This window comes from Capricornis sumatraensis, chromosome 8 (genome assembly GCF_032405125.1).
Source record: "Capricornis sumatraensis isolate serow.1 chromosome 8, serow.2, whole genome shotgun sequence".
NCBI classification, from domain to species: Eukaryota; Metazoa; Chordata; class Mammalia; order Artiodactyla; family Bovidae; genus Capricornis; species Capricornis sumatraensis.
In genome coordinates this window covers 85,626,381-85,698,469 of record NC_091076.1, presented here as the reverse complement: position 1 = coordinate 85,698,469, position 72,089 = coordinate 85,626,381, and the positions used below count along the sequence as shown (strand labels likewise).

The window sequence follows — 72,089 nt, the reverse complement described above, 5'->3', positions numbered from 1 at the left end:
TTACATATAGTTTTCTCTGCTTTTTAACAAATTAATTTCTACATTTACCTATTACTTCTTTTGTTTTCTGTGTTTTGCTTTGGCTTACTTTGCTGTTCTTTTTCGTTTCTGAGTTGAGAATTGTTTATTTTCAATCTTTTATTTTTACTATGCTAAAGTAACCAAGAAGGCAAACTGATGTTACCTGAGGAGGCTTTACAAATAGTGGAAGAACAAAGAGAAGCGAAAAACAAGGGAGAGGGGAGAGGTACATTCAATTAAATACAGAGTTCCAAAGGAATAGCTGGGAGAAACAAGAAGGCCTTCTTCAATGAACAGGGCTTAATAACAGAAGAAAACAACAAAAGAGGCAAGACTAGAGATCTCTTCAGGAAAACTGGAAACACCAATGGGCCATTCCACGCAAAGATGGGCACAGTAAAGGATAAAAATGGCAGAGACCTAGTGGACACTGAAGAGATCAAGAAAAGATAGAATACATGGAAGAACTATATAAAAAATATCTTGATGAACCAAATTACTACAATGATATGGTTAGTCATCCAGAGCAAGACATTCTAGATTGTGAAGTGAAGTGGGCCTTAAGAAGCACTGCTGTTAATAAAGCTAGTGGATATAATGAAATTCCAGCAGGACTATTCAAAATCCCTAAAGGATGAGGCCATCAAGGTTTTGCATTCATTATGTCAGCAAATCTGAAGACCCAGCAGTGGCCACAGGACTGGAAAAGGTCAATCCTTAACATAATTCCCAAGAAGGGTGGTACCAAAGGATGTGCTAACCACGGGACAACTGCACTCATCTTCCATGCTAGTAAGGTCATGGGTAAAATCCTGCATGCTGGGGTTCAGCACTATGCAAACTAAGAATTTCTAGATGTCCAAGCTGGGTTTAGAAAAGGAAGAGTAACTGGAGATTAAATTGCCAGCCTTTGCTGGATTATAGAGAAAGCAAGGGAATTTCAGAAAAACAATTATCTCTGTTTCATCAACTATGCTACAGCCTCTGACTGTGTGGATCATTACAAACTGTGGAAAGCTCTTAGAGAGATGGGAATACCAGATCATCTTACCTGTCTCCTGAGAAACCTGTATGCGGGTCATGAAGCAACAGTTAGAACCCTGTGTGGAACAACTAACTGGTTCAAGATAGAGAAAGGAGTACAACAGGGCTGTCTGCTGTCACCCTGTTTAACCTACATGCTGAGCACATCATGAGAAATGCTGGGCTGGATGAGTTATAAGCTGGAATCCAGATAGGCAGGAGAAACATCAACAACCTCAGCTATGCACACGATACCACTCTAATGGCAGAAAGCAAAGAGGAACTTAAGAGCCTCTTGATGAGGGTGAAGGAGGAGAGTGAAAAGAGCTGGCTTAAGACTAAATATTAAAAAAACTAACATAATGGCATCTGGCCCCATTACTGCATGGCAAACAGAAGGGGAAAAGGTGGAAGTAGTGACAATTTCCTCTCCTTGGGCTCCAAAATCACTACGGACGATGACTGTAACCACGAAATTAAAGGACACTTGCTCCTTGGAATAAAAGCTATGACAAACCTAGACAGTATGTTGAAAAGCAGAGACATTACTCCGCTGACAAACATCCATATAGTCAACGCTATGGTCTTCCCAGTGGTCACATATGGTTATGAGGGCTGGACAGTAAAGAAGGCAGAATGCCAAAGAATTGATGCCTTCGAAATGTGGTACTGGAGAAGACTCCAGAAAGTCCCTTGGACAGCAAGGAGATCAAACCAGTCAATCTTCAGGGAAATCAACCCTGAATACTCACTGGAAGGACTGATGCTAAAGCGCCAGTATTTTGGTCATCTGACAAAAAGTGCCTGATGCTGGGAAAGATTGAGGGCAGAAGGAGAAGAGGGTGTCAGAAGATGAGATGGCTGGATGGAATCACTGATGCAATGAATAAGAACTTGGGCAAACCCTAGGAGATGGTGAGGGACAGGGAGACCTGGCATGTTGCAGTCCATGGGGTTGCAAAGAGTCTGAGACCACAGTGTGACTGAACAACAACAAAGTAACCAGATGAGGCCCAAGATAGAGTTGCTCATGCTGAACTCCACATCAGAAAACCAAAATTTAATAGTTAAGTTTCTACACTCAGCTCTTCCAGAAGAGACAGGCCTAGGTCAACCTAGGCACAAACCAGCACAAACTACTTGAAGCAGCTCCAAGATCTCCTTTTGCTCCATTAAGTCAAGTAACACCATTTTAACTAATCAGTAAATGTCTAGTAAAACTTCCTTGTTCCTCTTGCTCACTTTGTTCTATCAGAATCTCTTGACCTTGTGCAGCTTTTCAGGGTTCCTTTCTAACTGCTAGACTTGATGCTGTCCAATGTATCAACTGCTGATAAAGCCCAGAAAACCTTTAAAAGTTATATTTGCATTTTCCTTTAACAACTGACTGATAATCTATGAGTATGAATTTTCCTCTGCTCATGGCTTAAAGTGTATTCCACAAATTCTGATACATATGTAGTATTTTCATTATTATTTTTTATAAACTGTACTTTGTTTGCATTCCCCCTTTACCCAAGTTAATATTTTTAAACTGAGGCATAATTTTGAATGCCTATCAAGATGCAGAACTTCTCTATCACTCTAGAAAGCTCTCTCATGTCCTTTCCCAGTCTGTTTTTCTCCTCCCCGCAGTTTTAGCACCATTGGTTAATTCTGCATATATTTAAGATTTTAGATAAATGGAATAAAACTGTATGGACATTTTTGGTATCTAATTTATTTCACCCGGCACAATATTTTTGAGATTTATCCATGTTATTACATGTACAATGGTTCATTGCTTCTTACGGCTGAGTGATACTCAACTTTCTCAATGTATTAGTCCATCCATTCTCCACCCAGACTTGACTACTATGAATAAAACTGCTATGAACATTCTTGCCAAGACTTTATAACATATAATAGAAGGTTACTAAAGTTAGAGATGGAAGTGCCCTTTTGCTTTTTGGTTTGCTTTTGTGTTCTTGAATGGAACCTAGTGATGTTTTTCTCATTTAGCAATGAGTTTTGTGAATACTCGGTGTTTGAAATATAGTCTCTATTAGGATGTAGTGGTGGACATACCTGAAGATCTCTGCCTTATTTTCTTGTTAGATGTTTCATATTCTTATATTTTGTCTACTACAACTATCTAGTGTTAAAGTATTAAAGTCTTAAAATTTTAGTGCTTTTTTCCACTACTTCCATTTTTTTAATAGCTTCTGATTTACAGATTGTTGGTGTTATTTGGTTCATATATAGCTATTTTATATCTGTTGTGAATTGTGGTTTTAGCATTATAAACTGTCTTTATCTTGTTCAAGGCTTTTTGGTTTGACATCTGTTATCAGCATTGCCAATCCTGCTGTCTGCCTAGTATAGTAGATCTGTTTGCCTAGTATATCTTCGTCCGTTCTTTCGTTTTTAGCTGTTTCAAGGGCTTTTGGTCTATTATAAGATGGGTTTTAACTTTCTGATCCAATTTGACAATATTCTTAGTTGGTGACAGTCCACTATTTCTTGCTGCATATGTTGCTTTTGAGAAATCCAAAACTATTCAAATTCTCTGGCCCCTGTAGGTCACTTCATCTTTTTGCCTGGAGGCCCTGAGAATTCTTCAGAATCTTTAAAGTTGCATAGGTTTACTATCTTGGAGTTTATCTTATGGTATGAAATTTTGATGTATTCAAAATTCAGAAAGTTCTTTTGTTTCCAGAAAGTTTTCTTGGATTATGGATTATGCTTTTATTCTTTCGCCTTCTTGAGAGACACCGATTACATGAGACTTTCTGGACCCATCTTTCATTGAAATTGTCATTCCCTTGGTCTTCCTGTTTTTCTTCTATGCATTTTATCATTATTTGCATTTTACTCTCTTGTCTGTTGGCAATTTGTAACTTAGTCCTCATTTCTGTTACAATTTTTTCCTCTCTTTTCTCAGTTTAATCTGACTTTATTTTTTCCTGTCTCCTGTCCTTTTCTGTTCTGTTTTCTATTTGAGTGAAGGTGTTTTTCCTCACTTTTGTCTCCAAATACTGGTTTTAAGATGTTTTATTTCATCTTGAGTATCACTGTGTCAATTTTCTTCTGCTTCACATTTTTCTGTTTCTGGGGATAAGGAGGGATATTAATTAGCTCCATACACTCTGATTCGCATTGTTTGTTTCTTCTTACACAAGTTCTGAATGGATGTGATTTACTCTTTTCTACTTCTATTCATTTCACTGTCAGAGTTCCCAGTTCAAGAACACTGTCTTTCTTTTTCTGAAAGATTATTTTTTTCCTCTTCCTCCTTCTTTTTATCCAAGACTCTTAAGTCTTATGTCTTCATTTCTTCCTGATGAAGCACCGATCATTTCAGGTTACCAATTCTGGTACTGCTTGCTTTCTTGCTCTTCTCTGTGGTTAGAGCTGTGAACTATCAGATTTCAAACCTGTGTTTTTGTTTTTGTTTTTTTGCTCAAAATTTGTAAGTAAAACTTTTTGGTTAAAAAAAGAGAAAGGAATAAAGGTATGAAAAGGACTGAGGCCTGGAAGCAGCATGGTAAGCCTGTGTTCAGCACTTTGGAACTTAAGTGCTAAATTTCTCTCTTTTGGAAGTGGTATTTTTGTGCTTCATTTAAGCCTTCCATGACCCTAAACTCTATCAATAAACCTGTTAATACCTCCATTTCCCACTCTTTACACAATCAGATGGATCTCTTGGAATCTGATTTCTCTACTTTAAGGTAATTTGAAGGTTGTGCTAATTTGTTTCTTAATGCTGAAGGCAAAAGTAGTGTGTATGATTAATAATACAACTAATACTTATACAATACTTAGTATGTGGTAAGGACATTCTAAACAGTTAATATGAAGCAATGCATTTAATCCTTACAAATATTATTACTCCCTTTCTACAGATGAGGAAGCAGAGGTTCAAACAGATTAAGTGATTTGCTCAAGGTCATACAGCTAAAATGAACACCAGTGATGAATCAAGGGAATAATCTTAAATTTCTGTTCAATTTTAACCTCTTTTCTCTTTCTTTCTTAATTATGGTTCTAACTTCTACAGGCACAGAAAACAAAGACCAGATAAAACTGTTTCAGGTAATATGACATTTTGAACACTTTGTTCTTCAAAATAAAACTGAGAAATCACATTAGGTACTCATACAGTCACTCAAGACTTGAAATATAAGTGGTGAGATGACTTATAAGGTGATGGGGAAACCCTGCCTAATATTAGGGCATATATGGTAACTGCTCATCCAGCACAGAGGATGTCAAAAGAAGGTATCTGAGACTCATACTCCAGGTAATGGAAGTTTACTATTTATAATTATGGAGATAGATACTAAATGAAAAATAAAAGAATTAAAAATAACTGTCTCATAAAAGCTGAACTGGGAAAAGATTGCTGCAAGGGATCTTTCATTTTATAAAAATAAAAGTAAATTTTTATTATTAACTACTTCTAAAAATTTAATATACTGGTAAAAATAGAGAGACTGATGATATCTGGCATTGGCAAATTTATGTACAAGAGAAAAAGCACTCACACATATTCACATAGAAAGGCAAATGTATGCCATCTTTTTGGAAAGTAATTTGTATTACTTATGAGATGAGTATGTCTGTTGACCAGGAAATTTCACTTTAAGGAACCCATCCTTCAGATACACTCATGGGACACAAGAATCCACATGGAAGACCATTTCTTATAGTAATAATGTAATAGCAAAAAAATGAAGGCAATCTAACCATCAGTAGGTGGATGATTAACAACAGTTAAAATACTGATTGAAAAAAAATAAATTGCCAAATATGAGTAATATGACTTTTTTTTTTATTAAAAGAAATAATGTGTGCTGATATACATGGAGATTGATATATATATATATGTTTATGTATGTATTTAGAAAGATTCTGGAAGGAATAGCTAAACGACTAACAGGGTGGGAAAAGGATAGGAAGATAATTTTAACTTTTCCATATTTTTCATTTTCTTTTTTTTAAATAGCAAGTATGTAACACTTACATAATGAAAAGTAAAAAAGAGGGTTTTACAGTGATGAAATACAGGAAAAAGTCACTAATTGTACTAGAATTTCATTTGCCTACCGTGATCGTCTCCCTGAAGAAACTTCCTCCTTATACAATCTACAAAGGAATTAAAGGGTATAACCGTTAACTTATTCATATAATCACCCACAGGTTCCAATAAAAGTGTAAACCTCTCCAGGAGAAATTTTACAGAAAACATTTGAGACTCTAAATGCAAGCACATATAAACAACAGTATAGGGCTTCCCTGGTGGCTCAATGGTAAAGAATCCACCTGCCAATACAGGAGATGCAGGTTTATCTCTGGGTCGAGATGATCCCCCAGAGAAGGAAACGGCAACCAACTCCAGTATTCTTGCCTAGCAAATCCCATGGACAGAGGACCCTGATGGGCTACACTCCATGGGGTCACAAAAGAGTCAGACACAACTTAGCGACTAAATAACAACAAATTAATAATATAATCTCAGTATGAATAAACTAATCAAAAGTTAAACCAATTCTCCATTATCCATACCAATAGGGTACCACTGTACCCTATTAATTGTACCCATATAATTGTCAAAGTTTTACATTTAATCATGGAATGTAAGTTTTCCAGAATCCTAAGTTTGAAAGTTGTACATGTAAACTGAAGAAGTTCCAAATAAGAATTAATATATACTCTGTAATGACATAGAGACGCTATGGAGCTACTCAGTTCTTGCTGTTCTCTTCCTTATTCCCCTATCAAAATACAATTTACTGGGCTAAACAGAAGTGCCTTCCTGCTTCTTAAGCTTACTATTAGGACAAAAATAAACGGTAAAGATTTGGGATTGTTGGGCTTTTGTTTCCCACAAGTTAAACATGAGAGAACATATCTATCCCAATGATATAATCATTAAAACTGAAAGCAATAATATCTTGAATATCCTACCCAGAGAAAATGAAAAGTACCCAGAGAAGGATAGGACAATATTCTACATGACAATATTCTAAAATGTAAAGCTATAGTGAGCAAAAATGTTATCTTTGACATATAAAAAATAAAAATTTCTATCTCTTTGGGTTCAAGTCCTGGTACTTCATTACTTAGGACTTTGGATGTAACAATTATTTGGGTCTCAATTTCCTTATCTTCTAGATAAGGAAAATACCACTTACCACACAGGAAGATGTCTGAAAAATAAAATAATCTGTATGAATGAGCCTTCAGTTCTTCAGAAGACAGTTATGAACCCTTAAGTATGAACCTTTTGAAAAGCTAATTAAAAATAAAATGACCTCATCAAAATTAACTCTGAAATGCACTAACCTAGATGGTCTTTAAGATCATTCATATTAGGTATCAATTCCACCCAAATAACAGAATTCATACTAAGGCTAGGCTAAAGTCTAAATGTATTTTAAATAATCAAACAAGCGCTTTTATTAATCTTAACAAAAATAGGTTAAATAGGTTATTCAGCATCATGTTAATTTGATATACCTAAAAATACTGATGTAAAATGATGACATTCTCTTGGTGTTTATCTTTCAAAAAAATATTTGGAGCTGGTTGCTCAAAATATGTACAACCACGAACAATAATAACTATAGGGTATTGATAATGGAACAGCTGAAACAAAATCATGTGAGTTATTTCTCTGATATATAAAATAATCCAAAACTAATTAAAGTTTTGAAGTCTAATAGGAAAGTGAATAAATGGTATTATCTAATATGTACTGAGAAATATACCCAAAAATCATGCTGATACCAGAAATGCAAAGAAGTGTTAAACTTAATATGCATGTCCTAACACTAGACCATAAACTATCCCAAATAGTTGGGAGGACAAGAAATTACTAAATTAATGAGTATTGTATACAACTAGTTCTATAAGTATGAATTAGATAATACAGTGAAAAGGGAAAAAAGAAAAAGGCATTCTGGAAAGATATCTTAACATTTTACAGTTTACAGCAGCTCACATTTCATTACATAGTGGTCATCACATCTGACTGGAGGTTTATAGAAACCTTGGGAGGAAGGCAGGCCTGACGTCTGGCCCTTATGTAGATGAGGAAAATGAAGCTTGACAGATCACAGGTGAGGAGGTGGCAGAGCAAGAGCCGGGCCAGTCTGACAACTTTGTCCACAGCTCATTTCCACTATGCTACATTTTAAGTTATCAATCCTAACGTCAGAACTAGAAAGTGCCTCAGAAATCTTCTCATACAGTGTTTCTCTAACCGGTCTGATAAAAACTTTTCTGAAGTATGCATTTCTAGGCTCCACTGCAGACCTACTGAATGATAACCTGTAAGAGAGAGGTTTACATTTTTATATAACACTGTCTTCTATGTGTATGTCCAATGTGGCAGACATGTAGCTATTTAAATTCACAGTTGATTAAATCAGATTGGAAATTGGGGTCCTTGGTCCCACTAGTTACTTTTAAGACCTCAAGAAACACCTGTGGCTAGTGGCCACCATACAGATGGCACAGATATAGGACAGTTTCATCACTGCAGAAAGTTCTACTGGATGTTAATTCCAGACCAACTCTTCTACTCTAAGGATGAGAAAACTGAGGGACAGAATCTTGTCCAGCAAGGGCTACTAAGTTATTTAGAGGCAGAATTGAAATGCTAACCTAGTTTGCCAGCACCCCTCATACTGTATCACTTCATCCCCTCAACTTCAGGGTTTATTCAAATGGGAATTATTTTCTTTCCACCCTTCCTTGTGGGTTGCAGTAAAGAAAGAAGAGAAATTCTAAATTTGTGGGAAGAAAACTTCTTAAAAAAAAAAAGTATTTAAAATTCATGATTAAATCAAACTATTGTGCAAGTTTTATACAAAATTAAAAGTAGCCTTGGACAGTTAAGAATATCCTAGTGTTAGGAGGCATATCTTAGTTTAACTGTTGTTAAGTCCTTCCTCTTCTACCATCCTGATGTTTTCCTCTCTCTTTTGAATCTGAAATTAAATCATACATTTTCTTAACATTATAAATGTGAAAAAGTTAAATTTTCTTTAGCAAACATTCCATTTTAAAGATGAAAAATTGAGAAACAAAGGCGCAACCAAAAGAATAGTGACCTCTAATTTTAGGATGTGGTCACTCAAACCACTGAGAATGCTTGGTTTTTAGTAATCTAGTAGTTTATTATTTATAAAACTAGTATGCTGTTTTCACTTTCACTTCTAAGCTATAGTTTTACCTTCCTTTGACTACTATGTTACACTTAAAACAATTTAAATTGTTTTAATTTCCAATATAACTGAGGGTTTGAAGCCTCTGAACACCTATGGTTTATACACTAATTAAATCAACATATCGTCAGTCATAAAAATACACAGTAGTATCTTCTTTCAAAATAAAACCAGTTGTTCCTGTCTAGTATGTTTACGATGCAAATATCTCCAAAGTCAGTCAATGTAAGTCATGACAATTCACGTTTAAAGTGAATAGGAACTTGGGAACTCCACATTAATGGAAACTTTCAAGATAGAATTATACAGCTCCATTAACTTTTATCACTTATCTAGTATTCACTCCCCTGTTAACTTTTAGTGACTAAATTTAGTGAAAATATGTGTCAAAGTGTGTATAAAATAAAAAAACTGGACAATTAAAAAACTGTCTTAAACATAAGATACTTATGAACTGATCTTTACTCAAGACAGTTTTTGCCATAATTTGCAAAGCACCCAGAAGCCCAAAGTATGGTGTCCTATATAAATAGAAGCTATTTGTTATTCAGAGAAGGAGGTGGTACAAAAAAAGACAGCTATTTTCTTTCTAACCACTCATTGGTGTTGAGGTAAACAAAAAAAAAAACAGTGTAAGCACATTAAAATACTTGGAGAGCAACAGTCTCCAAATTGTAAGAAAGGGAGAGAAAAAAATTCCTGTGCTCTAATATTTTAAAGAGGGGGCTGGGAGTTTAAAGTGAAATTTATTCTCTGGCTTTTTTACCAGATTCATTGGTGGTGGTGTTTAGTTGCTAAGTTGTGTGTCTGACTCTTTTGGAACCCCAAGGACTGTAGCCCACCAGGCTCCTCTGTCCATGGTATTTCCCAGGCAAGAATACTGCAATGGGTTGCCATTTCCTTTTATAGGGATCTTCCCCACCCAGGGATTGAACTTACATCTCCTGTACTGGCAGACAGATTCTTTACGACGGAGCCACCAGCGAAGCCCACCAGATTCATTACTTTTCCATTTTATCTGTTATGTCTTGATTACCACTTCACCACATTAGGAACAGGAAAACGTATGCCCCCAAGATTCCTATGCCAATAAAACAACTTTTGGAAGCAGCACAGCTCACCAAATGAAGGAGAATACTAGAAGAATGCTAAGTTACTGTAGTAGAACTGAGCGATCTCAACCACTGTGTGATAACTACTGTGCATACCAATGGAAGGAGCATGAAAAATATTGCAAACTCTAACGCAAAGATTATAAAGTACTGCAAAAGTTTCAAATCTCATTAAAAATTGGGAAAAAAAAAAAAAAAAACAGAGAAAGTATTGTGAAGGAGGGGCCTTGAGAAGGAAGCCCAGCTTGAAAGAAAAACATAGTTCCGAAGGCAGGTGGGGGAGGAGTGCAGTTCTGATTATCCCTCTACCAAGAGCTGCTTCCTACAGGCTTTGGTACTATCTCCAAGAGGCGATTTTAGGCATCCTTAGGAAAAGTTACTTAGACATAGAGAAATGTGCTTTGGGACAGGATCCTGAAACTTGTAACTTAAAAAAAAAGCACTAGTGAGAGAAAACAGCCATGAAATCCCTAGATCCTATTTTCCAAGCTTCCTGCAGAAAGACAGCATCCATTCTCAGACATATAAGCCAGCACATCTGAACTGACCTAGCGAAGTTTTCAGCCGGCCCTCACTATCTCGTAAGCCCTCCTTCCCCTACTTCCTGGCCGTTCTTTCCTGGCACAAAAAATATAGGCCAATGGGCAGTGGGGTGGGTGAGGAGGATGTGAGAGAAAATTTGAGAAGTAAAAGGGGAATCCACTTAACAAAGACATGAATGAGACTGAAGAGTCTAATAAGGATAAGTAAACAACAATCATACCAACTGAACAGGAAGGGCTTTCCTGGGCAGCAGCGAGCGCTCAGTGTTTGGAGGGGGTTTAGGCAAAGGTCAGGCTACCTACCACTTGTCAGGGAGGCTGCACAGGGGACGGCGGCTTTGGGTGACCTCTAATGTCTCTTCCGACTCTGAAATGTTAGGATTCTTATTTCACAAAAGAGAATACAATAGTCATAAAAGCCCACCAACTTAGAACCCTCTTAAAAGGCGACTACTTCCCCAACACCACTCCCACCGCTCCCTCCCACACGTGCCCACTCCGCCCCTTTTCAATTTTTCCACCTCCACGTGCGAAACGCCTCGCGGCGCCTGCCCCACAGCCTTAAGGCGCCTTCCCACGCAAAGCACCCTAACTCTGCCCCGCGGGAGACGTGAGGACTCCACTCCCCGACCCTGGGCGGTCAAAAAAGGAAGTCTCAAATCCAGTCTTTCTCCCCGAGCCAGAGCTAAAGGGGGTGGGGTGGGGTGGAATGAAGAGAACTTTCTTCTAAAATTTGTTTTCCAGATAGTGAAGGGGATACAGAGAACCCCGAGGAGTCCAGGGCTGAGGGGAGTGGGGGGAGGGGACACCCCTCAATCGTTTAACGGCCGGCAGGGGGAGGGGGCCTCCGGAGGTGGAGGGGGCGTGGGATAGGAGAAGCAGGCCTGGGAGCGGGGTCAGGGGGCTGCACGGGTTCCTGGGGTCAGGGAGCTGCGGGCGTCCCCCCCACCTGGCACACAAAGCAGCTGCCGCGCTCGGCTCTCACCAGATCCTTTGTGTTTTCCATCAGGGCCTCATGGGTAGGGGTTGTCCGCGCTCCCCGGGCCCGCGGCGCCCCCTCCCGAGATGGGGGCAGGCGCCTCTCCCCGGGACTACGGCGACTACAAGGGAGCCCCGGCTGGGCCCAGACTGGTGGCGGCTAAGACAGCCCCCGGATTTCCCCCCTTTAACTCGGGTGGCCCCAGGATATCAACAACATTAGCATAGCCCTCCCTCCTCAACGCGCCTGCGCCGTGACCCGCGCCCCGATTGGCCCGCTTCCCTACATACCCTCCTATCTGTCTTCCAGCGTGGGACCCTCTGCAGGCTCCGTACTCCAAGGGTCGTACCAAGACGAAGGGGTGGAAAAGGCGATTTGGGGCTCGTGTAAGTCGAGTGGTTAAAAAGGCAGGAAAAAGAGGAAAAGTTTCAGCCTGTCATCTCTGGCTTTCTTTATACCCTTTCAATCAGTTACAACTGCGAAGTTATGTTGGAAAAAAATTTCCACTCCAGTCACTCCGCTTCCCCTCCACCCGGAAGATTGGTCCTCCCGGAGGAACTCCCACACGGGGAGGGGCTCGTGAGGGGAGTGGGCGTTACACAAGAACACAGTGTTGGTCACATGCTCAAAGGCGGTGCAGCCCTCTTCCGGCCACCTGCGGCCTCAGCGCATGCGCAGTGAGGTTCCACGTGAGCGCCTCGTTTCTTCTCAAACCCAAAGATGCCGCCGGAAAGAAGGCGCCGAGTGAGGCCGGACCGCAAGACCCAAGTGAGGCCGGACCGGAGAGCCGGAGCGCGGTGGGGCGGGCCGCCCCGAAAGGCTGCCCCCTCATGCCAGCGGAAGTCGCTGGCCTGGCCGCGCGCGGCGGCCGCTGCAATCTCAGTTGCGGCGGAGGAGGAGAAACGGCTCCGACTGCGGAACCGTCTGACGCTAGAGGCGGACAAGCCGGCAGTAGAGCGGCGCCTGGAGGAGCTGGTTTTCGGCGACTTGGAGGACGATGAGGATGCGCTGCTGCGGCGTCTACGGGTCCCGCGGGTGAGGGAGGCCACCTCGCGCTGCTTGGGCCCGCGGTGGGCTGCGAGCCCCCGGGGGCGGAGCCTGGGCGCTGGGGGGCGGTGCCTGGAAGCGCTCAGGTGGTGGGGAGCCGGGAACACGGGCGCCTTGGGGTGCCAGCTTTAAAGTCCTGGGAGGGCGGGGATCGCGCCTTTCTTGGCCTGCTTGGGAGCCGCTGCGCCAGGTATCCAGTAGGCGCTAAATACATACTCGTTTGCTTGCGCGCGCGCACAGTCGCTTCAGTCCTGTCCAACTCTGCAACACTGTGGATTGTAGCCCACCAGGCTCCTCTGTCCATGCGATTCTCCGGGCAAGATTATTGGAGTGGCTTGTCATGCCTTCTCCAGACCCAGGGATCGAACTCGCGTCTCCTAAGTCTCCTGCATTGGCAGGCGGGTTCTTTACTACTAGCGCCACCTGGGAAGCCCTGATACTCGTTTAGACTGTTTTAATCGTGGGCATCTTTTGTGGCTCATCCCCACTATCTTCTCCCCCTTAGTCGTTGCATCACCTGCCTCAATACTATGCAGTGATTCAGGAGTTGCGCTTCGTTTGCGAAATCAGAATTCCTGGGCACAGGACTGGCAGTCTGTGGAATTAGAATTCCTGCGCACAGGCCTGGGAGTCTGTCTGATGTTTTAACAATCATACTAAGTGATTGACTGGCCAACTTTTGTATTTGTCTTTTAAATATTTGTGAACCAATTCTGCGGCAGATTTCCTGGCAGTGAAAACCCTGAACGATTGATTGATGGTAATGATTATAAATTTTTTGCACGGTTTTTAAGAAAAAAATCCTTTATCTGGCTTATCTTCCAAGATAGGAAGTCCTAGGCAATTTCTAGGCACTGCAAGAGAAACAGCAATGGACAAAAACTGTCAAACATCCCTGCCTTTTTGGAGTTAGATACTAGTGGCAGAGGCAGAAGATAGAACTCAACTATGTCAGTGAAATGCTGAAGAAAAGACATTCAAGAAAGGAAGATAAATTTGTGTAGAGGGAGCCTATACAATAATACATAGGGTAGAAGAGCAAAGCCTTCCTGAGGATTACTCAATTTGATAAAGAAACACAAACCTAGCAAGTATCAGTTGATTGCCAGAACATCCTTTGGGTGCTTATGGGAGAGGTTGCAGAATCTAGCCAGGAGATAGAGAAATAATACTGGGAAAATGCGCAAGTATGTGATAGTTTCCCAGTCAGGAAAAGAAATGGTGAAATGGGGTTTATTGGGCTTTGAAGGATCATAGGCTAGTAACAGAGCAGGTATAAATCATTTGAACATACCTATCATGTGGTTTTTGAAAAGCCAAGCTCACTTCAGGGTAAATTCTGTGGTCTAGATTTAGATTTGATTGTGTAGTATAAAGTTTCTTAAGTAGGCAGAGGATCAAGAACAGTTAAGAAAAATAGAGAAGTATGTCTCAGAATATGAAATATGGTTTAGTCATGACATTCAGTCATGTTATTTTATCTTTGGTGTCAGTCTGCCTCTGATCCTGTGATTTGTGTAGTTTGTGATTTTCCCTGCTGTCTTATCTAACTTACCTTTTACTCTTCTGTTTTTTTATTTTCTCAGCAAGTTGACTTTTTCTCCTAGACTGTTCTTTCTTACCTCACCTGTCCAGTGGGTGGTGCATTTCTCTAATCTGGTTTTCTATTCTGCCTCTAGCATTTGCTGTGGTAGCATTCTGTCCCATAATTTGATCAGAGGGCCATAAAAACAAACCATTCTACAAACAGTCTAACTACAAAGTCTGCCACCAAGAGATAAGAAAGACTCAGTGCTTGTGGGTATTTTGTCTTCGATAGGTTCAAGTACAGGAAGACTCAGATGACTCAGAAGTGGAGAAGGAAGCAAAAGATAATTTTCTACCTCAAAAGAAGCCAGTTTGGCTGGATGAAGAAGATGAAGATGAGGAGATGTAGGTTGCCTGATTTTTTTCTGAAATCCCTCTGGATGCTTCAGGAGTTGTGTTTCAGGTTTTAAGAACGTTCTCTTTCTGAATATGTGATTCTGTGAAGATTTAAAAAGTACTGGAAAGTAAATGGCAAAGATCATTCATAATCCCATCACTGGGGGAGAACCACTGTTAACATGTTGGCATGCATCTCTCCTCTCTTCTGTGCTCTATAGAAAAGCTAAGAGAGCATAGTGTTTGGGGATCAGACCTGAGTTTGCTTCCCAATTTGGCCAGTTCCTAACTGACTACAGGCCGGTTTGGAATCTGTCTTTTCTCCTTTGTAAAATGGAGATAATAACTATATCAGAAGGCTCTTGAGATTAAATAGTGTATGTAGAGCTCTTAACACATGCCTGAAATGGAGAAAAGACTAAAAAAAATTAGCCACCATGCACAGTATATACTTTAATTTATGAGAATGTATTATATTTCAAGCATGTCTCCCCAGTTTTAAAAAAAACTTGTAAACACTTAAAAAATGGATATATTATCCATTATATGATTTAACCATAATTTACATGGGCTTCCCAGGCGGCGCTAGTGGTAAAGAACTCGCCTGTCCGTGCAAGAGATGTAAGAGACACGGGTTTGATCCCTGGGTTGGAAAGATCTCCTGGAGAAGGGCATGGCAACCCACTCCAGTATTCTTGCTTAGAGAATTCCATAGACAGAAAAGCCTGGAGGGCTCCAAGTCCAAGGGTTGCAAAGAGTTGGACAAGACTGAAACAACTTAGCAAGCACGCACGCATAGGGAGAATGTACTGTGTACTGTATTACAAGCATTTCTCCCTAATTAATTAAAAAAACCTTATAAACACTTTAAAATGGATGTATTATAATCCATTATATGATTTAACCATAATTTACGTAGCTGTTGTTGGGTAAGTTATTTTTTTTTAATAAATTAATGGTGAGATGGGTATGTTTATGCATAAACCTTTTTCTTTTAAAATTATTTAAGGAAGATTCTTTTTTCTTTTAAATTAGAAAATGAATTTGTGAAATCTAAGGCCAGAAGTTGAAGCCACAGACAGATAAATATGCAACATCACTGGGGCAAAGGAGCTTCTTTATTGAACTCTGCCACCACTTATCCTTAGAACTGGATGCCAGATATTCCATTGCTGCCCCCCTGAAGGAGTGCAGGGATGGAGTTGGGGGTGAGGATGAGGATACAGTGAGAAAGAGGATAGGTTTGAAAAGGAAGCAGAGAATGAGGCTCCAGTCTTCAGAGGTAGAATAATTTAATCAAAGAGGAGACATTTCTAGGGTTGTTGATAATTACTACCAGGCTGACTCTGAAGTTCTACCAGTTTACTTTTCAGTTGAAAAGTATCTATTTTACTCCTTTTTAAAAACCTTAATTTCTCTGTTTTCAGACCTTGTCAGTTTAATGGGTGGGTAATACCTACTTAATTTTTGTTGAGAAAATCAGTTTTTGTTAGTCATTGGTATTTCTTAAAAGTAGTCTCTATTATTTCTTTGCTTGTTTGCCTACTAAACACTGTTTCATTTGGTTTACTTTTCAAATAAAAGTTGTATGTGTTTAAGGTGTACAACATGATAATTTGCTATACATGTACGTAGTGAAGTTATTACTGCATCATGTAAATTAATTGCGTTTCCATTTCTTCAAAGAGTTACCATTTTTATTTGTAGTAAGAGCACTTGAAATCTCCTCACTTTGCAGATTTCCATCGTGTAATACTATTACTAACTGTAGTCATGCTTTGCATTAGCTCTCTATCCTGCATAACTGCAGGTTTGTACTCTTCAACCAGCATCTCCCTGTTTTGTCTACCTTCTCAGCCCTGGTAATGGTCATTCCACTCTTTGCTTTTGTCTGTTCTACTCCTCAGAGTCCACGCATAAGTGAGATCATGCAGTATTTTTCTTCCCTGTCTGTTTTATTTCACATAGTGTTCATCCATGTTGTTGCATATGGTAGGATGAGACTGTTTATTAATGATTTTAGTATATTAGCTTCTTACGTAATTGAGAATTTCAAACCTTTTAATGTCACATTTATTGCATGTTATCTTTTAGCTTTACAAGCTATATAATTTTATTTATTTATTTCTGGCTGTGCCGTGTCTTTGATGTTGCTTGGGCTTTTCTCTGGTTGTGGAGAGTGAGGGCTGTTCTCTAGTGCAGGGTGTGAACTTCTCATTGTGGTGGCTTCTCTAGGCCATATGGGCTTCTCTAGTTGTGGCTCATGGTCTCAGGAGTTGCAGTTCCCAGGCTCTAGAGCTCAGGCTCAATAATTGTGGCACTCAGGCTTACTTGCCCCGCAGCATGTGGGATCTTCCCAGATCAGGGATCCAACCTGAGTTTCCTACAGGTAGATTGCTTACCAGTGAGCCACCAGAGGAACTCATCTCACTTTTTGTTTGCTTGTAAGTTTGTTTTAATATTGTTTGGCACAGAATATTCAAGTATATATGCACTGAAATCTTTTTTTTTTTTTCCTTCTGATTCTAACACTAAAAAGTTCTGCATCAGAGAGAAAAATATTTACCTATATTTTTCCTTCATAGTATTTTAAGGTTTGGGTGATTTACCTGGAATTAATTTTGGTGAATGGCTGTAAGCTGTGTCTAGAGAAGAATTTGAAATATCTCACCAGAGGGTGAATTAGGTGACCTGAAATATTAGAGATTTACTTTTTACTTCTGGAAGAATGAAAAATGTGTATTTGAGATGTTCCACATCTTATAAATCTTGGCCTGTGTTATTTGCTCCAAATACTAAAGTAACAACTGTTAATGTTAATTCTTTAAGTTCTTTAAAGCATACTGTTCTACTTTTTTTTGTAGGGTTGACATGATGAACAATCGTTTTCGGAAAGATATGATGAAAAATGCCAGTGAAAATCAACTTTCAAAAGATGAGCTTCAAAAGAGACTTAAAGAAGAGTAAGTGTATTTTATTTTGACTTGTTCAACCTTTGGCTAAAACAGCCTCTTGGGTAGTCAGATTTCCATTTTGAATCATAAAAGAATTGTCCTTGGAAAATGATTAAACTTTATCACGAGGGAGCAGAGAGAGAACACAAGTACAAAAAGCTTGGAATCCCATTGTCCAAGTATGATCAGTGATATTATTGTTCACTAGTTTGTTTGTTGGTATGTGGTAAATCATGTCTTTTCCACAACTTCTAGGCTCTTTCAGTTGAACAGAACTGGGAAATACATATTTTAAAATAATGATTTTATATTGAAACATGTTATTATTTCAAACTTGTGTACCTTTAAAAGTATTTTAAGGTATGTCTATTTTTTTGTACTGAATTTTTTTTATATTCCTAAAGATTCATTACATTATCACTATATTTTGACAGTAGATTTATTGAAGCATAATTTACACATATTGAAATTCACCGTTTTGAAGTATCATTCTGTAAATTTTGTTTAGCAGGTACAGTCATGTAAGCCCATGACAATTAATAGATGGAATCAAGATACAGAACGTTGCTTTCACTCAGAAAGTTCTTTTATACCCCATGATAGTCAGCATTCTCTCTTCATCTTCTAACTCCGTTAGCCCCTGACAAGCATTGATCCATTTTCTGTGTTTATAGATTTGCTTTTTCCAGAATGTCATATAAATACAATAATAAGAGTATGTAGTTTTTTCAGTCTGTTAAACCCAGTTAGTGAATTTATTTCAGATATTTTCCAGCTTGAGAAGATCTTTTCAACTAGACCTTTTGTTTTGTTCTGTTTAGTTGCTATTTTTCCTTTTATTATGTTCATACATCCTTTAAATACTTGAATATATTTGTATTAGCTGTTTTATTTTTTATTAATTTTTATTGGAGTTGCTCTACAATGTTGTGTTTCTGCTGTACAGCAAAGTGAATCAGCTATACACGTACATATATCCCCTCTTTTTCGGATTTCCTTCCCGTTTAGGTACCACAAAGCATTGAGTAGACTCCTGTGCTGTGTGTTAGGTTCTCACTAGTTACCTATTTTATACATAGTGTATATATGTCAATCCCAGCCTCCCAGTTCATCCTCCCCCTCGCCCCATCCATACCATACATTTATTCTCTACATCTGTGTCTCTCTCTGCTTTGCTGATATGTTCATCTGTATCATTTTTCTAGATTCCACATATAAGCAATATTACATGATATTTGTTTTTTCTGACTCAGTTTGCTTTGTGACAATCTCTAGACTCATCCACATTTCTGCAAATGGCACAATTTCATTCGTTTTTATGTGTATTAGTTACTTTCAAGTCCTTGACTGCTAATCCTGTCAGGTCTTTCATTTCTGTTGACTGCTTTTTTTTTTTTTTTTTTCCTTCTTATGGTTCATATTTTTCTGCTTCTTTATAAATCGAATAATTTTGATTGTATTCTGGGCAGTGTGAATCTTGTTCAGTGCCTGGATTTTGTTTTATGTTTTCAGTGTGTGTTTAACTTTGCCTTGGGAGGCAGTTACATGACTTGGAAATCACTTTGATCCTTTCAAGACTTGTTTCTAGAGATTTCTTCCATTAGAGTAGCATTTGTTCTAGGCTGGTTTAGCCCTATTAAGCTGTGACCTTCCTGGGATCTCTGCTGAATGCCCTGAGTGTTCATAAAGGACCCTTCCTGTGACCGGTTGAGCTCAAATGTCTGAACTCTGGTTCTGTGCAACTTAGATCCGCCTAGTAGTTCCTTGCTTGACCTCATGGAATTTTATTCTGTGAGTGTGTAGCTTAGTATTCAGAAGTGTCTGTGGACCCCGTGTGCAAATGTCTGGAGCTCATTCTCTTCCTCTCCTATAGTTGATTGCCCCTCAAATTCCTGTTGTCTCAGCTTCTTTCAAGTCTGATCATTTTCCCCTTGTCTCTGTGTCAGGGTCTTATAAAAATGCCTTGAGGGGAAAATCCCAGTAACGGCATGGCTCCCCTTGTTATTTCTCTTCTCTTAGGGATCATTGTCCCATGTGCCTTTTGTCCAACTTTTGAAAATAGTTTCATACATTTTGTCCAGTGGGCTTAGTTTGGTGGACTTGTCTATGATTCTGTTTTAAACAATCAGAATGATTTTTGCAGGCTTCTACATACCAGAATGTAACTAGCATGCTTCTCTTGGAGGTTACTTTTTCCAGGGCGAAGTGCTCCCATTTTAGTCAAAGGATATACAATGAAGGTTTGTTTATTTTACCAGTCTGGTCATTTTCTTTCAGACATGTTCTAGTATTCTATTGTGTATTCTGTTAGCATTGATTTATAACCACAAAGAGATTTCTATTTCTTTACTTAATCACCAAATCTGGTGTGTTTATATGTACAAATAAGGCAACAGCAAATGTAATTAGTAACAACAAATATGTATACAGGTTTCCTGTATCCAGGACTAGTTTAGATGGTTATCAATTTAGGCAGGTTGGGAATATCCTGTGTGACTAGCCCTTCTGTTCTTCAAGATAAAAACTTCTTTGGAAGATACTCTATTTATGTTCTGACCTATATTCTTTAAATGTACCAAAGTATAAATACAGTGGTCCCTGCAAAATTTTATGTTTTTGCTTAGATTTCAGCATGCTATGGGGGGAGTACCTGCCTGGGCAGAGGCCAATAAATGGAAAACACCTTCAGATGGTGAGTGTTGACACCTCTGTTTAAATTGGTAAATAGATTCCTAATGTTGTTCTGTTATTATTTGAGGTTTCTCATGAGACTCATTAATGTTTGAAATGTCTTTTTTTTTTTAACTACCTGGTTTTGAAGTCTACCATTTCTCTGAGGGAAATGCTTTTACAATAATGTAAGACTTAGTAGCATATTCTTTACTTGTAAAGGCAATAATGGATAAATTTTATTTTGTTTTCTTCAACAGAACTATGTTACATTATGACATAGGATTAAGTAAAAAATAGTAGTGTTATTTCTTGATTCAGAGCCCCTTCCAAAGACTTGAGCAACTGATCTAGCTATCCACTAGGAAATGGAATGTTTTGCTAAGGAGCACCTGTCAGGTCAGGCCCAGATGATTACACACTTCCTAAAAACCTATTTTTCAACTCCGGATTTTAAGTTTGACTTGTACCAAAACTTTCTATCATTAAGATCTTTGAGTTTAGATGTTATGGTTTGGGCAAGACCTGATACGAATTTTTGGAGTTACAAATTTTAGACTTGAAATTGACCTTTGAAATCTTTGAGGGATTCTGCAGTATATCCTTTCATTGTAATACAGGAGCTCCTTTCTTAGCATCTTTGATATCTGATGAGTTTCTATTTGATTATCATCATCACCTCTCCCTTCCTTCTCCCAACCTATGTCAGTCCTGGTATTCAAGTATAGGGAGCCCTTACAAAGAACCAGTTTTATACATTTCTGATAGAAAACTCAATCAGTTAATAAGTAGAAACTTACCTTCTGGTTTCCAACTAGATACTTTTAGAGGTTGAGGGACTCTTAGTGATGTAACCTGACTTTATCCGCTGCAAGAAGCTTTTCCACAACAGCTGCTAGATGATAACTTAACCTCTGCTTAAATATTTCAAATAATGTGCTCTTTATTTGGCTGTTTCTTACTCTTTTCCTCTTTAAGAACTAATTGTTGTAATTTTTTACTATTTTGAAATTTAATCTTCCTACTTTCTAGTCCTACATTTTGAAGAGATATAATCTTATCTCTCTTTCATACGAAACTGTTCTGTTATTTGAGAAATATTTTTCCAAGTGTTTTTTTTGGGGGGGGGTATGTTAATCATCTTGTCATCACTTTTTTTTAACATGACATAATTACAAACTTTGGTCACCAGTTTACCTTCCTGGATGAAATACAATTTTATTATCCATTTTAGAATACTGCATTCATAGAATACTCTATTTTAGATCCATGTAATTATAGATAAGGTTTTATGCTAGCACTGAAGCAGAAAATCTCCCAGATTCCAGTGGCTTAATCAGGTAGAATTTTTTTTCTATGCATACAATTAGGATGGTGAGGTCATGTTCTACTTCAGGGTCCCAAGTTCTTAGAGATTCTGCCATCTCATTCTGGGCCTTCCAAAGTTGCCAAAGCTATTGACAACTACCAGTTGACTTATAGGAGAAGTGAGAGAGGCTCACCAAGGGAGGTTAATAAAACCTGTCCTGGAAGTGGTACATGATACTTTTACCCACATTTTTTTGACCAGAACTCAGTCATGAGACCACACTTAACTGCATGGAATACCAGGAAATAGAGTATGTCTTTGTGCCAAGGAGAAAAGGGAAATGAATTAGGTCAGCGGTTAGCCAGTCTGTTACTATCTGGGATACTGAAGTCTAATACCTTTATTGGACAGATGACAATTGTAAGGTTCAAAAAGGTACAAGTGATTTGTCCAAAGTATACTTATTGGCAGAGTGGTGACTATAATAACCTAGCTTCACAGTTTTAATCTCACAGTTATTTAAAAAAATTAATTAGTTAATTTTTGGCTGTGCTAGGTCTTCGTTGCTGTGTGTGGGCTTTTCTCTAGTTGCAGTGTGCAGACCCTAGAGTGTGCACTAGAGTGTGCAGACCCTAGAGTGTGGGCTCAGGAATTCTATCACATGGGTTTAGATGCCCCATGGCATGAGGGGTCTTCCCAGACCAAGGATCGAACTCATGTCCCTTGAGATTTTTAACCACTTAACTCTGTCCCCTTAAGGCAGATTCTTAACTACTAGACCACCAGGGAAGTCCCACCATTTGTTATTTTTATCTATAAATACTGTGTATATATATATATTTTTTTTTTTTAAGGTTATTTTTTGTTTTTTTCTGAATTACTTTTTTTGGCTCACTGTTATGTAAGTTCCCTGACCAGGGATTAGACCTGTGCACCCTGAAGTGAATGTGCGGAATCTTAACTCCTGGACTGCCAGGGAAATTTCTAGATTAAAAGAGAAATACCGCTTTCCCCCGCCCCGCTTTAAACATAACTGTAATGCTGTTATGATCCATTGGATCATAGAAAAAGCAAGAGAATTCCGGAGAAACATCTGCTTCATCGACTGCACTAAAGTCTTTGACTATGTGGGTCACAGCAAACTGGAAAATTCTTAAACGCATAGAAATATCAGACCACCTTACCTGCCTCCTGTGAAATCTGTATGCAGATCAAGAAGCAGCAGTTAGAACTAGACATGGAACAATGGACTAGTTCCAAATTGGAAAAGGAGTACATCAAGGCTGTATATTGTCACCTTGCTTATTTAATTCATATGCAGAGTACTTCATGCCAGACTGGATGAAGCATAAGCTGGAATCAAGATTGCTAGGAGAAATATCAATAACCTCAGATGTGCAGATGACACCACCCTTAATGGTAGAAGGTGAAGAGGAACTAAAGAACCTCTTGATGAAAGTGAAAGAGGAGAGTGAAAAAGCTGGCTAAAACTCAACATTCAAAATGTGAAGATCATGGCATCTGGTCCCATCACCTCATGGCAAATGGATGGGGAAACAGTGACAAACTATTTTGGGGGGCTCCAAAATCACTGCATATGGTGAGTGCAGCCATGAAATTAAAAGATGCTTGCTCCTTGGAAGAATAATTATGACAAATCTAGACAGCATATTAAAAAGCAGAGACATTACTTTGCTGACAAAGGTCTGTCTAGTCATAGTTATGGTTTTTCCAGTCATCATGTATGGATGTAAGAGTTGGATGATAAAGAAAGCTGAGTGCTGAAGTAATTGATGGTTTTGATCTGTGGTGTTGGAGAAGACTCTTGAGAGTCCCTTGGACTGCAAGGAGATCCAACCAGTCCATCGTAAAGGAAAGCAGTCCTGAGTATTCTTTGGAAGGACTGATGGTGAAGCTCCAATACTTTGGCCACCTGATGCAAAGAACTGACTCCTTGGAAAAGACCCTAATGCTGGGAAAGATCGAAGGCAGGAGGAGAAGGGGACTTCAGAGGATGAGATAGTTGGATGGCATCACTGACTCAATGGACATGAGTTTGAGCAAGCTCCAGGAGTTGTTGATGGACAGGGAAGCCTGGCATGCTGCAGTCCGTGGGTTTGCAAAGAGTTGGACATGATTGGGCGACTGAGCTGAACTGATATGCTTGCAGTAATCAGTAATAATTCCTTAATATTGTAGTTGTTTTATTGTTGCTGTTTTGTCAATTTATCTACCCCTCCCCCCAGTCTTTTTAGATTGCTTTGTATTCTTGGTATTCACAGATACTCTTGAATCTGGCTAGATGTCTTTTCTAAGTTTTGGAAATTCTTGCCTGTTATCTCTTCAAATTGTTTTTGTTCTGTTCTTTCATTCTGGGATACCAATTACATTTATGTTAAAAAAATTTTTTAAACATTCTGTGTGTTCTTTTCTGATGATTGGATGTATTCAGGGTGGTATGGCTGTAGACTATTCTTTTCTGTATTTTCTTTTTGTTTTCTGTGCTTTAGTCTGGATAATTTTTTCTGATCCTTTTTCTAGACCACTAATTCTCTCTTCATGTAATTTTGATACCTGTTAAAACCATCCACTGGGGTGTTAAATTTTCATTACTGTGTTTTTCAGTTCTAGAATTTCTATTTGGTTCTTTCTTATTCTTTTTATGATAGTCTGAGATTTTGTTCTGTTTTTTAAGTCTTTACTGAAATTGTTACAGTTTTGTTTCTGTTTGTGTTTTGGTTTTTTGGCCTAGAGGCATGTGGGATCTTTGCTCCCTAACCAAGGATCAACCCTTACCCCCTGCATTAGAAGGCAAAGTCTTAACTGCTGGACTGCCAGAGAAGTGCCTGGTTCTTTTTTTTAGTCATCTAGTTTTCTAGCTTGCTTCTGAGTCTTGTCTTTCAAATATGTAAAATGTGTCTTTCAAATACATTAAATATGTTAAAAATGAAGTTTTAATTTTTCTTTTCCTTACAGTTTTATTGAGATAATTGACATGCAACACTGTATAAGTTTAAGGTGTACAGTGTAATGATTTGACTTACAGACATCATGAAATGATCGTCAAAATAAGTTTATGTGAACATCCGTCATCTCATATAGATAAAAAGTTATAGAAAAGAAATATTTTTCCTTGTGATGAGACATCTTAAGATTTATATCTTAACAACTTTGATATATAATATATGGCAGAATTTTATTTATCACATTGTACATTATATCTCTAGTACTTACTGATCTTATAACTGAAAGCTTCCTTTTTGACTGCCTTCATCCAATTTCCCCTTATGTTACTCTGCCTCACCAATCTCTGGAAACCACAGACCTGATCTCTTTTTCCATAGGTTTTAAACATAATTAAATTTTTATGTCTGATAACTCCATTATCTAGATCTCCTGTGAGGATTGTTTGTTTTTCCTTAGATTTTCAGTCAAATGATACTCACCTTACCATTATTGACCTGGTTCTGTTTCATTGTGTGGTGGGCATTGTACATGAAAAATAGTATGAAATAGAAAAATGGTACTGCACCTATTTGCAGGGCCAGAATAGAAGACGTGGATGTAGAGAACAGACTTTTGGACATGTGGGGAAGGGAAGATGGGATGAATTGAGAGAGTAGCATTGACTTGTATACCTTACTGTGTGTGAAATGGGGCTTCCCTGGTGGCTCAGGTGGTAAAGAATCTGCCTGCAATGCAGGAGACACAGGTTCGATCACTGGGTCTGGAAGATCCCCTGGAGAAGGGACTAGCTACCCACTCCAGTATTCTTGCCTGGAGATTTCCATGAACAGAGGAGCCTGGTGGGCTACAGTCCATGGGGTTACAAAGAGCCGAACACAGCTGAGCGACTAACGTGTAAAACAGATAGCTAGCGGGAACCTTCTGTATAGTACAGGAAGCTCAGCTTGGTGCTCTGTGATGACCTGGAGAGAGGGGATAGGAGGGAGACTCTGAAAGGGGGGAATGTATATAGCATATATATAGCTAATTCACATTGTATGGCAGAAACTAACACAACATGGCAAAGCAATTATACTCCAATTAAAGAAAAGTAGTATTGATTAACTAGAGGTCTAGGACAATGATATATTTCTCTAGAGAATTTGTAGAGTTGTTTTTGGGTAAGTGGCTGGGCAAGCAGTACTAGCAGTCCTAAAACGTTTTATTCTAATGAGACAGTATGAGTTTTTAAAGCTGGGTTTCAGTTCTTGGGAGATTTTCTTATGATTCTTTTATTTCACCTTTAGTTTTATGTGTTGCCTTTTGTGGCAAGACTTCAGAGCCTGATAGTTTATCAGATCCCTTAGGCACCCTAGAGGGCTTCTGGTGCTAGGTTTTGCCCCCTTAACCTTACACACTCTGCCTAGCTTCTCAGCTTTCTTTACTAGACTCATCAGTCATCTCCAGGGGAAAAGCAGGCCTATTACCTCTCTTCGAAATTCTGACACATGGTTTGCTACCAGTGATCGTCCAGTCAACTAAAAGTTCTAGTTCTTTTTCTTGCAAATTGCTAAGCTAGATCTGCTGTTCATCCAGTTGTCAGTTTTGCCACAATTATGAGTTTCTCTTTAAATGTTGACTCAGTTTATCTTTATTTCATGTTGTTTTAGTCACTGTAGTGAATGTGTGCCTTTCATTCCAGAGTCAGGCTTTTAAACATATACATTGATGTGTTTGTCATTTCCTCTTTCAAATTTATTTTGCTGTTTTACTTTTACCAGTTGTAGCTTAAATAAAATGATTGAGGTTGGGAGAATGGGAGAGGAGCTGAAGTTTGAAATACAGGTGTTTGGGGTAGGTGATGGCTATCTCATTGATTCTAAAGATAAACTTATGGGTTTGTTTGACTTAGATGAAAGTGAAGAGGATGAAGATGATTTGTTGCAAAGGACTGGGAATTTCATATCCACATCTACATCTCTTCCTAAAGGAATCTTAAAGGTGAGAATCAGTAAAATTGGGCCAAACCAGCTAACTTTCAGACCTATGGCTTTCTGTTATCTATGGGATTAAATGTGCTTGCTGTCTTTTTGCCTTGATAAATATTTGTGTAAGGTGTTTTTTTCCTTTTGCAAAAATGATGACATTAAATTACATTCCCAGGAGTCTTTTATGATTCTTGCTTGATGCCTCCTTTTGCATTTCTCATCCTTTCTGTTGACAGCAGCCCGGTTCGTGCTGCATGGCAACGATTTCATGGCTCGATTCTCCACTTCCACTTCTTCCTCAACCATTCTTCCTACAGTAGCCTGAAGGGTCTTTTAAAAAATAAAGCGTCATGTCCTATCAGTTTTCATTGCTCTTTGTAAGCTTTCTTATCATAGTCTACAGTACCCTCTTCCTGGGATCTAACTTAATGCTTACGTTGCCAATTTCATCTCATCCCTTTTTCTCTTATTCCTTATTTAGGCCGCACAGACCTTGTTTCTGTTTTCTGCACATGCTGAGTCCTTTCTTGCCTCTGAACCTTTGTTCTTGCTCAGTCTTCTGTCTGTTTTACAAGCACAGCCAGTGGCAAACTCATTCTTACCTTTCTGCTCACATAATTCCCTAGAAATGTCTTTCCTGGCCTTCCTGTCTAAAGTGGCTTACTCAAGACTTCCTAGTGGTCCAGTGGTTAAGAATCTGCCTTCCAACACAAAGGACTTGGGTTTGATCCTTGTCAGGAAACTAAGATCCCATGAACCACAGATCAGCTACCCCCAGCTACACCCATCCATTGAAACTAGAGAGACTCCTGCAACAAAAACTACTGCATGTTGCAATAAAGATTCCCTGTGTGCTGCAACTAAGACTTGATACAGCAAATAAACCTTTTTTAAATCTTTTTTTTTTAAGTAGCTTACTCTAGTTGCCTTCTAATTTACTCCTGTGTCCCGCTTGTCCATTGTTGTAACCAAGTGCTTACCTAGCACTTACTTCAGATATCTGTCGAATGAACTGTTCTCTCTTTGATGTAATTTTCCCCATTATAAAATGGTAGCATGTGAATTATATGAGAAAAGAGGATCTTATCATGGTAAAATATTAGAGTGATTCTGTCTATCCTTACTCTGAAGGTAATTCATTTAGCTCCTCATAGAGTGAATTCACCTCTGTTGAAAATGTAGTAAAAAACAGAACATCATATGATACTATGATGTTTTATATAATTTCATTTTTAATGCAGAGGGAAAAGCCTGTAAAAACAAAACAAAAGCGTGAAAATAATCCAAATGACACATGAGATTATCATTACTTCAAACTAGCAACCCTATACCCCGAGAGGAAAACATTACCAGTCCATACCAACCATTGTTATTGTTCAGTTACCAAGTTATGTCTGACTTTGTGACCCTACGAACTGCAGCACACTAGGTTTTTCCATCCGTCACTATCCTGGAGTTTGCTTAAGTGGAAATGCCAACCATAGAACCTTGGGAATGACCACTCATTGCCTCTTATTTTGTGCCATGACTACAGCGATGCCAGAGTAGGAGTTTTAAGTAAAATTTCCGTGGAAGTAAAAATCTCCTAACTCAAACGGATATCTTAGGGAAATGATTGTGTACTAGAGTTCCAAGCCTTAACGATTTAATCTGCTTTGAAAGATTGTAAAAATGGATTATTGAATAGTAAAACACTATTCTAGAATACTAGTTGGTCACAGAGCCGTGGTCTTCTGGTTTTCATTCCAGTGTACCTTCTTTTGCATTGTAAACTATAATGTCTTTTCATCATGCTTTAAAGAAAATAATGTTAACCCATTTGAATTGATAAAATTTCAACTTTATTTTTGCACAGATGAAGAACTGCCAGCATGCTAATGCTGAACGTCCTACTACTGCTCGGATCTCATCTGTGCAGTTCCATCCTCGTGCACAAGTTGTGATGGTCGCTGGACTAGATAATGCTGTATCCCTATTTCAGGTATGTGGAGACTTGTAGTGAAAAGTGTTTATAATCAGCATACATGGTCTTTGGAATAATCAAAAGGAATATTTTATAATTCCTTATAGGTTGATGGAAAAACAAATCCTAAAATTCAGAGCATCTATTTGGAAAAGTTTCCGATCTTTAAGGCTTGTTTTAGTGCTAATGGAGAAGAGGTTTTAGCCACGAGCACTCACAGCAAGATTCTTTATGTCTATGATATGCTGGCTGGAAAGCTAATTCCTGTGCATCAAGTAAGAGGTAAGGTTTCTATTGAATATATTGACACCCGCAGCCCACAGCTGAGTTTGTTTAACAGTATTTACAACCACTTTTTTTTTTCCTTCCCATAAAGTTCTTAAAAATAGAGTTTCTTTGGTTTTAGTGTGTGGAAAGTGTGTTGTTGAGATAATGTGTTGAATGAAAAAGTGAACTGACTTTATTGGGGGGAAAAAAGCACATGTGGGGAAAAAAATCATCGTTTGCAAATCTGTATTCCCCTAGACTAGAAAGGCAATTGCTGCAGCAGAAAGAATATGAGCTTGGGAGCTAGAACACCTGGGTTCTGCTTCTTTGGACAAATTATTTCACTTCTTTGTTCTGAAATTTGGATACCCTCCAGTTCTTCTGGTGTTTGTTTTAATACAATTTTGATTTACATTTAAAGGAAATAAAGCACTGCTTTTGGAAGTTGTACTTTGAAAAATGAACCACTTAGAAGATGTATCGTCAGATAAAAATTTGTGTTTCCTCTGCCTTATCTATTCCTTGGCATTCTCCTACCCCCGTTACCACAAAAATACAGTGACACCTTCATGAATCCTTTGGGAACCAAAGACCTGTGATGAAATTGGTTGGGTTAACATTATAAATCTTGGGAGGACATGCGTTTGAGCAAGCTCTGGGAGTTGGTGATGGACAGGGAAGCCTGGCATACTGCAGGCCATGGGGTTGCAGAGAGTTGGACACAGCTGAGCTGAACTGAGCACCTGCCACTTTGTGAATGCTCATTGATAACTACTGCCGCTGTTAAGAACAGCATATAATCTATCTGATCACAGTCAGACCACTTCCCATGCTGTGAAATTTGGCTCTGTTCTGATTAACTTGGACATTCTTAACAGTTGCTCAGCAGTTGGCCCAAAAACTCATTCTCTAAGTGGTAGCAACATTTATAATCTGACATCGTTAAGTTGTATATCTATTTTTCTCAAGGCCATGTTATAAATTTTATCTGGCTTCTATTTTGAAAGCTCCAGCTTTTGTAAAACAGTCACATTATTGATATTTGCATTTATTATCACTATATTTTGTGTGAAGTTAAAAGCAAAATGCTACGTACATGTAACTGGCATTACACAGTGTAAGTGAAACCGATTGGTGTCATTTCATGGAGGCTCTGAAGAATGCTGGTACCATAGTTCTTTATGACTCAGTGCAGAGAGGAATTCAACAAGGGCACAGTAGTAGATAAGAAGTGATCTATTATAGAGAATGACACACCTGTGAGGCCTCCAAGCACCCAGGTGAAAAATGCCGTTCTCTAAGAACTTAGTGGTTCATGTTTGGGAACACATGTACACCCGTGGTGGATTCATGTCAGTGTATGGCAAAACCAATACAGTATTGTAAAGTAAAATAAAGTAAAAATAAAAATTAAAAAAAAAAAAAAAAAGGAATGCAACTTTATTTGGAGGGTGGTGCCTGGTTTAAGAAAAAATCACCCCTGGAAAAAATAAGTTTTCTGGTTGACTGACCATTATCAGAAAGGGCCATAAAATGTCAGCAGGCCTCATGGCCAGAAGATGATGTAAAACCCATAAGACCTTTGTATAATTTTATATGAAGCACCTGATTGTGACAAGGGTCAGGTCTGCTGACCCCTGTGTGACTCTGTATTCATCCCTATGTATAACAAAAAGTATATAAGCAAACCTGAAAAATAAATCGGATCAGTTTCTAGAAAGACTAAAAAAAAAAAAGAACTTAGTGGTCTGCTGCTGCTGCTGCTAAGTTGCTTCAGTCGTGTCCGACTCTGTGCGACCCCATAGACGGCAGCCCACCAGGCTCCCCCATCCCTGGGATTCTCCAGGCAAGAATACTGGAGTGGGTTGCCATTTCCTTCTCCAGTGCATGAAAGTAAAAAGTGAAAGTGAAGTTGCTCAGTCGTGTCCGACTCTTCACGACCCCGTGGACTGCAGCCTACCAGGCTCCTCCGCCCGTGGGATTTTCCAGGCAAGAGTGCTGGAGTGGAGTGCCATTGCCTTCCCTATAGTGGTCTACAGTTTGATAATCAAAGGAAAAGTGAGGAGGGGGAGAAGACTTCTTTGTCTTTCTTGAATAGATGTCGTGTTTTCATCATCAACTCCTCCTCCAGATTGGGCACAGGAGTTTTCTTGTCCCTGTGTGATCAAGCTAGGTCCACAAATTTGTTTTCATGTGTGTAGAGAACATATCCTAGGGATCATTAACTTACTTAGCTCACTGGGCAAGATATGTGTCTCATGCCACCATTGGTTTATTGTTTGGGAGCATGTCCTGTGCTTCTGTTGCTAAGCAAGGCTGTTTGGTTTTGTGGTTAAGCAAACCTGCTTTCTTGAATAATAATTAACTTACAGAGGTCTCCCATATTTTTCTATTTTCTATTTCTATTTCTAATCCCTAGTGAGATTAACTATTTAATCACATGTCTTGTCCCTTCACTCTGTCCTTATCATTCCCCCCTCCAGGTGTTTACCCTTTTAGTCTTAAAAGGCGGGTAAGGGGTGAAGTTCTTTGAATCAGTAGGTACTTTCAGCTGAGAATGGGCATAGGCCTGTCAGGGGAAGGAGTAAACATCTGGCTGATTTTCCCTTTTTTTAAATTTATTTTTAAATGAAACAGGTGAATATTTATAATGATAAAAGGTATAATTCACAAAGAAGATAGACATCATAAACCATCAGACACCTAATAACAAAGAAACATGGATACATAAAGCAAAAGTCAGAACAAATATAAGGGAAAAGAAAAAATAATCATAGTGACACATACTAACATTTCTCTGAGAATATTTTATCAAGTGCAGAAAAAATAAGAATAGAAGCATCTTGAATGGTCATTAATAATTTAAATGTAATTTCTGTTTGTATTATATTAATCTTATATCCTACACAAATATATTTTGTCCCTTTTCTATTTGGAGAACTGCAAGTCGGTGTCACTCTGGTTAGCATTATCTTTTTAGTTCTCTTAGATGTTAAGCATTGAGAAATCCAAAAAAAAAGTTTAGGAATCTAAAAAAATACAACAGTAAGCATCAGAAAAGTCATTAAAAGAGATTATAACTATTAATTTTAAAGATCTGAACCATTTTTCCCCCAATGGTTTCCAAATCCAGAAGGGGTCACTTGAGGCCTCAATCTTTGTTTTAATTAGGCCCAGAGTCTTGGTGTTTTATATTTTAGGGTCTGTTGAGTCTTTTATCTCAGTTATAGATTTAATCCGTTCCTTTTTTTCTGTTAATATCTTTTGGTGATGAGCGTTCCTTTTTGTCCCTCGAGAGATAGAATGGCTCCTAATTTAGTTAATAAGTAAGTCTCTTTTATTAAAGAAATAGGGTAATCAGGCATAAACAGAAGGCAATGTAGAAACAGCCGGTTTTTGATGTTACAGAAAATGGGTCCCTGGAAAGTGGGCCCCTGTCTCTTTCCTGACATTCCCATTACATATTTGTTATAGTTGATAAGGTTTTCAGTCCCTTGGGTTAAGACCAAGATGCAGCAATGTTCATGAGAAATTCTGTCAAGTGGCCTGCCATTTCAGTGACCACGTGGGGCTCAGTGTTAGTTGTATATATGCCATCTCTGGGCAGAGCCACTTCTAGCCTTGGGCCCTGTCAATCTTTGGATTGTGAAACCATCTATGGTTGTGAGGGGCCCCCCTGTCACTTGTTGGCATCTGGGGCCTTCACTCTGCCAGTGCCCTGGCTGTTTGCAAGGGCATGTGGATCATCACACTCTTTCTTCTAGTGTCCCTTCTATCCACACAGGGCACACTTATTTTGTCTAGGTGGCCAGTACCCATGGCCTTGTAGTCTACCATGTCCAGTTTGGCCCAGAAATTCTGGCCTCTCCTTTGGTGGTCCCTGAATGGACAAAGCCATCACAGTCATTTGAGCCTTTTCTTTCTCTCTTTGGGTGTCTTTAGCGTTTTTGGCCATATCCCAGTTATTGAAAACCAGATAAGCCAGTTGGAGTAAATCACTCGTAGATGGTCTGAGGACCAGCAGTTTTTTTTTAAATTTTGTGCCTGATGTCTGGGGCAGACTGGGCTAGGAAGTGCATAGCCAAAAGGGCTTGTTCCTTGGGGGAGGAGAAGTCCATATTTGTGTGCTTTTTAAAACCTTGTATTAATCACCCTTGAAAACCTGTAGTATTTTCATCCTGTCCCTGTTTGTTTTTTTTTTTTAAATAACAGGGTTCTCTGTAAGCCTTTTTATACCACTTGTTAAACAGTTAATCATATGGTCCCATCTATTTTATTTTATCTATCAATAAAATTTACCTGATGATTCCATTGTGAATCTGCCTCAGGGAACAATGTTGTTCCCTGCCTGGTGTACTGTATGGCCTTCCTGGGTTGCTGTTTGGTTAGCATGGGCTCTGGCTATAATGGGCTTGGAGCCTTGGCTCCCACCTGTGAGATAGCCCTTGTTGGAGCAGCCATTTTCATGAATAAAGTAGATTTCACTAAGGCAATAGTTAGCTATGTAAGAACTTCCTTCACATGTTAAAAAATCCACCATATAATTTAATTAAGATTTGTACTTAACAGCTTTAGATGTTATCCCTTCTACAGTAGTCCCCCAACCAGGCGTTAATGTCTAAGAACTCGCCACAAAAGAATAGTACAGAAAAAGTCCCCAGTGAGTTGGTCTGGCTGCAAATCGGAAATAAAGGATCAGCATTTTTAAAGGTTGGAGAGAGGGAAAGACTGACATTAAGGCTCAGGAAGTCATCCTCTGTTGGGCACTTTTAGTAATTGGGGGGAAAGTACCTCAGATCCTCCCCCCCTCCCCTCTCACCAAAAAAGTTGATTACCTTCAATTTTGGGGGGATGAGGGGAGGAGGCTTGGGGTACTTAAGAATACCTGATAAGAGGTCTTTTATCTAGTGGGACACAGTTCATTAAATGTTTATTTTGTTTAAACTATATATCCTCTGATTATAGATTATAAGCATTTGGTCTTTCAAAGATAAATTACAGTGATCCTCTTCAGAAACAAGCTTAGAATACCTTCTTAGTAACTCAGTTAAGTTTTACAATAATATAAAATAATGACCAAGGCTATTTCAAGAAGTAAGTTTTAAACAATAGATATGTTCCCTGTCCTGATGATTTTCAGAATTTGGTGAGGCAGAATCCCCTTCTGTGGTGGCTCATACGGTAAATTCAGGAGACCTGGGTTTGATCCCTGGGTTAGGAAGATGATCTGGAGGAGGGCATGGCAACCCACTCCAGTTTCTTGCCTGGAAAATCCCATGGACTGCAGCCCTCCAGGCTCCTCTGTCCATGGGGTTGCAAAGAGTTGGACACAACTGGGTGACTAAGCCTTAAGTAGCAACTAAAATTTAATATTTATAAAAATACAATTTTCCCCAAAATTACCCTCACTTTTACCACACATAGCCAAATTAAGATAGATTTGTTTGTAAAATAAAATAAGTCTGGTTAACTGATCATATAGGCTTGTAAGTTTTGTCCAATAAAGAAAAAGGGTACCCCAAGTGAAAAACACATTTTTATCTCTCCCTCCCCCCCTTTTTTTTTGATGAGTGCGCTAGCTTTGTAGCCAAGAAAAGCTTTAACCCATTAAATAAAAAAAATGGGGGTTGTCAAGGAGCTGGGAAGAGTCAGGCAGCTGTCTTGGATTTCCCATAGCTCTGATTGTTTAATTTACAACTTAGTTTTTTAAATTCAGGACTGAAATCTTACAACCCAGTTTAGAACTTGAATCCATGTAGTTGGGACTCCAGCCTAGCCAAAACCCATATTGAAACTTGAACCTGAGCTCTTTTAATTGAGATTACACACCTGGTTTTAGGACTTGATGAAGTTCAGATTTTTGATGTCTCATCACAGAATTCAGGAGAGACAAAGTGATGGGTATTTCTTTAGAGAGAAGCACAATTCACACAGTTGTGCGCCATCTCGAAAGGTAAGAGGCGTTATGAGAAACAGACTTGAGTTTTAATCAGGGATAAAAGAACAGTCTCAGAATTAAAGTGGTTTCTTGCCAGATAAACTGAGATAGAGGAGAAGAATGAATTGCTGTAGTGAATGTAGTAAAAAGTCTTCTGGAGTTAAAAAGGAAAGAAATAGAATGGAAACAGATGTAGAGCATAGAACGAGAACCTCAGAGTGAGAGAGAAGAGTATAGATTATTAAAGCCTGTGACACCATTTAGTGGCTGGCTTTATCCCAGGCTCGCTGTTGGATGTGTGCAAGCATAGCCGTTATATTCTTTTTATGTTTCTATGCAGCCACGACCCGCACCTTGTCGAAGCCACCAGAGAATGAGGTTCTTCCTTTTCAGAAACCATTTCCCTTGTCTTCCGCCCCTTCCACAACTCCTGCCCCCTTTCTGTGGCAGTCCATGCTGATGATCACTGTTCTTCCAGTTCCTTCTCTTTAAACATTTATATCGTCAATCCCCTGGCCTGTACTTAGGTACCCAATCAGAGCCCCAAAGCATTTAGGGTTGATCGGCCCAACTGCAACAGGCTGTCATCGAAGGCGCACCCTCCCTGGAGCTCTTGGCCCATGGCATCCCGTGGCCCTGCTAGGACCTGACCCTAGACCTTCCTTTCTTACCATAGCCCTGCCGCAGTCACCAGCTGAAACTGATTGGCGTCATTTCAGGAGGGCTCTGAAGAGCTCTGGTACCACAGTCCTTTATGTCTCAGTGCAGAGAACAGTTCAGCGAGAGCAAAGCGGTAGATAAGTGATGCATGAGAGTAGAACGCTTGTGAGGCATGTAAGCAGGTGGGTGAGAAATGCCATGCTCCAAGAACTTGCTCATTGGAAGGACTGATGGTGAAGCTGAAACTCTAGTACTTTGGCCACCTGATGTGAAGAGCTGACTCATTTGGAAAAAAGACCCTGATGCTGGAAAGATTGACGGCAGGAGGAGAAGGAGATGACAGGATGAGATGGTTGGATGGCATCACCAACACAATGGACACGAGTTTGAGCAAGCTCCAGGAGTTGGTGATGGACAGGGAAGCTTGGCATGCTGCAGTCACGGGGTCACAGAGTCAGACATGACTGAGTGACTGAACAGAACAGAAGAACTTAGTGGGCTACAGTTTTATAAAATCAAAGGAAAAGTATGGAGGGAGAGAAGACCTTGTCCTTTGAGTAGACATCGTGTTTTCATCATCAGCTCCTCCTTCAGGTTGAGCAGGGGAGTGTATTTGTCCCTGTGTGGTCAAGCTGTGTCCACAAGTTGTTTTATATGTGTGCAGAGAGCAGGTCCTATGGATCATTAAATTAACTGAACTCAATGGCAGGATATGGGTCTCATGCTACCGTTGTTTTGTTTTGGGACACGTCCTGTGCTTACATTGCATGGTTTTGCTAAGCAAGCCTGTTTGGTTTTGCGGTTAAGCAGACCTGCTTTCTGGAGTAATCATTAACTCACAGGGGTCTCCCATAGTTTTTTTACTTGCAATTTCCTAGTGGGATTAACTATTTAGTGACCTGTTTAGTTCCTTCGTTCTGTCCCTATCATAAGCTTTGTATAAAAATATCACTGTCTGTCTTATTTTTCCAGTTAATCTTGAAGACAACCTCCTCTCCTTAGTTCCCCCCAAACAACAGGCTTATTCAGAATGAAAAAGTAAGGTCTTTGATTGTGGGCAGAGAGCTGTGGCCTCTGTATGCGAGTCCTCCAGCACTTTGTCTCTTCTGTCGCCATCCTTGGTTTGGGTCCACACTGGTCCCGCCCCATGTGAGGGGGTTTGCTCCCTGTTGCCCTTGGGATGCCTGTGCAGTCTGCACTCCTGCAGCACTGTGGTGGTGCCTGGCTGTAGGCTCCGTGGTGAACGCTCTGTGTTCACTCTTTTGCTCTCACTGCCTGATACTGTGTCCTTTGGATTGGGTCTGCAGGGGTTGCCAGCTGTAGCCTCACACTGTGGTAACCTAATCTCTCTTTCCTGATTCTTCATGTTATGGTATTTTCCCTGTGTTTGGAGCTGTCTCTTTTGATTCTGTAGTCAGTGTATAATGTTTGCCCAAAATTTGGGGTGAAGATTACCCTTAGTAAGGCTAGAGTCTAGAATCATTATGAAGATCGGTAATCCTTAGCCGAAGTAACCCTAGTAATTGGAAGCAGGTATCATTCCAGTCAAGGAAATTAGGGTGTATACTTTTGGTGGAGGTCTGGAGTGGGAGGCCCAGTTTTGTAGTATTATAAACCAGCTAGAGAAAGACTGTTAATAGCCCAGAGATAAGTCTGTGGGACCTTTAACCATCATTTTCCTGTGGGGAAACAGGAACTCTTCACTGGATTTTTCTAGTTTCTTTTTCCTGGTTAATACTTTAACTTAGCACATTAATTTTTTTTAAATGACTGTTTTGACTAAGTGATACGTTCACATGGTGCAAAAATCCAAAATGTACAAATGAATGGCTAGTGAACATTCTCTTGTACTCCTGTCACCCTGGCCATTCACTTCCCTTCCCTGGAAGTGTAGCCAGCTATACTTATTATGAATCCTTTCTGTTAGGCAACTATTTAATGGGTATGTTGGCTCTTTAAGCAATTTAATATCAGAGAGAATCTGTTGCATAGTATGAGACTTTCAGGCATGGAAAAGAAACATGTCCCATTATAAATAAGTAAGTTGACTCTGGTTATGTACTTAGCTCATGTGATTTGGTTACATGAGTCTTGAGAAGCTAATTAACTCTTAAATACATTACTGACATGTGGTTTTGTTTTTTCCTTTTGGATCAATAGACTTCCATATATCATGGGATGTTTAGAAGGTGGATAGCAACTAGTTTCTACATGTTACTATGTTTTAGCTATCTCTAATGGCAGTATATTTCCCTTTGGTGATGAATGTTGTGACAGAGAAGTATAATTTATTCTTGCAGTTTATTTATGGGTATTACCATTTACATTTAGAAAATTAGTCGATAAGTTTACTATTTGGAGAGCTGAGTCTCTGACCTGCAATTAAAATGGTGAATGTTGACCAAGAGAAAGAAGAGAAGTTTGCTAAGCATTTTATAGTGACCTTATATTTGGGTTATACTCGATGCATGGAGTCAGACTTATTCAGTGTCTGAGCCTACATTTTATCTAAGGCACTTAAAAAGTAAGAGACTCTCAATTGTCAGTAATTGCAAGCTATTAATCCTTATTGATTCATTTTCTTTCTTAGGTTTGAAAGAGAAGATAGTGAGGAGCTTTGAAGTTGCCCCAGATGGGTCCTTCCTGCTTATAAATGGTGTTGCTGGATATCTTCATTTGCTGTCTATGAAGGTGAACCATTATTAGCTGTTGCTTTTTATAGTATAAGACATTAGTCCAAGTAGGAGTAGGCTTGAGCCATAACTCATGGTGTCCTTAAATCGGCATCCTAAGTGGAAGCACACACTGGGGCTTGGAGAGAAGTTGTGGGCAGTGGGGGAAGAACTTTTGGGTTTTTTTTGAGTATAAGGAAAAACAAAGTTAAGTAGGTGCTACAAAACAGGAGAACCAGATCATTTTTATTCTACACATTGTGATTCTTCTTTACAACTCCTAACAATCTGATAAGTAATATTTCTTATTCTTTCAGACAAAAGAGCTAATTGGTAGTATGAAAATTAATGGGAGGATTGCAGCGTCCACATTCTCTTCAGATAGTAAGAAAGTATATGCATCTTCAGGTAAGTTAACAACGAGATGTGTTTAAATATCAAATTTAATCAAAACTGAGTTTGATTTTAGACTTCTCATTTTTATTTTTAGAATTCATTTTTCATTGCTGTTTGCCTTCTCATTTACTAACTAGTAATGGTGAAAGGTTAACCACTTAATGTGTACTATTTGGGGAAAAGAGGGGAAGAAGATTCACATTTGAAAGGTAATTCATTCTGAGATTTTTTTTTTTTTAATATTGCATTTAGGGTCACCGTCTTTTTGAGATGGTTTTAAAATATTTACTCAGGTGTTTGGACTGCTGGCTCTCTGTTGCTGTGTGCTGGCTTGCCTTAGCTGTGGTGTGTGGGTGCTACTCCCTAGCTATGGTGTGCAGGCTTCCCATTGCAGTGGCTTCGCTGACTGCAGAGCCTGGGCTCTCTGGTGAGCCGGCTGCAGAACTTGCTGTGTGTGGGCTCAGTGGATGTGCACAGGTTTAGTTGCTCTGCCGCATAGGGATCAAACTGGTGTCCCCTGCATTGCACAGCAGTCTGTTAACCACTGAACCACCAGGGACACCCCATTCTGAAACTTCCTTATTTTCTTTATAAAAGTTACTTAGAATCATTATTTCTTTTCTTTTAGCCCTCTTTCGCTTGGATACTGTTTGGAATTTTCTTCACTACTGACTGAAAACAGTTCTAATCTCATCCTGATATTTCTGTAGTACTATTTTTTTTATTAATTAATTTTTTATTGAAGGATAATTGCTTTACAGAATTTTGTTTTCTGTCAAACCTCAACATGAATCAGCCATAGGTATACATCTATCTCCTCCCTTTAGAACCTCCCTCCCATCTCCCGCCCCATGCCACCCTTCTCGGTTGATACAGAGCCCCTATTTGAGTTTCCCTGAGCCATACCGCAAATTCTTGTTGGCTATCTATTTTACATCTGGGAATGTAACTTTCCATGTTTTTCTTTCCATACATCTATCTCACCCTCTCCTCCCCTCTCACCATACCCATAAGTCTATTCTCTATGTCTGTTTCTCCTCTGCTGCCCTGTAAATAAATTCTTCAGTACCATTTTTCTAGATTCCATATATGTGCATTAGAATACAATATTTATCTTTCTTTTTCTGACTTTCATCACTGTGTATAATAGGTTCTTTTCTAGGTTCATCCACCTCATTAGAACTGACTCAAATGTGTTCCTTTTAATGGCTGAGTAATATTCCATTGTGTATATGTAACAATTTCTTTATCCATTCATCTGTCAATAGACAGTTGCTTCCATGTTCTAGCTATTGTAAATAGTGCTGGAATGAACAGTGGGGTACATGTGTCTCTTTCAAGTTTGGTTTCCTCGGGGTATATGCCTAGGAGTTGGATTGCTGGGTCATATGGTGGTTTATTCCTAGTTTTTAAAGGAATCTCCAGACCCTCTTACATAATGGTGTATCAGTTTGCATTCCCACAGTATGCAAGAACAGTGCAAGAACTGTTGCCAGCAGTGCAAGAATGCTCGCTTTTCTCTGCACCCTCTCCAGCATTTATTGTTTGTAGACATTTTGATGATGGCCATTCTGACCAGTGTGAGATGATACCTCGTAATTTTGCTTTGCATTTCTCTAATAATGAGCGATGTTGAGCATCTTTTTATGTGTTTGTTAGTTATCTGTATGTGTTCTTTGGAGAAATGTCTGATTAGGTTTTTTCTCCACTTTTTGATTGGGTTGTTTGTTTTTCTGGTATTGGGTTGTATGAGCTGCAGGTATATTTTGGAAATTGATCCTTTGTCATTTCATTTGCTGCTATTTTCTCCCATTCTGAGGGTTGTCTTTTCACCTTGTTTATAGTTTCCTTTGCTGTGCAAAAGCTTTTAAGTTTAATCAGGTACTTGTTTTTATTTGCATTATTCTAGGTGGGTCATAGAGGATCTGCTTTGATTTACTTCATCAAGTATTCTGCCTATGTTTTCCTCTAAGAGTTTAATAGCTTCTGGTCTTACATTTAAGGTCTTTAATCCACTTTGAGTTTATCTTTGTGTATGGTGTTAGGAAGTGTTCTAATTTTATTCTTTTAATGTAGCTGTCCAGTTTTCCCAGAACCATTTATTGAAGAGGCTCTCTTTTCCCCATTGTATATTTTTGCCTCCTTTGTGAAAAATAAGGTACCCATAGGTGCATGGGTTTATTTCAAGGCTTTCTATATTGTTTGATTGGTCTATATTTCTGTTTTTGTGCTGGTACCATACTGTCTTGATGACTGTAGCTTCGTAGTATTATCTGAAGTCAGGAAGGTTTATTCCTCCAGCTTCATTCTTCCTTCTCAAGACTGCTTCAGCTATTTGGGATCTTTTGTGTTTCCATATGAATTGTGAAAATTTTTGTTCTAGTTCTGTGAAAAATGTCATTGGTAATTTGATAGGGATCACACTGAATCTGTAAATTGTGTTTGATAGTATATTCATTTTCACAATATTGACTCTTCCTACCCAGGAACATGGAATCTCTCTCCATCTGTTTATGTCATCTTTGATTTCTTTCATCATTGTCTAATAATGTACTGCGTACAGTTCGTCTCCTTAGGTTAGTTTATTCCTAGATATTCTTTTGTCGTTGCAGTGGTGAGTGGGATTGATTTCTTAATTTCTCTTTCTGATATTTCATTGTTAGTATATAGAAATGCAAGTGATTTCTGTGTATTGATTTTGTATCCTGCAACTTTGCTAAATTCACTAATTAGCTCTAGTAATTTTCTGATACTGTCTTTAGGGTGTTCTATATACAGTATCATCTCGTCTACAGACAGAGCTTGACTTCTTTTCCAATCTTTTGTTTCTTTTTTTAATATAAATTTATTTTAATTGGAGGTTAATTACTTTACAGTATTGTATTGGTTTTGCCATACATCAACATGAATCTGCCGCAGGTATACACGTGTTCCCTGTCCTGAACCCCCCTCCCTCTTCCCTCCCCGTACCATCCCTCTGGGTCGTCTCAGTGCACTCTGATTGCTGTAGCTAGACTTCTAGAACTATGTTGAATAATAGTGGTGAAAGTGGACACCTTTGTCTTGTTTCTTATCTTAGGGGGAATGCTTTCAGTTTTTCACCTTTGAGAATAATGTTTACTGTGTGGACTTATCATATGTTTAGGTAGGTTCCTTCTATGCCCATCTTTTGAAGTTTTACTCATAAATGGGTGCTGAATTTTGTCAAAGGCTTTTTCTGCATCTATTGAGATTATCATGGTTTCTATCTTTCAATTTGTTCATATGGTATATCACATTGATTTGCATACATTGAAGAATCCTTGCTTCCCTGGAATAAGCCCAACTTGATCATGGTGTATGAGCTTTTTGATGTGTTGCTGAATTCTGTTTGCTAAAATTCTGTTGAGAATTTTTGCATCTATGTTCATCAGTGATACTGGCTTGTAGTTTTCTTTTTTTGTGTTGTCTCTGTCTGGTTTTTGTATCAGGGTGATGGTGGCCTTGTAGAATGAGTTTGGAAGTGTTTCTTCTGTGATTTTTTGAGAGAGTTTTAGAAGGATAGGCATTGGCTCGTCTCTAAATGTTTGATAGACTTCTCCTGTGAAGCTATCTGGTCCTGGGCTTTTGTTTTTGGGGAGATTTTTGATCACAGCTTCAATTTCACAGCTTGTAATTGGGTTGTTGGTAATTTCTATTTCTTCCTAGTTCAGTCTTGGAAGATTCAACTTTTCTAAGAATCTGTCCATTTCTTCCAGGTTATTCATTTTATTGCCATACAATTGTTCATAATAGTCTCATAATCCTTTGTATTTCTGCATTGTCTGTTGTAACCTCTCCTTTTTCATTTCTAATTTTGCTAATTTGATTCTTCTCTTTTTTCTTGATGAGTCTGGTTAAAGGTTTGTCGATTTTATCTTCGCAAAGAACCAGCTTTTAGTTTTACTAATCTTTACTATTATTTCTTTCATTGCTTTTTCATTTATTTCTGCTGTGATCTCTACGGTTTCTTTCCTTTGGGGTTTTTTTTGCTCTTTTGCCAGTTGCTTAGGTGTAAAGCTGGGTTGTCTGTCCGATGTCTTTCTTGTTTCTTGAGGTAGGACTGTTGCTATAAACTTCCCTCTTAGGACTGCTCTGGCCGCATGCCGTAGGTTTTCAGATGTTGTGCTTTCATTGTCATTTGTTTCTAGAATTTTTTTTATTTCCCTTTTGATTTCTTCTGTAACCTATTGGTTATTGAGAAACGTATTATTTACTCTCCATATGTGTGTGTTTCTTACAGTTTTTATCTTGTACTTGATACCTAGTTTCATAGCATTGCAGTCAGAGAAGATGCTTGATACTTCAGTTTTCTTAAATTTACTGAGGTTTGACTTGTGACCCAAGATGTGGTCTGTTCTGGAGAATGTTCCATGTGCACTTGAGAAGAACGTGTATTCTTCTTCGTTTGGATGGAATATCCTGAAGATATCAATGAGATCCATCTCATCTAATGTATCATTTAAGACTTATGTTTCCTTATTAATTTTCTGTTTTGATGATCTGTCCGTTAGTGTGAGTGGGGTGTTTTAGTCTGCTACTATTACTGTGCAGTGGCACCCCACTCCAGTACTGTTGCCTGGAAAATCCCATGGGCGGAGGAGCCTGGTAGGCTGTTCAGTGTATGGGGTTTCCCCATATGTTACTTGTTGCTTCTCCCTTGCTGCTTTTAATATTATTTCTTTGTGTTTAGTCTTTGTTAGTTTAATTAGTATGTGTCTTGGCGTGTTTCTCCTTGGGTTTATCCTGTATGGGACTCTGTGCCTTTTGGACTTGATTGACTATTTCCTTTTTGATGTTGAGGAAATTTTCAACTACAATCTCTTCAAAAATTTTTTCATACCTTTTCTTTTTCTCCTCTTCTCCTAGGACCCCTATAATTTGATGTTGCTGCATTTGATATTGTCCCAGAGGTCTCTGTTCTTTTCATTCTTTTTACTTTATTCTGCTCTTCCGAAGTTATTGCCACCATTTTATCTTCCAGCTCACTGATTTGTTCTTCTGCTTCAGATATTCTGCTGTTGATTTCTTCTAGAGTATTTGTAATCTCAGTACTTGTGTTGTCTCTGTATGCTTATTCTTTAATTCTTCGAGGTCTTTGTTAATTGAGTCTTGCATTTTCTCCATTTTGTTTTCCAGCTTTTCAACCATTTTTACTACCATTATTCTGAATTCTTTTTCAGGTAGTTTGCCTATTTCCTCTTCATTTATTTGGACTTTTGTGTTTTAGTTTGTTCCTTCATTTATGTGGTATTTCTCTGCCTTTTCATTCTTACTATTTTTTAGCATTGTGTTTGAGGTCTCCTTTTCCCAGCCTTCAAGGTTGAATTCTTTCTCCCTTTTGGTTTCTGCCCTCAAGGGCTGGTCCAGTGTAAGCTTTGTGTAAGCTTCCTATAGGGTGAGATTTGTGCTGAGTCTTTGTTCTTCCTCTGATGGGCAAGGCTGAGTGAGGTGGTAATCCTGTCTGCTGATGATTGGGCTTGTAATTTTGTTTAGTTTGTTGTTTAGATTAGTTGTCCTGTACAGGTCTTGTATTCAAGTGGTTTCCTTTGTGGGAGTTCTCACTATTTGATACTCGCTAGGGTTAATTCTCTGGTAGTCTAAGGTCTTGGAGTTAGTACTTCCACTCCAAAGGCTCAAGCCTTTATCTCTGGTCAGGAACAAAGATTCCATAAGTGGTTTGTTATGGCATTGTGGGATTAAAATAAATATCCAAAACCGAGAAACCAAAGATGAAAGTGAAAGTCACTCAGTTGTGTACGACTCTTTGCAACCCATGGACTTTACATTTTTTAGTCTATGGAATTCTCTAGGCCAGAACACTGGAGTGGGTAGCCTTTCCCTTCTCCAGGGGGATCTTCCCAACCCAAGGATCGAACCCAGGTCTCCCACACTGCAGGCAGATTTTTTACCAGCTGAGCCACGAGGGAAACCCGAGAATACTAGAGTGGGTAGCCTATCCCTTCTCTAGCAGATCTTCCCAACCCAGAAATCGAACTGGGGTCTCCTGCATTGCAGGTGGATTCTTTACCAGCTGAGCCACAGGGACCCCAGACAAATGCCATTTATAAAACCAGGCAAATAATCATTGAAATAATGGAATATGCATATACACCCATAAGTAAGTAAGTAAGTGTTAGTTGCTCAGTCGTGCCCAACTCTTTGCAACCCCATGGACTGCAGCCCACCAGGCTCCTCTGCCCCAAACAGTCCAATGAAGTACAGTAGATTGACCTGGTGAACAAAGGAGGTCAAGAAGTATATCCACCAGTTAAGAAGACTGACTACAACACAAACTGGAAAACAAAACTAAAGCACGGTGCCAAGTGGGGAATAACACAAAGAAAATACAATTTATGTTTAGAGGAAAGGTAGGAATGAAAAGAAAGAATAGATATGCAAAGTTAAATAGAGGCAGATAGAGAAGGTTTATTTACATTAAAGATTAACTGCAAGGGGAAAAGAACAGTAGGAAAGGCAAACAAAAGAGTAAATGTAGAAAAAATAATAATAGGTTTGAAGAGTTAAAAGTTAAAATTGAGAAAAGAAAACAAAAAAGGAAAACTCCACAGAACTGCAAAAGCCCAACATAGAGGCAGAGGTTTGTAACAGCAATAACAAATGTGACTGAGGAAAAAAATAATCAAAAGCCTAATTAGATTTTATAGTGCCAATAAAATCAACAACTCCAGCCAAGGTGGGGGGTGGAAATGGAAGAAAAAAAAAAAAAAGAATCTATAGAACACATCCAAACATAAAAATAATAAATGTTTTTCTTGAGTCACTGCTATCAGAGTCCTTTCTCGCTGGGAGTCACAGTCCACCTTACCTCCCTAGGATGCCCTCCAACACTGGGCCTGCTGTGGGGGCAGCTCAGATTCTGATTCGTTCCTACTCCTGTGTGTTCTTGCCTCCAGTATCCACAGCTGTCAGAACCAGTGCATTTTCTTTTGTAGGAGCTCTCAATGTCCTTTTATATATTCCATATATATAATATATTTAATATATAATAAATAATAGTAATAATAAGTATAACATATTTAATATATGTAATATATTTAATCTGCAGCTTGTACAGCTGGTGGGAAGGTTTTGGGTCTTCTACTGTACTGCCCGTGGGTTTCAATTGTGGTTTTATTACCACCTCTCATGTGGGTCGTCTACTGGGGTTTGCTCCTGAGGCTTCCCTTCCCTTGAGAACTTGGGTCTGCCCCTGTGAGGGCCAGGTGTGAAGGTGGTGCAGCTGCTGGGGTTGCAGGAGTTCTGGCAGCACCAGGTGCTCAGGGGAGTTGGTGGCTAGGGCAGCAGTAAATACAGTGCTCTCGAACGGAATGGCAGCCAGTATTGGCTGATACGCTCCAGTGTCCTTGCCTGGAGAACCCCCCTGACAGAGAAGCCTGGAAGGCCAGTCTACAGGGTCGCAGAGCTGGGACATGACTGAAGCGACCCTGGGCGCATAGATGCGGTATTTTTTTGCCTGTGGCAGCTCTGCCCCAGTGAGAGTTGAGCGTGAAGGTAACGCAGCTGCTTGGCTTGTGGGGACCCTGGCGGTGCCAAGTGTGCAGGGACACAGACTCCCTCTGCTGCAGAATTTATGGCCCTATCATCTTCCCGACCCACGAATTGAATCTTGCAACTCCCACATTGTAGGAGCCACCAGGGAAGCCCAGTCAGCATCTGCTTTCCCTATTAATTAATTAATATGGTAGGTTTTTTTATGAGTAAGGAATAAATATTGATACAGAGTAGTAATGTTCCTAATGAAATTGTCCTCGGATCCTGGGAGAGTCAGAGTTTGGGGGGAAGGGTTAAAGGGTCAGCAGAGGTACTAAGATTTGGTTATATGAATTGGATATAGATATTAAATATTTACACAGTATGATGGTCTAATTTACCACAAGAAAGTTCCTAAAATTAGAGGAGGAGTAATCAAAAGTTGTGCCTTGGTAAGTTAGGGAGATACCTGTATTTTGATTGGTGTTCCCCCTTCCCTTTTCTCTCCTTTCCTCCTTGTATAAGAAGTGATTTATGTGATTAGCATCATGTTGTTCATATTATCTTGTTTTATATATATGAAGAATATTTTGATAGGATTGTTGAAGAAAGAGTTCACCTTTTATGTTTTCAACTTAACCAGTTTTTTCATTTTGTTTTCTGCTGGATTAATTATTGCATCATTTGCCTTAAGTCATCAACTTATGACCATCTAATACTCTTGCTTTCTAGATGGTCTTCCTGCCCTTCATCCATTCCTTTCCCATTTTAATCTGTTACTAGCAAATTTTTAAACATCTGTCTTTACTGTGCCACGACCTTACAGACAAACATAAAGGCTTTAAAATTTGCGCCTATTAAAATTTTCCTAAATATAAACCTAAACCCTCATGTCAGCAACCCACTCCAGTGTTCTTGCCTGGAAATTCTTTGAAAGAATAGCAGTATAGAAGGATGAACATTAGAGCAATAGTCACAGTAAAGAGAGAAAATAGATGAGTGAGAGGCTACTTTTGAGATGCATATAGGGTCATGATACAGATCTATAATGGGTCTGAGGAAGAGGATGATCATCAATATGGAATATATAGGAGAGAGAAGAAAGAAGAAGGACAGATTTTGATTGTTAGATGGCTATTTCTGTCATGAAAATGTATTCTCATCAGATTTATTATCCCCTTATTCTCCCTTCTCTAAACTATTTGTGCTTATTACCCAGAATTGTAAAGTTCAATTCACTTCAGTCACTCAGTCATGTCTGACTCTTCACGACTCCATAGACTGCAGCACGCCAGGCTTCCCTGTCCATCAACAACTCCTGGAGCCTGCTCAAACTCATGTCCTTTGAATTGGTGATGCAATCCAACCATCTCTTCTTCTGGTCGTCCCCTTCTCCTCCTGCCTTCAATCTTTCCCAGCATCAGGGTCTTTTCCAAGGAGCCATTTCTTCGCATATGTGGCCAAAGTATTGGAGCTTCAGCATCAGTCCTTCCAGTGAACATTCAGGGCTGATTTCCTTTAGGATTGACTGGTTTGATCTCCTTGCAGCCCAAGGGACTTGCAAGAGTCATCTCCAACACCACAGTTCAAAAGCATACCTCCTAGGAATTGTACACACGTCCTTAATTATATCCTGTTAGTCTAGAACAGTCATCCTTCACTTCTTCCTCCTCCTCTTGACGTCATCAGTATCATCGTCAGCTTGCTGTCTAAATCACCTGGCCTTACATATTAGGTACTCTAATACCTATTGATAGATGTCGGAAAACCTGTGCTGGTAGATATTTTGTTTTTTTTCAAATTTTGCTCGAGTAATTTAACTGAGTGAAACGTAGGAACTTTTCTAAAAGCTCTAATCAAGCCAAGAGTTTGTGATTTTTCACTCTAAACCTAAAGATACTATTTATTACTGACTAATGGGATATAGTTTTGTATATATGAAAGTGTATACAAGAAACATTTTTTAGGCCAGTTTTCTAGACCTAGGACATTTACAGGTCTTTTTAGTAACTTGTACTATTAAAGAGGAACTAAGAATGAATTCTGGAGAAAGGCAATGGCATCCCACTCCAGTACTCTTGCCTGGAAAATCCCATGGACGGAGGAGCCTGGTGGGCTGCAGTCCATGGGGTCGCTGAGAGTTGGACACGACTCAGTGACTTCGCTTTCACTTTTCACTTTCATGCATTGGAGAAGGAAATGGCAACCCACTCCAGTGTTCTTGCCTGGAAAATCCCAGGGACGGCGGAGCCTGGTGGGGTCACACAGAGTTGGCCACAACTGTAGCGACTTAGCAGCAGCAGCAGCAAGAATGAATTCAGTTGCCTTTCAAGTTTAAAACAAAGTTAACCAACACCACCCCCCGCCTTTTTTTTTGGCTCTTTCAGGGGACGGGGATGTTTATGTTTGGGATGTGAACTCTAGAAAGTGCCTTAACAGATTTGTTGATGAAGGCAGCTTATATGGATTAAGCATTGCCACATCTAGGAATGGACAGTATGTGGCTTGTGGGTAAGTAAACAGAGGTTCTGGTAACCTTTAATCACCTTTTGCTAATGAAAAAATATTAAAGAATTGAATATACGAGATGGTACCTGAGTAGTTCTGTTTATAAAGTGTTGTAGTAATATGAAATTATAAACCCAGGTCTTTTACATTTCATTGTCTTAATAAGATTTTCTAATATTTGCGTTTTTAGTAATATTAATGACAGTTTTTCAGCTCTTTAGCAAAGAAAATACTGGACTACCTTCTTGTGTGCATCCATCCTAAGTCGCTTCAGTCGTGTCCAACTGTTTGTGACCCTATGGACAGTAGCCCGCCAGGCTCCTCTGTCCATGGAATTCTCCAGCCAAGAATACTGGAGTGGGTTGCCAGGCCCTCCTCCAGAGGATCTTCCCAACCCAGGAATCAAACCTGTATCCCTTGTGTCTCCTGCATTGGCAGGCAGGTTCTTTACTACTAGTGCCACCTGGGAAACTCAGACTCCCTTATTATGTTACAGTATTTTTTTCTCTTATGTTTGGAATGTTTGTTTAAGTCTTAAAGATACTTAAAAGTATATATTCTCTCATCTAGCTATGTGGTGTAAACCTATAACATGTTTTTACTGTTGTTAGTATTATAGAGATCTTGAAAGTATTATCTAGAACATATTATTGTGTCATTGCTGAGGAAAATGATTATTACACAGGGGAAAATATGGCTTGATTGTCCTATTTGATTTTAAGATGCAGGCTAGGAGAAGGAGGTGTTGGGATACACCTGTAATTCTAAATGATTTTACCACCAAATCACTAATCAGCAACTGTAATTTTAGAACTTCCAGAAGTTGATCTTTATGACTGTGAGATTAAACAAAATTGATCCATAAAGAGTTTTTATTCAGATTTCCCTTGTTGGGCAGTCCAGTGGGTCCAGCAGCATAGCTTACTCACCACTTTTTCTTCACCACCTCCTTCAAAGGCTAAAATTGGGGAAACTCCCTATAAATCTCTCTGTCACCATTTGGATATTGGTCAGCAGCTATCTTGTAGCCTGGGAAGAAAGGAGAGTAGAACCAGGTTGTGGTGCTCGGAGGCCAGGCTAACATCATGTGAGTCTGACATAGGCAGGGGACAGCCTGAGCCCAGCGCTTGCTAGAGCGATATGCACTGTGGCAGCAGTGTATGATAGCACGTCTTTTGAGACCAAAGCTCCTTCAGTATGTAGACTGATAGTAAAATTATAAGTAATTTTAAGCAGACCTGCTTTACCTTTGTGTAAGACAGAAATGCACAAACATAACCATCACTCAGATTTGTGAAGTTAATCTTTTTCTGGTCTTTGCCTCTTTTTTTTAATATTACTTTTTATTAATCCCCTTTGACAGGCCCAGAGAGGAAAGAATCTAATATTAGCCATTTAAACTCATTTGATTTTAATTGCCTGTCAGTGTAATTGAATTCTGATGTGCTTGGTCAAAGACCATTCCTAGGTTTTTATTGTTAAACCTGTAAAGAAAGGCCTTAACCCTTCTTAGAGGAGTTTCATGTAGGGGGAAGAGTTATTGGTGGCACAGTCAGAGCAGAGGTAGGAGAAACAACTCAACCTAGCTGGCTGACTGGCTGGTCCTTCCCTTCCTCCCACCTCCCTCTCTTTCTCTCTTGATCTCAAAATTTGTCTGATAGTGTCCATTAACTCTTCTCAGTGTCCTGGCTTAAAGTGGATGCTTTCGATTTACAGCTTTGCTCTGACAGGGACATAGGAAACTCAGAATATTGTAAATAGAGGTCTTTTATTTTATAGTGCCTTTTTTTTTAATGGCTTTGGTTAATGTAAGGATTGCTACAACTCATGTTTGATTTCCAGTTCTGTGTTCTTTCCACACTGTCACCCCCTAAGTATTTTGATTTTATTTTAAAAGACTACTGAGAATTCAGGACTGTAGAGAATTACAAAATTTGTTATGATTTAGGGCCTGGAATTAATAGTTCTTTATTTCAGTGTTCTCATTGAACATTTAAAATGGGTTTCATTTTGCTTCATCTAGAGATTCTTTAGGACATGTGTGCTTTATAATGCAAGAAAAGCCTGTTTTATTCATTGATTATGCTTTGCTTCAGTTTCCTCATTCATAAAACATTTATTGGGCCTTGAGCTGGGGATTGTGAGATAGAACAATACATTTTCGGCTTTTCATAGTTTATGATCTTATGTGGGGACATGCATACATGTATCGGTATTCACAAGGCGAGCCATCAAGCCATCACAAGGGCTGCAGTTTAGATACAGTGTTTCAATTTTACCAGTGTTAGGAATCCTGACGGCTGTTATAGCTGGAATGTGTGAAAGGGGTTTTGTGGGATATTGGCCCTTGAGCTGGGCATTTTGAGGGCCAGTTGGAATTCAGAGAAAGGTATTGCAGATAGTGGAAAGGATGAGAGAATTCAGGTTTGTGTTCTGAGAGGAGTATGGATAGGGTTACTCTTAAGTGGGATGGGGGGTTAGGCTACAAAGGTAGAGAAGCAGGCAGGCAGAGCAGTCTTTTATGCTGTGCTGAATAATATGGACATTATATTAAATGGAAAGTGAAACCATTAAAGATTTTCGAGCAGAGAATCATGATGATAATTGAAATTAGGGTTTGAAGAGAGAATTCTCTTAGCCTTTAGATGGGGAATACAGGTGCAGGTGGATGAGCCTTGAAGTCATTGCAGTAATCCAGGCATTCAGTAATAAGGATGGGAATGGGAATAGGTAGATAGGTAAATGACGCTTTCAGTGTATGTCCTAACTGCTTAGAAAATTGGGATGAGAGAGGAGTGACATTCTCAGGCTCCAGGCCAAGACAGTCAGTATAGTTGTCCATAGAATGAGGGTGGATGCTGGAGGGAGGCATGTCGGAGATAGGTTGACAGGGCAGTGTTTATAGGCAGTTAGAAGTGAGTGGAGTTAGAGTAAACGCAGTCATTTGACGGTCCATGGGAGGAAATGAGATGAGAGAGACGCTAGAGCTAGGTTGATCTGGCTGATTGCCATCATTCTTGTTTGGGAAGATTTTTCTGTACTAGGACTTCGCTGATCTGCTAATGCTGTTCTTGATTCAAGAACCTACTTCTAGTCCAGTCAGCTGTGATTGGGGGTGGAAGGGTGACAGTCATGTGTTTTTTTTTTAGTTAGGAGTTCAGGGATGAGAGCTCCCTTCTCCCTTTGTTCTTGTTTTTCCACTTATGATACCTGGTTTTTATTTGTTTTCCTTGTCATCGTTGCTATTGTTTGTTTGTTTTTAACCTACTATCTCCCTTCCCCAGCTCATGTCTCACTTACCTTTTCCACAAAGGTTCACTAGAGCAACTTCAGTGCATACTGATTTTTCCTTTCCTTGAGGTTCTAGATCACATATAGAAAGTTTAGCTTATGTTCTCTTATATTTCTGAAGTCTTTTTTTTTCAGGGATTAAATTCTTTCTGCTGTTCTGTATTCCTGTGACAGTTTGCATTGTTGTTGCCAAGTCGTGTCCATCTCGTTGTGATACCATGACCTGTAGCATGCCAGGCTCCTCTGTCCTCCACTGTTGCCTGGAGTTTGCTCATATTAATGTCCCTTGAGTCAGCGTGATGCTATCTAACCATCTCATCCTCTGCTACTCCCTTCTCCTTTTGCCTTCAATCTTTCCTGGAATCAAGGTCTTTTCCAATGGATCTTTGCAGGAATCTTTCCTAATGGATCTTTGCATCAGGTGGCACAGTATTGGAGCATCAGCTTCAACATCAATCCTTCCAGTGACTATTCAGGGTTGGTTTCTTTTAGGATTGACTGATTTGATCTCTTTGCAGTACAAGGAACTCAGTTTTTCGATTCTAGCCTTCTTTATGGTCCAGCTCTCAACATCTGTATATGACTACTGGAAAAACCATAGCTTTGACCATATGGAACTTTGTCGTCTTAGTGATGTCTGCTTTTTAATATGCTGTCTAGGTTTGTCATAACTTTCTTTCCAAGGAGCAAGCGTCTTTTAATTTCATGGCTGCAGTCACTGCTCACAATGATTTTGGAGCCCAAGGAAATAAAATCTGTCACTGCTTCCACTTTTCCCCCTTCTATTTACCATGAAGTAAGGGGATTGGATGCCATGATCTTAGTTTTTTGCATGTTGAATTTCAAGCCACACTTTTCACTTTCCTTCTTTACCTTCATCAAGAGACTCTTTAGATCCTCTTCATTTTCTGCCTTTAGAATAGTATCATATGCATATCTGAGGTTGTTATTTTTCCTGTCAATCTTGATTCCCACCCAGCATTTTGATTGATCCCGCCCAGCATTTTGCATATGCATATAAGTTAAATAAGCAGGGTGAAAATAGGTTTGACATACTCCTTTCCCAGTTTTGAACCAGTCCCTTGTTCCATGTCCAGTTCTAACTGTTGTTTCTTGACCCACAAACAGGTTTCTCAGGAGACAAGTAATGTGGTTTGGTCTTCCCATCTCTTTAAGAATTGTCCCCATGTTGTGATCCACACAGTCAGAGGCTTAAGTGTAGCCATTGAAGCAAAAGTAGATTTTTTCTTAAACTCCCTTACTTTCTCCATGATCCAACGAATGTTGGAAATTTGATCTCTGGTTCTTCTGCTGCTTCGAAACACAGCTTGTACATCAGGAAGTTCTCTGTTCAGTTTTCATACTGCTGGTTACGTGGATATCATTCAATATTCTTAGTAGCATATTAGGATCAGTTATATTGTAGCACAAATACCACTGTAAGTTTCCATATATTAAGATAATTAACTCGTGCCATTTTTGTTCTGCACATCTAAGCAATAATCACATAGGAATTCTTGGGGTAGGGGCTTCCCTGGTAACCCAGTGTTAAAGAATCCGCTTGTCAATGCAGGAGACTAGGGTTCAATCCCTCATCTGGGAAGACCCCACATACCACGGGGCAACCAAGTCTGTACACCACAACTGTTGAGTGAGAGCTTTACAGGCAGGAAGGCCAGGGGTCTCCAAACAGAGGAAATAGGCTGCAAGTGTCAGACATATTTTACCTCTCTCTTAAGCGGCAGGAGGAAGCAAACGAGTGTTAGGTTTTTTTCCCCTTCTCTATACGAATTTGAAAGGTTTCTCTTAAAATTCTGTGTTGCCATGATGACTCTTGGCTCCACCTGAACGTAACTTTTCTCAAACCTTGAGCTAACTAATGTGCTTTTCTTATGGAAATATTTTTCTTAAGCTATGTTAATGAACTGTGTATTTACCCTAGACTCTTGTCTTCCTTCAAGTCAGTTCTGCTTGAGACTCAGAACCAGGGCTCAACAAACCTATATATTTTACTCATACATTGTTCTCCTAATCTATGTTAATGAAACTATATACTTACTTGGACACCTGCCTTTCTTCAAGATAAATGTCAATCGTTTTATGGCTTGGGATGACTCACCTGGTGCCAGTGTTATCTCAGAATGCATGTTGGGGGTGAGGGGCCTGGTGCCACTCTGAATTTTGAGATGTCTCCTTTCTCTAATTAACAGCTTACTGATAGGTATATAGTGAAAGTGAAGTCGCTCAGTCGTGTCCGACTCTTTGCAACCCCTTGGACTGTAGCCTACCAGGCTCCTCTATCCATGGGATTTTCCAGGCAGGAGTACTGGAGTGGGTTGCCATTTCCTTCTCCAGGGGATATTCCCAACCCAGGGATAGAACCCAGGTTTCCTGCATTGTAGGCAGATGCTTTACCATCTGAGCCACCGGGGAAGTATAGGTATATAACATTCAGCTAAAGATAGGTATATAACATCTTGCTAAAGACTAGCAAGGGGGCACTCTTTCTGTCCCCTTCTGATGTCTAAGTCAGAAGCTTTCTCTGTCTCTTTTATACTTTAATAAAACTTTATTACACAAAAAGTTTGTGAGTGATCAAGCCTTGTCACTGGCCCCGGATTGAACTCCTCTCCTCCAGAGGCCAAGAGTCACGGCATCTTTCATGGCTCAGCAACAACCTATCATGAGCCTGTGACTATAAGCTGCAACTACTGAAGCTCACATCCTGGAGCCCATGCTCTGCAACAGGAGAAAGCCACCACAATGAGAAACTCGCACACAGCAATTGGTGGGTAGCCCCTGCTCCCGGCAACTAAAGAAAAGCCCTTGCAGGAGGGAAGACCCAGCACAGCCAAAAATAAATAAAATTTTTTTTTTAAAGAATTCATCAGAATAATGATAGTAAAGATGATCCAAAATCTTGAAAACAAAGTGGAGGTTACAGGTAAATAGATTAGAGACAAGGATTGAGAAGATGCAAGAAATGTTTGACAAGGACCTAGAAGAAATAAAGAGTCAACCAATAGTGAGTAATGCAATAACTGAGATTGAAAGCACTCTGGAGGGAAACAGTAGTAGAATAACTGAGGCAGAAGATAGGATAAGTGAGGTGGAAGATAGAATGGTGGAAATAAATGAAGCAGAGAGGAAAAAAATAAGAATTAAATGAGGACAACCTCAGAGACCTCTAGGACAATGTTAAACACCCCAACATTCAAATCATAGTAGTCCCAGAAGACGACAAAAAGAAGGGTCATGAGAAAACACTTGAGGAGATAATAGTTGAAAACTTCCCTAAAATGGGGAAAGAAATAGCCACCCAAGTCCAAGAAACCCAGAGAGTCCCCAGCAGGATAAACCCCAATGCAAAACACCCCAAGACACATATTAATCAAACTAACGAAGGTTAAACACAAACAGAAAATATTAAAAGCAGCAAGGGAAAAGCAACAAATAACACAAAAGGGGATCTCCATAAGGATAACAGCTGATCTTTCAAAAGAAACTCTTCAGGCCAGAAAGGAATGGCAGGACATACAGTGATGAAAGAGAAAAAGCTACAACCCAGATTACTATACCCAGCACGGATCTCATTCAAATATGAAGGAGAAATCGAAAGCTTTACAGATAAGCAAAAGCTGAGAGAATTCAGCACCACCAAACTAGCTCTTCAACAAATGTTAAAGGATCTCCTCTAGACAGGAAACACAGAAAAAGGTTTATAAACTCGAACCCAAAACAACAGTAAATAGCAACGGGATCATACTTACCAATAATTACCTTAAATGTAAATAGGTTGAATGCCCCAACCAAAAGACAAAGACTAGGTGAATGGATACAAAAATAAGACCTCTATATATCCTGTCTACAAGAGACCCACCTCAAACCAAAGGACACATACAGACTGAAAGTGAAGGGATAGAAAAAGATATTTCATGCAAATAGAGACCAAAAGAAAACAGGAGTAGCAGTACTCTTATCAGATAAAATAGACTTTGAAATAAAGGTCATAAAGAGAGACAAAGAAGGACGCTACATAATGATCAAAGGATCAATCCAGGAAGTTATAACAATTAGAAATACATATGCATCCAAGTCGGAGAAGGCAATGGCGAGCCACTCCAGTGTTCTTGCCTGGAGAATCCCAGGGATGAGGGAGCCTGGTGGGCTGCCACCTATGGGGTCGCACAGAGCTGGACACGACTGAAGCGACTTAGCAGCAGAAGCATGCATCCAAGTTAGGAACACCTCAAGATGTAAGGCAAATTGTAACAAGTATGAAAGGGGAAATTAACAGTAACACAATAATAGTGGGAGACTTTAATGCCCCACTCACACCTATGGATAGATCAACCAAACAGCAAATTAGAAAGGAAACACAAACTTTACATGATACAATGGACCAGTTAGACCTAATAGATATCTCTAGGACATTTCACCCCAAAACAATGAATTTCACATTTTTCTCAAGTGCACACGGGACATTGTCCAGGATAGATCCCATCCTGGGCCATAAATCTAGCCTTAGTAAATTAAAAAAAAAATTGAAGTCATTTCAGGAATCTTTTCTGATCACAGTGCGGTAAGATTAGATGTTAACTACAGGAAAAAAGCTATTAAAAACACAGACATATGGAGGCTAAATAACATGCTTCTGAATAACCAACAAATCATGGAAGAAATCAAACAGGAAATTAAAACATGCATAGAAACAAACGAAAATGAAAGCACGACAGTGTAAAACCTATGGGATACAGTAAAAGCAGTGCTAAGAGGGAGGTTCATAGCAATACAAGCCTGCCTCAAGAAACAAGAGAAAAGTCAAGTTAACCTAACTTTACATCTAAAGCAACTAGAAAAAGAAGAAATGAAGAACCCCAGGGTTAGTAGAAGGAAGGAAATCATAAAAACTAGGGCAGAAATAAATGAAGAAGAAACAAAGGAGACTCTACCAAAAATCAGCAAAACTAAAAGCTGGTTCTCTGAGAAGATAAATAAAACAGACAAACCATTAGCCAGACTCATCAAGAAAAAAAGGGAGAAGAATCAAATCAACAAAATTAGAAACGACAATGGAGAGATCATAACAGACAACACACAGCAACAGATGGCAAAGGATCATAAGAGACTACTCTCAGCAACTGTATGCCAATAAAATGCACAACCTGGAAGAAATGAACAAATTCTTAGAAAATTATAACCTTCCAGAACTGAATCAGGAAGAAATAGAAAATCTTGAGACCCATCACAAGCACTGATATAGAAGCTGTAATCAAAAATGTTCCAACAAACGAAAGCCCAGGAACAGATGGCTTCACAGGTGAATTCTACCAGTAATTTAGAGAAGAGCTAACACTTACCCTACTCAAACTCTTCCAGAAAATTTCAGAGGAAGGTAAACTCCCAAGCTCAAACTATGAGGCCACCATCATCACCCTGATATCAAAACCAGACAAAGATGCCACACAGAAAAAAAAACACTGATGAACATAGATGCAAAAAGCCTCAACAAAATTCTAGCAAACAGAATCCAGCAACATATTAAAAAGATCATACATCATGGCCAAGTGGGCTTTATCCCAGGGATGCAAGGCTCCCTCAGTATTCACAGATCAATCAGTGTGATATACCACATTAGCAAATTGAAGGGTAAAAACCATATGATTAGATGCAGAGAAAGCCTTTGACAAAATTCAACACCCATTTATGATTAAAAACTCTACAGAAAGCAGGCATAGAAGGAACATGAAATGAAGTTGCTCAGTCGTGTCCCACTCTTTGCAACTCCATGGACTGTAGCCTACCAGGCTCCTCCGTCCCTGGGATTCTCCAGGCAGGAATACTGGAGTGGGTTGCCATTTCCTTCTCCAGGAGATCTTCCCAACCCAAGGATCAAACCTGGGTCTCCTGTATTGCAGTCAGATGCTTTACCATCAAGCCACCAGGGAAGCTCTAGAAGGAACATACCTCAACATAATAAAAGCCATATATGATAAACTCACAGCAAACATTATCCTCAGTGGCGAATAATTGAAAGCATTTCCCCTAAAGTCGGAAATAAGACCACTCTCACCACTACTATTCAACATAGTTTTGGAAGTTTTAGCCACAGCAGTCAGAGAAGAAAAAGAAATAAAAGGAATCCAGATTGGAAAAGAAGTAAAACCCTCACTGTTTGCAGATGACATGATCCTCTACACAGAAAACTCTAAAGACTACTGGAAAATTACTAGAGTTAATCAATGAATATAGTAAAGTTGCAGGATATAAAATTAATACACAGAAATCCCTTGCATTCCTATATACCAGCAGTGAGAAAACAGAAATTAAGGAAATAATCATTCACCATTGCAATGAAAAGAATAAAATACTTAGGAATAAATCTACCTAAAGAAACAAAGACCTATATATTTTTACAGTTTTACAGAAAAGTGTAAAACACTGATGAAAGAAATCACAGATGACACAAATAATGGAGAAATATACCATGTTCATGGATCAGAAGACTCAATATAGTGAAAATGAGTATACTATCCAAACCAATCTATAGATTAAGTACAATCCCTATCAAGCTACCAACGGTATTTTTCACAGAACTAGAACAAATAATTTTTGTATGGAAATACAAAAAAACCTCAAATAGCCAAAGCAATCTTGAGAAAGAAGAAAGAAACTGGAGGATCAACCTGCCTGACTTCAGTCTGTACTACAAAGCCACAGTCATCAAGACAGTATGGTACTGGCACAAAGACAGACATATAGATCTATGGAACAAAATAGAAAGCCCAGAGATAAATCCATGCACCTGTGGACACCTTATTTTTGACAAAGGAGGCAAGAATATACAGTGAGGCAAAGAGAGCCTCTTCAATAAATGGTTCTGGGAAAACTGGACAGCTTCATATAAAAGAAAAAAATTAGAACACTTCCTAACACCTTACACAGAAATGAACTCAAAATGAATTAAAGACCTAAATTTTAAGACCAAAAACTATAAAACTGCTAGAGGAAAACATAGGCAAAACACTCTGTGACAGCAGGACCCCCTGTATGACACACCTCCCAGAGTAAAGAAATAACAGCAAAAATAAACGGGATGTAATTTAAAAGCTTTTGCACAATGAAAGAAACTATAAACAAGGTGAAAAGACAACCTTCAGAGTAGGAGAAAATATAAGCAAACGAAGCAACTGACAAAGAACCTCAAAAATATACAAACGGCTCATGCAGCTCAATACCACAAAAATAAACGACCTAATCAAGAAGTGGACCAAAGAACTAAACAGACATTTCTCCAAAGAAGACATACAGATGGCTAACAAACATGAAAAAAATGCTGAACATCACTTATTAGAGAAATGCAAATCAAAACCACAATGAGGTTACCATCTCACGCCGGCTACTATCATAAAGTCTACAAACAATAAATGCTGGAAAGGGTGTGGAGAAAAGGGAACTGGGTTACACTGTTGGTGAGAGTGCAAACTAGTGCAACCGCTATGGAGAACAGTGTGGAGATTCCTTATAAAATTGAAAATAGAACTGCCATTCAGTTCAGTTCAATCACTCAGTTGTGTCTGACTCTGCAACCCAATAGACTGCACTCAGCTTCCTTTATAGTCCAACTCTCACATCCATATATGACTACTGGAAAAACCATTTTAGTGGGACACAAATGTTCAGTCCACAACAAAATTTTCTAAACCCAGGATATAGTTTCTCCTGAGTGGTTAATAGGGACTACATAAGAGTTAGCTGTACTTAAATTAAGGGCTTTTTAATTAATGTATATGAAATATACATCAGAAACTGTAAATATAAGTAGTTTGAAGACTTTAAAACACTAAATCTAACATACTGTTTGTGAGTTGGCTGTAATTTCAAACTGTGGAGTCTTGTGTGTGAACTAAATTTGTCTTGTTTATGCATTGTGCCTGTTTCACTGTAGGCAGTAAGTATTAAGTGAATCAGTGAGGATGTTGAGTGTAGGAATGAATATTGGGTATAATTCATTGTTGGTAAGTATTTCAGTAAACTTGGAATGGATGATCACTTCCGTTAATGGTTGACTGTGGTATTCTTATAGACCAAAAAACTAAGGTACTTGCTATTACAGTTGTTGTACAGCACTGTTTTGGATGTTCTCATAAATAGAATAAAAAAAAGGAGGAGATCTGAACAGGGGAAGGATGGTGCTCATTCGCTTATTAGAATGTTAAGTTGCCCATAAATGCCATGAGAGTGGCCCTCTTAGCCTCTGTTGTCTGTCTTTGCATCCCAGGCACTTAAACAGTGCCTGTCACAAAGTTGAAATTCAGTAAATATTTATTGAAGGAATGAATAATGAAGATCCTACACTTCCTTGGAATTTCTAGCTACACTAGTAATTTAAAGGCTCCCAGCATTAACAAGATTTTGGTAAGACTACAGTAAAACTGATAGACTATGGCTTTTGCCTTGGGATGAACACTACAGCCCATAGTCCCTGTGTAACATGATACAGTTCCTATAAATATTAGTTTTTGGGCAGTGGGGTGTTATATCTTAATTCACTTGGATTGTGAAAATCCTTTTGCTTCTTTTTAATATTTAATTCATTCATTTTTCTCTTTGCAGTTCTAATTGTGGAGTGGTAAACATATACAGTCAAGATTCTTGTCTCCAAGAAACGAACCCAAAGCCAATAAAAGCGGTAATGAACTTGGTTACAGGTGTTACTTCTCTGACCTTCAATCCTACTACAGAAATCTTGGCAATTGCTTCAGCAAACATGAAAGAAGCAGTCAGACTGGTAATGTTTCTTTACCCTTCCCTTTTAGCATTGATGATTTTAAAATTTTAAGTTGAAAACATGGAAAGATAATAAGGAAAGAGTTGAATTATTTTAAAAAGAGTAGCCTCTTTTGTTGTAAACACTGCTAGATTGTAGCTTTTAGGTGTGATTATAGAAATGATATACAGTAGCCATCAAATTTGTATTATTTCAGTTCTTTTGGAAAGCTGTGCTGTCCTTTCCTAACATTTCTTAAGGGGTGGTCTTCATTTTCAGAAGTTACTTTCATTATATACATGAAGGAAGATGTAAGGAAGTATTTCATCCCTCTCTAGTTTTCTTAATTTACCTTTTTAAGACCTGGTGTCATAATAGAGTGGAGGCAGTTCTTAAATTTTGAAAATAAATTGAGCTTGGACATTAATCATGTAAAAAGACCGCAGTTTAAATAGCTGAATAGTACTTGTGAAGATAGCTCTGTACCAGGGGTTCCCAGGAACTCCCCCAGGTTTGGTGAGTGCTGAGCATTCAGTCGCTCAGTTATGTCCAACTCTTCGCAATCCCATGGGCTGAAGCCCACCAGACTCCTCTGTCCATTGAATTTTCCAGGCAGGCATACTGCCGTTTCCTATTCCAGGGGATCTTCCCAACCCAGGGATCAAACCTGCATTGCTTGTTTCTCCTGCATTGGAAGGTGGATTCTTGTACCATTGCACCACATGGAAGAGTATAGTAAATACAAGGCCTCAGAATATGGTCATACTCATGCCTAAGAATTATTACAGAGAAAAGATACAAAGGATAAGGAAAAAGGTGTATGGGGTGAAGCCTGGAGGAAACCAGGCACTGACTTCAGAAGTCCTCTCTTAAGGCAGATCACATAGGACATGTTTAATTTCTCGAGTAACACGTTGTGGCAACATGTGTTAAATGTTTTCTACCAGAGAAGCTCATCATAGACTCAGTGCCCAAGGTTTTTATTGGGGGTTGATCATGTAGGTACCCTCTACCTAGGAGGTACCCAAAGTAAAGGTTCCCAGAAGTAAAGTCAAGTGTTCAACATAAACCACATTGGAGATCCTCTGGAGTACGAAATGACAACCCACTCCAGTATTCTTGCCTGGAAAATTCCACGGACAGAGGATCCTGGTGTCCATGGATTCACATAGAGTTGGACATAACTGAGGCAACTGAGCACGGACTCATGAGCCATCCTTATCATTTAGGAGAAGGGTCCCATCTGTGTAGGGACCTATATGCCAGTCAAATTCCCAGACAGCATCTAAGGGCCACTTGTAAGCGGGCCTTTCTAAGGATAACAGCCTCAGGCCAGTGTTGGCTCTTTTTTTTTTTTTGCCCAGCATCAGAGCTCAGCTTAAATGTCACTCTGCCTCGTGAAGTTGCCTGCACTTCAGGCAGAATCAGTTTCTTGCGATAAGCCAGGTATATAGATGCCCAGGTATACAGAGAACCTTGAAAAGCACCATTGCATTGTGCTGTTTATGTGTATACTACCAGATTGTAAACACGTTACAGAGATTATTTTTATCTTACTTATACTCAGCAAATAAACCTTGCATACTTCATCAGCTTTAATAGTGTATAGTTTACAGAGATTAATAAAGAATTTTACAAAAAATTTTGAGCCAAGTGATAGTCCTCAGAGGATTAGCTTACCCAAAGTCAACAGCTACTAAAGACCAGTGAAATGTGATGCTAGATTCCATATTCTTTCTAGCTTGTAGTTTTCTAAGTAAATTTTTCAGAGCCCTAGAATGTGTACAGGACTTCAGATGGCAAGTAGGAGGCTAAGCTCCTCCCTGTATTATATAGAGCAGCTTTAGTGTTACTTGTGATATATATATTGCCATTCTGCATTAAGATTTTCTTTGAGGGAAGAAAGAGTTCTGCTGGAAAGATGTGGAAAATATATCATTGGGTTTTATTGCCTCTGTTGAATGAATCATTCGATAAATGAGAGGTTTCTAATTCAAGTCAGCTTTAAAATCCCCACTCCTGTAATGGAAGTGGTAGACTAGCACAAATCAATCTTTTATCATTTTAATGATACTAAATTGTGTTAGAAAACCATGGGATCTGTTTTTCTTGACATAATATATTCTGCAAAACGCCTTATAGTTCTGTCTAGTTTGTTTCAGTGATCATGGCAGCATTTACCTTTTGTTACTGTAGTAAAATCACATGAGGAATTCATTAGTGTCAGCCACCTCCCATTTTTTAAATGGTAGTCAGCTATAATATCAAGCAGCTTCCCTGATGGCTGATAGTAAAAGAGTCTGCCTGCAATGCAGGAGACCCAGGTTCAATCGCTGGGTCAGGAAAATCCCCTGGAGAAGGGAATGTCTGCACACTCCAGTATTCTTGCCTGGAGAATCCCATGGACAGAGGAGCCTGGCGGGCTCCAGCCCATGGAGTTGCAGAGTCAGAGATGACAGTGACTAACACTTTCTAACAACTTTCAACCGGAATGTCTAATGGAAATAAGCCAGGTATAATGCCTCTGTGAAACAGTGTCAGTATTATTAGATGCAGTCTCCTATAGTGATCCAAACAGTTCTGTTATTCCAGCAGTGAATATAATTCTAAGTCATAGCACCATTAAGAGACTCAGAAGTTAAATTGTTACTACATCTTCAATCTTGGATGTTGTAGGAGTTGTGGGACTCCTTAGTTATTAAATTAAGGATGAGAGAGCTTTTGTTGAATTTTGATAACTGGACCCTTAAATGTAATACAGAAATTGTGTTGGAGATAAAGGGAACTTTATGAATTAAAGAAGTTGTGTTTTTATGGGACTTCTTATTAGTTCAATTACAGCTTTTAATACAAGGGTCATAAAGAGAGATTAGAGAACAGCTGAGATCTAACCAGGTGGGGGTCATTGGTCTGAGGGAAGATGTACTAATTCAGTGTAATCTCTGGGGAACTGTTTTTTCAATATTTATTTGTTTGGCTGCACTGGGTCTTAGTTGCAGCTCAGGGGATCTTTGATCTTCATTGTGGCATGCAAGATCTTTTAGTTGTGGCACATGGGATCTAGTTCCCTGTCCAGGGATCGAACCCGGGCCCCCTGTATTTGGAGCAAGGAGTCTTAGCCACTGGACTACTAGGCACTCCCTAAACTAGGGCTCTTGCAAGTAGATAGCTGAGTCTTTTAGGAAGGCATAAACCTGTTTTTTGCTTCTTGATATTCAAGTCAGTAGGGGAGATAAAATTTAATATTGTTGATAAATTGGTATTTATCCTCCATCAGAACATGCCAGCTTGTCGTGTGAAGCTCTGGCCACTATGTATGTTTATGTAGGTTATTTGTTGCACAGGGTGCATTTAAAGGGACTCCATTTACATCGTAAACTTTGTATTTACTGCAGTATTTCTGATAATTTTGGTAACAGAGTTCTGTTTATTTAGCTAGACAAACACACAAAAGGTAAAATTGAACTTTAAAAAATTGCTTAGTGTCTTATACTCCAATTTTTGTCAGCGTCTTTGCTTTAATGTGTCAAAGAGCACTTCTCATTAGCCTTTGCATTGATGACAGGCTGTACAGGCAGAATCTGCTTCCCGGAGGAGAATAATTGAAAATGGTCTGGAGAGTCACTCACTGTAAACTTTACTTTCTTGACTTAGTGGTCAGTAGGCATTTACCAGGGTAGTAGGGCCTAGGGACTGAATGAAACCTGTGTAATAGACAGATGTATCTAACAGTTTTACCTGGTACTTGTCTGTGAAAGTCCCCTTGATTGGCTGGTTTAAAGTCTGACCTAAAAGTGAAGGATGGTGGACTGCCGTGATTAATAGCTGAATAAGAATTCTGTGAGTATGAAGGTGCTGTGTTTCTTGGAAGAGCTAGAGAATGTGCGAGAGATGTTAAAATCCTAGTCTGCTTAAGGTAACGGCTTCCTTGCTTGGATTTTATTTATCCACAAATTGGATGAGGACTTGCCTTGCCTAGCTTGGATTTGGGCTCATTTCCCCGCTGAGCAGACTTTTCTGGAGAAAGAACCCTGGCCTTGAGGTGAGCTTTGGACTGTTTCTCAGTCAGAAGACAGTTTCACTTGAACCAGGTTTTCATGGTTTAGCCTCTCCTCGAGGAGGGATTCTCAACACCACATTGTTGAGAAATAAAAGTGAAAGTAGGCAGTCATATGATCCTGGAAAATTTGGTATGATTTTGTCTTGGCTTCAGGCTCTTCATAGTGTTCTGTTCCTTGTACTCAGACTTCAGTATTCTTCACTGTAGTTACTATGTTAGGACATTCATGGGTGCTGCTGCTGGTGTTTCGGGCTCCCCTGGCGGCTCAGTCAGTAATGAAACTGCCTGCAGTGCAGGAGACCCGGGTGCAGTTCCTGGGTCAGGAAGACCCCCTGGAAAAGGAAATGGAAACCCTCTCCAGTATTCTTGCCTGGAGAACCCCAAGGACAGAGGAGCCTGGCAAGCTATAGTCCATGGGGTCGCAAGAGTCAGACACGACTTAATGAATAAACCACCACCGCTGACTTTTCACTTCATTCATTCACTTCTTTGTTTGATCCTCCTAGGCAGTTGCTAGATGCTGCAGTTTATTAATAACGAAGCATCAAGAAAGCACTTTTTTCTCTTCCGTCCCTTTCTTCTCAGTTAATAGCATATTGAAAATCAAATTTTAATTTTGGAACACTTTGCTGTGTTAAGGGAACTGTACTTGATGTGTGTTACAATCAAAACGAACTTTTGTTCTAGCAAAATGATAGAATGAAGACTAAAATCTAAGATGAGCTCCCAGTTGTTTTAGTTTAAAAGCTTTTTATTGTTTCCTGCAGGTCCACCTTCCTTCCTTTACAGTATTTTCAAACTTCCCAGTTGTTAAGAAGAAGAATATTTCTCTTATTCATACCATGGATTTTTCTCCCAGAAGTGGGTATTTTGCCTTGGGGAATGAAAAAGGGAAGGCCCTGATGTATAGGTAGGTGTTATTATCTTCACATCTAACAAAATGTACATTTTTCTACCATAAAATGTCACTGGCAAAAAATTTACTTGGAGTTTTTGGAGAAGGAGTGTGATGCTGTGTTTTGAAAATGTCAAATTGAGGAAAAATTGCCCCTTTAATAATACTGCCACTTTCTTGGTGCCTTACGTTTTTAGATTAGCCTTTGTCGATTGACTATGCTCTGTTTATTCCACTAGATTTAAGTGGTATTTTTCAAAGAAGTATTTGTTTTTTTTCTGGCAGCTGTAAGCTGTAAATATGGATATTAACTACAAAGATACCAAAAGTTTATGCTCTGTCCAGGTTCTTTTCTGCACTCAGTTTACTTGGCTATAAAGCAAAAACAAATAAAATCTAATTACATTGTTTCTAGAAGAAGATGCTGGTGACAAGGTGACTCTTGGAGGGAAAAACTGACTTAAGTCATAGCCCCGTTTCCTTGCTCCCATGTGCTGGCAGTGAATGTTGTATAGAACCCTGTGTTCATGTTTATATGCTTCAGGGAAAGCCTGCTTTCAAAGAAACTGAAATCTGGAGTAAAGAAGAGGAGGAGTACAAATTGGTTTTGAGGAGATAGTTGTGAAAAGAGAATGTAGCAAATAATAATGTGCTTATAGTTTTACTTCGAAAGAAAATTGGGTGGATGGTGCTAGGAAAATTGATAACTTCATTATTCTTGGAGTCATTTTTGGAGTGATTCTTTCAGTTTGGATTTTATAAAAGGATGCAGATATTTACTGTGCTTCAGAATTCTCTTCCAGAGCTGTAATGTATTATAATAATGGATTTTTTCTTTTCTTAAGCCCCTAAGCCCGTAAGAATTTTCACCAGAGCATTGATCTCTAGTGAGACTGCTTCTAGCATGTGGTTTGCAGTAACAGCATTTCTGCTGGAAGTGGCTGATGAGGCATTTCACAGATTCTGCTTTAATGCTTTGGAGCAAGCTGATGGCTTGTATCTAAAATCTGAGGTATTAGCGTTAGGATCCTTCAGAATGTCAACTTGAGGAGTCCTAACGTAGCTGCCTAGTGAGAGTGATTGTGATTACATTTCCACACCTGAAGTCTTCCTAAGTGCCATGCTGTGATCTGATTGACAATACTGAGGGTAATCAAAAATTATTTTGATGATTTGTCTTTTACTTTTTTCAGGTTGCATCATTACCCAGACTTTTAAAAAGATTATTCAAAGTAAGAAAAGCTTTCTTTTTTTTTTTGTCTTTTCATTCTACAAAGTTTTAAGTTTATACCCATTGCTGTCAGTTGGCAGAGGGACCATATTAGCTGATCTTTGTTTCTTTGCCTCTGAGTTGCTGTATGTTCAGTTAAGGGAGTGGGAAGGACATAGATCAGGAAGTTGGACTTGAACTTTTCCTTGGGAATTTCTTCTCCCAAATCACAGCAATCTGGCTCTGTTCTTCTGAGGGAAGATTTTTAATACTATGTCCATAAATAGTCATCAAAATTATAATTACTGAGTATATAATTTGCAAAGCAGAAGAGACTTAACCGAGAGAGGTAAGTATCTTCATATATAATTACAGTTTCCATAAGCTCAAGCCCTTTTATTTTGTATGTTTCTTGAGAGTTTATAAGTAGCTTGCCTTATAGCTAGTTAGTTTTGCTGCCATATGTAATATATGTATTTGGCACATGCATGTATATATATATACATATGCACCATTATATATGGTATACACCATAAAGAAAAAAAATACATATACATATGGTGTATATATTCTTTTTCTTCCAGTTTTATTGAGATATAATTGGCATATAGCACTGTGTAAGTTTCAGGTGTCCTGCATAGTGATTTGACATACATATATCATGAAATGATTACTACAATAACTTTAATGAGCATCCATCATCTCATATAGATACAAAATGAAAGAAATAGATAAAAACTCCTTTCTTTGTGGTGAGAAGTCCTAGGATTTTCTCTCTTAACAACTTTCGTATATAATGTGTGGCAGTGTTCGTTGTATTTATCATATTGTATACCACATCCCTAGTACATATTTATCTTATAACTCCAAGTTTGTACTTTTTGACTTCAAGATACAAGGTTTTTGCCTTCCTCCACTTGCTGCTTGATATTTAAAACAGTAGGACATTATTTTCTTCCCATGGCTTGATTTTCACCTGAGATATGGTGGTCATTCTGACATTGAACTTTGCAGTTGACCTGTTCATCACAGTTGAGTAATTTGATCTCTGAGATTCATAAATGTTGAGGAGAAACTCTGGAAGTGCATATAGACTTAATTAGGGGAAGGAATTTTTGAAGGTAGCAGAATTTTGAGCAGAACACTAACCAGGCGGAGAAAACAGTCCAAGTATCGTGCCTCTTCAGACCGCACTGCCAGTGCCTGCTGTTTGTTGACGACCAGTGGCTGTAAGTCAAGTGTATAATTTCTTCTGTTCTTTCCTCAGATCCAGTTGAGCCACAGGAAAAACCCATCCTGAAATCTCAGAGACTTTCCAGAATGTGTGATAGTATATAGATAATGATATATTGAGTCAGATGTGCTTTTTTTGTTACTAGGAATGTTTTAATAAACTCACAGTAACTTTTGTTTGAAACTAAGTATATGTGGTTCTTCCTTCTCTACACAAACGCGCACGCACGTGCGCACGCGTGCTAATTTGGGGGCATTTCTTTTTAAGACTGGACCTGAGACATTGAACACACCTGTCTGTAGCCAAAAATAACATAGGTAGATAGTCTTGTATTTCACAGTTAACCCTGATTAGTATTTCTCCCTTTCCCAGGATCAGTCAGTTCAGTTCAGTCACTCAGTTGTGTCCGACTCTTTGTGACCCCGTGGACTGCAGCATGCTAGGCTTCCCTGTCCTTTAACAACTCCTGTAGCTTGCTCAAACTCATGTCCATTGAGTTGGTGATGCCATCCAACCATCTCATCCTCTGTTGTCCCGTTCTCCTGCCGCCTTCAGTCTTTCCCAGTATCAGGGTCTTTTCCAATGAATGAGTCAATGAGTCAGCTCTTCGCATCAGGTGGCCAGAGTGTTGAAGTTTCAGCTTCAGCATCAGTCCTTCCAATGAATATTTAGGACTGATTTCCATTAGGATTGACTGGTTTGATCTCCTTGCAGTCCAAGGGACTCTCAAAGAGGCTTCTCCAACACCACAGTTCAAAAGCATCAATTCTTTGGCACTCAGCTTTCTTTATAGTCCAACTCTCATATCCATACATGACCACTGGAAAAAGCATAGCTTTGACTGGATGGATCTTCCTTGGCAAAGTAGATCAGAAACAGTTAAAGTAGATTAGGACTCAAAAGGCAAAAGAGAAAGAAAACTATTTCACTGCAGCACTTATGAGCACTTCATATTCACAAGGATTGCTGGGCTTTAAATGATATTGGCACTTTAAAATTTTCCATGGGTAACTAATTGAAAATAATTAAAAACTGAGCAGACCGTGAAGAAGAAAATTACCATGATCAATTCCACACACACTAGTTAGCATCAAAGCCCGTGCAAATGTGCTGCACATCACAAATTGTTAGAGATGTGCAAATCAAAACCACAATGAGGGAACACTCTGCGCCTTTTTGAAAGGCCATCCTCAGTCTACAAAGGTTAATGGGAGAAGACATGGAAGAAAGGAACACTTACAGTACTGATGACAGGTAAATGCTAAGAATCACTGTTGAGTATGGACCTGCCTTTTTTAAGTAAGACAAACGTTGGTTCCAGTCCAGGTCTCTAGAAGACTTAAAACATGTCCTGCTCAGTGTTCCTTCATCGTCAGCACCAACAAGGGAAGAAGGTGCTTGAACAGCAGCTCCTCCGAAGCCAGCAGACAGCCTCTGGTGAGGGACCCGTCAAGTCTCTTCCTCGTCAAGTGATTAACAAGTCTCCTCCCTCGTGACAAAGGGCTCGTTAATTCTAAATTCATTATGCACAGAGAAGAGGAAAGTATCAGACATAAGCTATAAATCATGTATCTTTATTTTTAAATGTTTAAAAGCAGTAAAAAAAATATATATATTTTAAATAAGTTACAAATTAATCAACTATATAGTCTGATTTAAAAGAGGAGGGGGATAAAAACAGAAATTACTGTTAAGTGAGCAGCCCTTGACTGTGTGGGTACCACCCAAGAGCTCCAGCCAACTCCACCACTAGACTCAGCAGCAGATGCCATCCGGGACCCAGAGCTGCTCTTTTGATCACACCAGGAATGTCACCGGGGCACAGAGAGAACCCAAGTCTGTGCCTTCAGACACATCTGCCAGGCTCCAAGCAGAAGGCTCAGGCTGAGTTGTGTTCATGTTCTCCTGCAGGTTAATGGTAGTAAAATGAGGTGAAGGAAGCACCTAGAACTTGGGCACCTCCCCTTTCTGAGGTTGTTTTGTTAGAGGAAGCACACTGACTGGAACTGCCCACCCTGGCCAGGCACCATAGTAACCATTTGCATGAGCTGTTTTATGACAGGAGGTCCTGCTAAAGAACACAGAACTAATAAGCCTCCACCAACTGGAAGAGTTCAGGAAAGGTCAAAAGGAGACACCACATGTCCGACCACCTCCCAGAATCCTCTCTGGCATCCGTCTTGGCTGAACAAGGCGTGCACCACCAGGAAGGACTCTGAGTCTGAATGACTGGCTAAAGACAACCCGGAAACTAGTCACATCACCATAAAACCTGAGACTGCAAGCCACATGACCGCAGTTCTGGGTTCCCTTACCCTGCTGCTCTCCACCCGGGTGCCCTTTCCCAATAAAATCTCTTGCTTTGTCAGCACATGTGTCTCCTTGGACAACTTATTTCCAAGTGTTACACAAGAGCCCAGTTTTGCGCCCTGGAAGGTGTCCCCCTTCCTGCAACGGTTTTATTTTCTTCTCCTCTAAGTGACTTTTTTGAATCAAAAGAGAAAGGGCGTATTTCCACAGTTCTCCTCACCAGGATTTGAGGCCTAAAAAGTACCCCGTTGTGGGTTCTTATCATGGGTTCTTACCTTGGCTGCTCCTCATCCTCTTGGGGGGTTTGGGGTTCTCTTCTTCCTAACAAAGACAGGAATCCTGGGACAGTGAGTGGAGTTTCTTTCGGGAACACCCACAACACCTAACGATACAATAAGGGCAAGGCTTCACATAAAGTGTTTATCTCCCAGTACCTTCTTTGCTTTTTGCTGGTTGATTCTTTTCTCTGTTTCAAATTCAAAGCCTATAGGCATGGTGAGTGGCTTCTCTGGCGGTTTCTCAGGCAAAATCGGCCCACCGTAAGGAATTCTGGAATCCAGTTTCCATGCTTTCAATTTGTAGAGCCCTGCTTCTACAGGGTTACATTTCTTGGATTTTGCATTACTTTCCAACACCTCCACCTCCTCTTGCTGCATTTTTATTCTCTTCTCCAACTCTTGCTTATCAGTACTTTTTGGGATCTTATGTAAACCAGTAAAAGAACCTGAAAAAATACGTATACATTTATGCATGACTGAATTAAGTTCCTGTACACTTTATACAAACACAACATTGGAAACCAACTCTATTTCAATATGAGATCAAAATGAAATTGCACAGAAAGAAAAAGCAAAGGGTCATGAAGAAATGCTGCTGCCTTGTGGCCGTTTTCCATAACAACATCGAAAACTGTGCTGATGGGCACTTAATATTCAGAAGGCCCATGGGATTGTGAGTAAACAACACCTGCCTTCAACAAATGTTCCAGGAGTGGTCATCAAAACACAGAACAGACGTTCAAGAGTCAATTGCAAGATGGTTCACTCGTATCCTTTAAAAAAAAAGGAAATAATGCCAACCTTGCTAACTATTCAGTTCAGTTCAGTTGCTCAGTCGTGTCCGACTCTTTGTGGCCCCATGAAAGCACACCAGGCCTCCCTATCCATCACCAACTACCAGAGTTTACCCAAACTCATGTCCATCGAGTCGGTGATGCCATCCAGCCATCTCATCCTCTATCGTCCCCTTCTCCTGCCCCCAATCCCTCCCAGCATCAGACTTTTCCAATGAGTCAACTCTTCGCATGAGGTGGTCAAAGTATTGGAATTTCAGCTTTAGCATCAGTCCTTCCGATGAACACCCAGGACTGATCTCCTTTATAATGGACTGGTTGGATCTCCTTGCAGTCCAAGGGACTCTCAAGAGTCTTCTCCAACACCACAGTTCAAAAGCATCAATTCTTCGGCACTCAGCTTTCTTCACAGTCCAACTCACATCCATACATGACCACTGGAAAAACCATAGCCTTGACTAGACGGACCTTAGTCAGCAAAGTAATGTCTCTGCTTTTGAATATGCTGTCTAGGTTGGTCATAACTTTCCTTCCAAAGAGTAAGTGTCTTTTAATTTCATGGCTGCAGTCACCATCTACAGTGATTGTGGAGCCCCCAAAAATA

General features: G+C 39.3%; 1 protein-coding gene across 1 annotated transcript; it reads left to right on the top strand.

Moving 5' to 3' along the window:
- Positions 1–12,594: 12,594 nt before the first annotated feature.
- Positions 12,595–68,259, top strand: UTP18 (UTP18 small subunit processome component). Its single transcript, XM_068977551.1, has 14 exons — positions 12,595–12,925; positions 14,757–14,869; positions 17,725–17,823; positions 20,439–20,506; positions 26,652–26,740; positions 28,583–28,708; positions 28,798–28,972; positions 38,146–38,246; positions 38,545–38,635; positions 48,523–48,646; positions 60,551–60,725; positions 65,532–65,674; positions 66,853–66,891; positions 68,137–68,259. Exons 1-13 carry the CDS (start codon positions 12,611–12,613, stop codon positions 66,875–66,877), a joined length of 1,644 nt encoding a protein of 547 aa, XP_068833652.1. The 5' UTR covers positions 12,595–12,610; the 3' UTR covers positions 66,878–66,891; positions 68,137–68,259.
- The last annotated feature ends 3,830 nt before the right edge of the window (positions 68,260–72,089 follow it).

What these genes read in the sequence shown, in the direction of transcription:
- UTP18 (XM_068977551.1), top strand. Translation starts at nt 12,611, where the DNA reads ATGCCGCCGGAAAGAAGGCGCCGAGTGAGGCCGGACCGCAAGACCCAA. An exon ending in ATGGAAAACACCTTCAGATG is followed by an intron (nt 20,507 to 26,651) that starts GTGAGTGTTGAC and finishes TGTTTGACTTAG; the next exon opens with ATGAAAGTGAAGAGGATGAA. An exon ending in TCCTGTGCATCAAGTAAGAG is followed by an intron (nt 28,973 to 38,145) that starts GTAAGGTTTCTA and finishes TTTCTTTCTTAG; the next exon opens with GTTTGAAAGAGAAGATAGTG.